The sequence below is a fragment of the Beta vulgaris genome, chromosome 8 (assembly GCF_026745355.1).
Source record: "Beta vulgaris subsp. vulgaris cultivar EL10 chromosome 8, EL10.2, whole genome shotgun sequence".
Taxonomy (NCBI): domain Eukaryota; kingdom Viridiplantae; phylum Streptophyta; class Magnoliopsida; order Caryophyllales; family Amaranthaceae; genus Beta; species Beta vulgaris.
Genome location: NC_079209.1, coordinates 20,845,722 through 20,917,810, shown reverse-complemented (window position 1 = coordinate 20,917,810; position 72,089 = coordinate 20,845,722). Strand labels below are relative to the sequence as shown.

The 72,089-nt window shown below is 35.7% G+C and overlaps 2 protein-coding genes, 2 long non-coding RNA genes and 2 other non-coding genes across 7 annotated transcripts; 3 read left to right on the top strand and 3 right to left on the bottom strand.

Annotated features, from left to right (window-relative positions):
• Positions 1 to 12,537: 12,537 nt before the first annotated feature.
• LOC125492605 (uncharacterized) lies at positions 12,538 to 17,579 on the bottom strand. Of its 2 annotated transcripts, none has more exons than XM_057391249.1 (4): positions 17,433 to 17,579; positions 17,139 to 17,318; positions 16,606 to 16,697; positions 12,538 to 12,882 (listed from the first exon to the last, which is right to left on the bottom strand). In XM_057391249.1, exons 1-4 carry the CDS (start codon positions 17,446 to 17,448, stop codon positions 12,826 to 12,828), a joined length of 345 nt encoding a protein of 114 aa, XP_057247232.1. In that variant the 5' UTR covers positions 17,449 to 17,579; the 3' UTR covers positions 12,538 to 12,825. The 2 variants fall into 2 exon arrangements, with proteins under 2 accessions (XP_057247232.1, XP_057247233.1); XM_057391250.1 differs by having other exon boundaries at positions 17,139 to 17,312.
• An 884-nt stretch (positions 17,580 to 18,463) lies between these two features.
• On the bottom strand, positions 18,464 to 23,727 carry LOC125492332 (uncharacterized). Its single transcript, XR_008967367.1, has 3 exons — positions 23,621 to 23,727; positions 22,791 to 23,505; positions 18,464 to 19,075 (listed from the first exon to the last, which is right to left on the bottom strand). It is a non-coding gene; the product is annotated as an uncharacterized LOC125492332 (long non-coding RNA).
• Positions 23,728 to 38,329: 14,602 nt separating this feature from the next.
• LOC125492860 (uncharacterized) lies at positions 38,330 to 40,462 on the bottom strand. Its single transcript, XM_048635596.1, has 2 exons — positions 39,067 to 40,462; positions 38,330 to 38,964 (listed from the first exon to the last, which is right to left on the bottom strand). Exons 1-2 carry the CDS (start codon positions 40,460 to 40,462, stop codon positions 38,330 to 38,332), a joined length of 2,031 nt encoding a protein of 676 aa, XP_048491553.1.
• On the top strand, positions 39,858 to 39,964 carry LOC125492990 (small nucleolar RNA R71). Its single transcript, XR_007269375.1, has one exon. It is a non-coding gene; the product is annotated as a small nucleolar RNA R71 (small nucleolar RNA).
• Positions 40,463 to 48,818: 8,356 nt separating the features above from the next.
• LOC130589743 (uncharacterized) lies at positions 48,819 to 50,319 on the top strand. Its single transcript, XR_008967385.1, has 2 exons — positions 48,819 to 49,052; positions 49,291 to 50,319. It is a non-coding gene; the product is annotated as an uncharacterized LOC130589743 (long non-coding RNA).
• Positions 50,320 to 64,484: 14,165 nt separating this feature from the next.
• LOC125493053 (small nucleolar RNA R71) lies at positions 64,485 to 64,591 on the top strand. Its single transcript, XR_007269434.1, has one exon. It is a non-coding gene; the product is annotated as a small nucleolar RNA R71 (small nucleolar RNA).
• Positions 64,592 to 72,089: the final 7,498 nt, after the last annotated feature.

The following is a 72,089-nucleotide window of genomic DNA, read 5'->3' as shown; positions in this document are numbered from 1 at the left end:
TTTATGCGAGCGGACATGGGAAATGGTGCAAGCGCACCATTTCTCAATGTGTAAATCATGTATGTTGGGAAGATTTGGTTAAATTACAATTTAAATAAGTTATCATAATTCTATTACCATTTCTCAAGAAGTCCATAAAGTACGTTTGAAACGCACTTATCATAGTTCTGTTTTGGTTAAATTACAATTTATATAAGTTATTGAGTTGAGCTTTATTCTCTAAGTTGAGTTGTGTCTTTTAGTTTACAACATAGTTGATCTACAACCCATGTCCACCTTAACTTTCATAAGGGAAAGGAAAGATGCAAATTGAAGCTCTTGACGCAACTGGGTTACATTAGTTTGCAGATTCCGACGAATGAAATGTTGTTAGTATTATTAGATTTAGGCTCATGTGTATTGAATGATTAATTCCATTAATAGGTTGAATCTAGTTAATATATTAAGAAGGTTAGATGAATTGTCTCTTTAAATAGATATGTAGATTGAAAAGTGAATTCTTTTTATGGGAGTGATTGATTTAATTCATCGTTGCTAAGTTGAGTATGAAGTGAATCGAGTTGTTAATCTTACTTTTGTTATTATTGTTGTGGTTTAAGTAGGTAGAATGATTTATGAAATTGAGAATATAGATTAGTTGATACGATAAGTACAAGGTTTCTAGTTGATATAATGACAAGTTTAGACCCTTAAGAGAGAATGTTTGCGAATTTCCAGTTCATTTAACTTACTCGTTCTACTTAAGTAAATCATGTATGTTGGGAAGATTTAGTTCGACTAGTTTCGTTATTTGAATTGAGTGGAGATGTTTATTGATTATTATTATTATTGATTGGTGAATTAGATATTGGAGGTTGACTAGACTTGTGATGATATGGTATTAAACTTAGAGGGTTCAAATTGAGAAGTTTATAACTTCTACATGTTTATTTGGTTAACAAAGAGATCAGGTAATTGTTTATGGTTATATAGAGGTCACAATAGTTCTTCATGATCGTTTGCGACGGCTTCTCATAAAATAGATTGAGTTAACATGATGAGAAGATAACCTTATAAATGAATTAATATTAAAGTTGGGTAATTGGTAAGTTCAGTAAAAAGAAGTTAATAAATTATTTCATTTACTTATTAAGTAAGCAAATAGATTGAGTTAACATGGTGAGAAGATAACCTTATAAATGAATTAATATTAAAATTGGGTAATTGGTAAGTTCAGTAAAAAGAAGTTAATAAATTATTTCATTTACTTATTAAGTAAGCAAATAGTATATATAGTAAGCTACTTTCATATCGGCTAAATGTTCTAAATCGTGATATCATCCACTTCACCGTCAAAGGATTAAGTAGTAATAGTTGAACTAATCATAGTTAACTTATGAGGTTTTAATCTAGTCGCTTAAATGAAGGATTATAAGTTGGTTGGTGCTAGAAATAGTCTGAAAAAGGTTGACTGATCATTCTTGATATTATGGAAATTATTGGAGATAGTTTAAATTGATTATGATTTAACTTATTGAGATTGTGTAAAAAGATATTTCAGTTTAATATATGCAACATAGTAGAGTTATATTGGTTAACTGATATTCACTAAGCTAAGTTGATTAGTGAACCTAGAGTTGTAGAGTTTAATAATAAGTTAACTCTCCTTCGCCAATCCTAAGTGAGAGATCGAGTATTGTTAGTGTTTGGCAATTGTTACATCATTATCGAGATGAGTTTACATCGATAAGTATGAAGCATAAAAGAATATAAAGAATTTATATATGAAGGTATGCGTTGTATGAAATTAGGTTAGTAACTGTCGTTAGTTAATCCTAACTGAGAGACTTTTGTCATTGTAATGGATGTGCTATTGAATATCATTGTGGATTAATTGTGCTGTAAGTTTTATGACTAGAATTGGATTGAACCTAAATGCATAAATATATATATATATACATATATATACATATATATATATATATATATACATATATATATATATACATACATATATATATATATACATACATATATATATATATACATATTATATATATATACATATATATATATATATACATATATATATATATATATATGTATATACATATATATATGTATATATACATATATATATGTATATATATACATATATACATATACATATATATATGTATATATACATATATATATATATATGTATATATACATATATATATATGTATATATATGTATATATATGTATATATATACATATATACATATATATATGTATATATATATATATATATATATATAAACCTGAATTATGTATGGAAGAACTACGTCATGTGATTTATAGTTTTCTAAAGTGAAGTCTTATAATGTGGTTAGATGTTCAAAGATGTTAAGAATCACGAGTATTATTAGATGAGTTCCAAGAATGATATGATTGAGTTATGAATGAAAATGGAAAGAATCTAAAAGGGGAAAGTAGCCTCATCTGAGTCGACGGATGAGGTGACACGAACAATGCCCCATGGACTGTGAACTTTGGGTCCCCCATAGGGAAATCTGCCCATTGCTCGGTGGTGAGAAATCGGGCGATATATCAAGTAATGTGAAACCTGTGGATGGCTGATTGAATCAATGAAAAAATGCACTCCGAACTAGTCACAATTATTGGCCAAAAGTAAAGCGAATGGTTGGATGACAAACCCCCACTGTCGGAGTGTAAGCTTTGTCTTCTCCACTGCGTTCTTTTTCCCCGTGGTTAAAAAGAATGTTACCTCAAAGTATGAAAGTTATTTCTATATTGGATTCCAGATAAGGAATCGTATCATGGTAAGTTGTTTTGATATTGGATTCCCGATAAAGAATCATATCAGGTAAGTAATGAATGTTTATTTAATATTTGAATATGAATATCGATATTGGTTTCCTGATAAGGGAGCATATCATGGTAAGATATTGTGATGTTAGATTCCCGATAAGGAATCGCATCTTGTTATTGGATTCCCGATAAGGAATCGTTATAGTGAAAGTTTTTATGTTATTTATTGCATGATAAAGGTTTGCTTATAATAGTATAAGGGAATGTTGATAGAGTATGAAAGCATAAGTTTGGATTTCCGTTAAGAAATCGACTAAAGGAAATGAAGAATATGTTTATATCAAAGTTGGTGACCTCAAATTTCTATTATGGAATCGCGGTAACTTAAAAGATTGACTAAATGAGAATATTGAAACATGTCAATGTTGAGAGTCACCTTATTGTGTTTGTTACTATGTGATTGATGATGTATTATGAAATGTGGAATTGGAAATGTAATATGTATGTTCAACAAGAATATTGCTGCTAAGCATGCTATGATAAATATGATTTTTGAACTTATGTTGATTGCGTGAGAGCCGTTTTCAAGTAAAAGCCACCAAAGTATGTGTTACTCTTGTTTACAGGTTTAGTACTCAGCTTTGCTGATGTGTGTATGTTATTTTGTCATTTCTGTGGCCTGTCACTTGGTGGGTGGCAGTATCCTAAATGTTTCAGGTGGAGGATGTGAGTTAGTCCTTTGCAAGTTGAAGCTAATACAAATTGGAGCAGTATTATAGTTGTTATCGAAGTGAGGACGCTTGACTTTGTAATAGTTAATCATTTAGTATTTATAATCTATCTTTATATCTAAGGGTCGTTAGTGCTCCTGATTCTCTGTTGGATGTTGCTCCGTGAAAGCGTTGAGGTTATAGAGTTCTGGAAGTAATTTATTATTTGAAACTGTAATAAGTTTAAACTATTTCTCGCTTTAAAGTTGTCATATTTTCAAAGGAAACTCTGCCAGATTTTCTATAGAAAAATATATTAGAATAGAGTCAGAGAATCAGAGCTTGTTATAATAGTTAAATTAATATGAAGAGAATTTGGGAATTGAGTTTCACACTCACCTATGTAGTTCGATGAGTGTGATGCTTATAGTCCGAGTTATCTCGACTAGAGTCTCTTTCGCTCTGCTTAATCCTCTATAAGGTGGTGGGGAAAATTCGGGCTGTTACAGGTAGTCTCTTACTATTTTCTCAATATTGATTTCTCCTTGTGGGTCCACATAATGAAACTAAGAAACCCTCATCAATACATAAGTGGTTTTGATACTCCTAACTTAAAATTAAGATCTATAAAACCCTAAAAACTAATAAGATTTCATTGCTTAAGTCGTTTTTTTCTTTTTCTATATCTGTTCTCGGATCTTATATTCTTTCTCCTTTCTCTACTTTGTCGATAACTTGTCGTTGGCTGCTTGTGCTCCTAGGATTTGCCGGCTTGTCGTTGGCTCATGGTTTTCTTGTATACAGTTCGTGCTCCAGAGCTTCGCCGACTGACTGCTCATCTTTATCGTCTTGTTCCTCCAATTCGTCTGCTTGTTGCCGGCAAAAAGTCATCATTTTTCCTAGGTTTCTCACAAACTCTCTAGTAATTACTAAACATATAATTCTATATTGTAGATCTTATTATCATCTTGATGATGTTTGTGGTATTCTTTCTCTAATTAATTAATTTTGGATCTTTGGTAAAGCTAGATTATTTACTATTGTTTTATCTTCTTCATTTTGATTGGTTTATTTGGGGCAAACTATGACTAATTTAACTGAAACATTTAGTTTATGCAATCGTGTGAAGTCTGATTTAATTTTGCGAGGAAAAGCATTAGATCAAAATGAAAAAGAAAATGAAATGACACAAATGTACAATACTGATTGAGATATAAGAGACTTTACGTGAATGTTCGGATGTTCTCCTACTTATGTGTGTATCAAATCATGAATTATAAATGTAATATACATACTAGCATATAATGTACTCCTTTGTCATTTTACAATTTTGTCATTTTGCGATTTCTTATCAATTTTCCCGTTTTAGTTTATGATTTTTTTTTTTGCAACTTAAGTAATATTAAAAGCTCCACAAAAACATATAATTTAAGATTGCCTAAGCAACCACCACCCTATCTGGACATGCCCAGATATTTACAATCCTTCCACCCAGTTTCTATCTCTATCACTCACTTTACTGCTAAGTATCTGTAAACATCTATATTTAACTTGCTGTACTATATGCTCAATCATATTAACAATATGTTCCCAGTAGGCTTGGTTCCTATTCCTCCATATAAAATAGGTAGCAACAGCAATAGTAGTTAATACTACTTTCCTTTGCACTCTGGTGCCTTTGTATATGTCTGTCACCCATCTGCACAAGTGAGTCAGGTCCCTTCCTCTCAATGGCACATTAAGCCACTCCATCAAGCTATTCATGCATTGCTTACTGAAGTGGCAATCAAACATCAGGTGCTCTAAACTTTCTATCATAGTTCCACAAACTACACAAATATCATCCTGGCTAATATGCATTTGCATCAGCCTTGCTTTAGTTTTAAGCCTGTTTTGCATTGCTAGCCATTGGATAATTCTGTACTTAGGTTGAGAGTACCTATTCCAGACACTCCTACTCCATTGCATTCTTTCCCCATTTCTTATGAGCTTCAAGTAGTGTTTGCTAATGCTGAAATTAGCATCTCTCATCCAGCGATCTCCATTTAATCTTGCACTAAGTTCATTTTTTGCATTAGAGATGTATTTCCATGCCCAACTAGCTGTACTTGGAGAAACATAGGTATCCCGGGGCTGATTCTTTACATAAATCTCACTCACCCATTAACCCAAAGGTTATCCTTCTTTTGAGCCACTGACCAAGCTAATTTTCCTATTGCAATTATATTCCACAAATTTGTATCTCTGAAGCCAAGACCCCCTGTTGCTTTTGTTTATGATTTTATATCTTTACTTGTTTACCCTTTTTTACTTATGCCTATATTTCTTTTATTGGTGTAGATAGATGGATGAACTACTTGATACGAGTAAAGAGCCCTTTTTTCTTTCATGCTTTATTTGGGTGTGGGGTGCTTTACTCCCTTGATAGTACTTTGGTGAGGCTCACATGCATAAGTGTAAAGACACGGGTCTAGCTATATGCAAATGCAAACATGGACTAGACTAGATTGAACTATGCAAACAGACTGGATTCCATGAGTGGGCTTTGGTGATGATAGCAGAGACTAGACTTTGAACTGTTGGAAATGACCTAATGGTGTTCAACTTATTTATTAGAAATTAATCAGTTTAATCTATGTGATTTTAATGTCTTGCTAGAGACCAATTATGATATGTAACTAAATAATCTAATTACTGGTAAATTGAGCTAATCCTATTGGGTCAAACAAGTTGGTGACAATTAGAATTATTTGTGAATTGGACCGACCACAACTCGTAGTTGTACAAGCTATATGTGTGGCATTTTAGGTGATAATTAAAGGGTAATTATCACTAACTCTATTTTCAAAATGGTTGTAACAGCCCGCACTTCCGAGCTGCTAACTAATCACAATTAAGATACACAAAACATAATCAACACTTAACAAACCTCGAATTTACATTTATTCACACCTGTAACAGCCCGCACTTCGAGCTGCTAACTAATCAACTTAAGATACATAAAACAAATCAACACTTAACAAACTCGAATTTGCATTTATTTACAGCGGAAACAAACCTATAAAAACGATCCTGGATCTGTGGGTCAGGGGCCCACAATATAACAACTTGAAAATCAAATAACAGATTACGAATACTTTGAAACAAAACATCTAACTTTAACCTCAGCCACCATTTCATAACATAAAACTCTTCTTCTTGATCAATAATCATATTCCACGACCTCGACATCAACCCTGCAAACACTAACAATGAACCCTGCCCCCACCAGGACAGGTTCGAAGAACAAAATCAAAAAAACGAGTACCACACTGTCCAACCAGAAATTCATTTTAGTGGCTTAAAATATAGTTGTGCGGTTTATTACTCATCAAGTGGAACAATCCCAGACTTCAAAAATACTTAAAATCAAATAGTTAGAAATGTTTCTATCACGACTCCAGCAACCCTTAACTAGAAAGTCAATAAAGAGTACTCATACATATACTACAGATAATAAGTTCCTTGCCATAAGGACAATGTTCAACAACAGTTGAAATACATAAGCTCATCCCAAAACCTCATTTTGGTGGCTTAAGACCATTCGTATACAATTCATGCTAGAATTCAGTATGCTTCACAAGTAAGGTACTTGTTTAAAAATTTCAGGATTACTATCCTTGCACAATCGTATTAAAGTAAGAATTTTTATCATGAAGATCACCACTTAGATCATTCAAAAACCCTTTGGGTCGATAGCATTTAATTTCATTGGGTAAAGCGAACACGAATAGAGAGGGGCTCCTTACACAAGGAGCCGACTGTCTCTAAGCTAATGGAGGTCGTCACCCCACCGTTTAAATATTTATGCTTGCAAGCCTTAACCAGGACATGTCCCATTTTTATTATCTGCTGGACTTCACCCACCCAGCGAGGGTTCGAAAGGAGATCACCCATCCTCCAAGGGTTGTTGTTCATACCGTACCTTATTTGGTATCGGCCTTTACCCACTTGTATCCATAGTTTATTTACATAAATAGTTTAAATGCACATTTTCAATACCACACGTGTTTCAAAGAACACATATTTATCCATGAAGAGGAAAAATAATCACCACTACTATGGTGTTGCTAATCATTGCAAGACTTGGATCTTCTTTTGAAATCTTTGTTTTACGTCAACAATTTCACATATTAGTTACGTGTAAAAATATAAGGAAATAATCAATTCTTTACTGCTTGTAAAAGTCGTATAGGCACTTAGTGTGCTCATTTAAACTTTACCAAAAGGGTTGAGTTAACAAGAACATTTGGAACTTTTGTCAAAATAATTACAGCAAAAATACTGAACTTAAAATGAACATAACTTCCTGCTCGGTACTTCAATTAGGAATTTCCAAAACTTAACCTCAATAACTTTTGGATCATGACTACTCAAAGGAACAATACCCGCTCCATAACACATATTGAGCATCTCGCTCCATAAATGTTGTTTACTTTCCCCATAAAACAATCGCTAAATCATAATGCTATTTCTCAATAACACAAACTTATATCTTTCAAAACTTATACTCTTGTTCTTAATTCGTATCGCATACTCAATTCCACAGTGTATCAACGACTTAAACTCTCGTCCGTAAATTAATATAAAACAAAACAAAGTTGAAATGTAATAACTATCCAAAATACCTGAACCTCAATAATCTTATTAAACACAAACTCGAATCTCAAATAACTCACTTACCTCAAATATTCTTTAAGGAAGTAATATACATAAAACGTATTCAAATCAAATGTCTCTCCGCAGTCGAACCCATAACATAATCAAAATGTAAAATATGTTTCTCAAAGACTATAAGAATTAACTATTATGAGACCCAATTCTAAGCTCGTGCGATTAACCTGTAATTTTTACTTGTAGACTATAAGGTATCCTCAACATGTTTGGCAATTCCCTTCATCATAATAGTTTCTCTTTGTACTGGACTTCCTCTTTAACTTATAGCATCTAAACTATACATTCCAAAATTCTCATGATATGAATTTTCCCCTTAAAGGTTTTCTTATTCCCAATACATGAACTTTCATTGCCAGAATATAACCTTATTACATTATCATAAATCACCACAATTACTATGGCAAGTCAAAATATCTCACTCCTTTTCCAATACTCAACTCGTTGTCCTCATCCTTCTTAAATTTATAATTCACAACCATACGTCCCCATGTATTTGTACTGAAAGCTCATATTAGCCTTAACACCATACGCTTAGTATTGTCATTATATAACTTTAATTACCATGCTCTCTATTATCTAGATTTATATTTTTCTTTCCCAATATCCATTTACATAATCTTACTTATCTTACTAGAAAATTATACCTTTAAACTTTCTTACTTAATCCAATTCCAGATATGACCTTTCATAACTTAAATACTGTAAGTTACACTTCTCTATTTCATATTCTTTTAAACCACCACCCATATCTTGATCCTTTATTTCTCTAATATGACCTTCACATTTCAGATCTTACTCCTCAATATTTAATATTTCGTCTCAAATACTTATTTTGGTTATAACATCTCTTGGACTCACAAAGCTATTGTAACCACTCTATTAACCCTTAGATTAATGTTGAACTTCCAAATAATTTGATATCTAACTTGACTTTTATACATAACATTTTATACTCTTCCCACCTTCCCATTTCCTATTTTTACTTCTCCAATTAGAAAATAAGACTCCTAAGCTCTTTTGCACTCCTCATTGATACCCATAATAGAAGTTTTCAAAAACTCAGTTTTCACCTTCCCTCGACTTAGTCAACATAACTCAAATTTAGTGTCTGATACTTCCCAAAACCATCACTCCAGCCCTTTTATATCGATATCACTATTACAAAACTCATTTATTTAACTCTATGTTACAACTTTGAGTGTTTCTCATTCCCTATATATATATATACCTTCCAATATATACTTTTATAGTCGTCTGATCTTTAAGAACCATATAATTTTTATATCGACAACTGACCCATTAATTGACGTTGGCACTCCAAAACTTACACAATCACCCAACTCCACTTTTCAAATAATAACTAATTCTCAAACATAATTCTTCGATCTACTAATTTGTCCCACAACTACTTTGACATAACTTTCCAATATTACAAAACCCAAATTCCTCAAATAGTCCTTGTTGCTATCCTTCTATGACATAATGTAACCTTTTTAATCTGAACTTATTCTCCTTATAATAATAGTTCATACTATTCTAGTTCATAGTTTACTACATGTATATTTCCGTACTCAATAATAGTCCTCCAAAACTCATGTTATAGCGTACTCTGAAATTACAACCACAACTCCAAACCCATATCTTCCAACCTCTAATGCATGTATTTCGAAATGGGTAATCAAACATCATAATTGATTTCTTAAAAATTCATACACGAAACTTGAACAAGAATTAATGTTACCAAGATGTGATACCGAGGTTCTCAACAACTTACAGGTATTATGTTCTTATAAAGTTTATACATTTATAACCATATATAAACGAACTCTTTTTATCCATTCCCCTAATATATAACTCACTGAACTCATAGAATCAAACTTATAACTATTGAAAATATAGTGAAACTCTCATTTAGAACCAAATGTACATGCCTTATTCATATCACAAAACATGGTTCATCAAACAAATTTATACTATTGAGTCTCAAAACAACATAACTTATAGCCAATAGAACTTAACATGCGATTTAGTTCTACCTTTGTCTTAAAACTCATAAACATGTATTTCAGAAACCATATAGTACACAAATCACATTTTTAATACAACATAAGTTTAACTTATGAAAACATATCAAGATCAACTTATATAGTTTATATGATCAATCGAAATATCAATAATATATTTGAAAAGTGGAAGGACATGTGTGTACCTTTACACGATTCCCAATAATTGACATTCTGGATAACCAACTATAGCTCGAACTTCATAATTATCTCCATATACATACTCCAACAAGACCTCAAAACAATAACAACAATCATTAACCATCCTCACAACAATTTAGATAAACAAATTGAATTACTCATACTTTCTAAGCTCTTCCATGAACTAACCACCACAACTCTTATATACAACCCATTCTACTAATCCAACTCACAACATCAATTCCATCTCTAATTAACATCATTCTGATTTCAAAGAGTATTATCAAACGACATAATTTATAAAATCAGTTTTTATAAACTTACTTAAGAGGCTTACTTCATATTAGAAGCTTCAATCCAATAAGAAAGATAAAATATTCAATCTTTAAGTTTAACAATTCTTATCATAATATATTTGCTAATCAATAACAAAATTGAGAACCAAGTTTATTTCTAAAATCAGAATATAAAATCCAATTGCACCACACTTGAATTGGAATAAAGGAGATGAGGGATTAAGAAAAATTAGCTTATACCTTCATATGTAAAGGAATACCAAAATAATGACAGCAACAAGGCAAGCAAGCCAATCACGGCAGCAGCGCAACACAAGATACAACAGTAGTGCTGAACTTGTGTAAGGCGTAACTCATAGCTCCGAACTCCAAATTGAGCGATTTTTGTGCTCAAATTCATTAGCTCGAAGTGATCTACAACTTTGATTCAGAAACAAAGAGCAAAATTGGATTGCATGTTATAGATAATTGAGGAAACAGATTGTCGGAATAAAAAGAGGAGAGAGAAATGAAGATAGGAACACCAAACTTACAAAGACCATAACTCATAGCTCTGAACTCCAAATCAAGTGATTTTTGTGCCCAAATTCATTAGCTCGAAGTGATCTACAACTTTGATTCAGCAACAAAGAGCAAAATTGGATTGCATGTTGTAGATAATTGGGGAAACAGATTGTCGGAATAAAACAGAGGAGAGAGAAATGGAGGTAGCAACACCAAATTTGCAAAGACCATAACTCATAGCTCCGAACTCCAAATCAAGTGATTTTTGGGTCTAAGTTCAATAACTTTTCGAGATCTACAACTTTGATTCAATAATTTGGAAATTCCAACTCAAAAGCAGAAATTGAGCATGCACAGTACGGGTATAAAATCAGAGGAGAGAGAAAATTATTGTTTGGGGTTTTATTTTGGTTTTAAGGTTTCTCCCAATTCTTAACCACTTGGGTATTAAACTGAAATCTTGAAGAGAATAATTGATCTATGGAAAAATACACTTTGGCACTTGATTGAGAAGTTATGAAAGAAAGAGAGATGTTCTAGCATCTAGAGTAGGTACATGAGTGAGGAGAATAATTGTAATTAAAAATGGGTTTCTCTTTATTTCAAAGCTTAAAATCTTAACACAATGTCTCTATTTATATAAAATCCATACTAACTTATTTGTGCTTGGAACTTACTTTAGACGATAAAAATAATTCTCAAAGTAATTTCTTTACTAATATGAACATAGCTAACTTTGACTAAAACGTGTCTGAAAATATCGCTATTATACTTATCAAATCTCATTTATAAAGTCGTTATTAAACCTGCTTAAAATATGGCTATTACACTCTACCACCCTTAAAATATTTCGTCCTTGAAATTCGAAAAGTAAAACTTTAGATCATTTCAAACAAAAAGATCACATAAAACATATTTAACGAAAATCAATCAAATCAACTCATATTGAACTCCAACACCTCGAAAAAATTGATTCTGCAAAATATAATTACTCATTTTGAATCAAAAATCTCAATATAATTCGATCTTTCTCAAATAGCCACTCAAAGCTAAACTCCAACAAAACTTTTCACTTTTACAAATTTTCAATCTCAATATTGAACCTTCAACATCTCAATCTCTATTCCTCAACTCTTAACCAACCAATAACCCTAAGCAATTTCGAACAATCCCAAATATCTTTCTTAACTGTATGCCATGATATGAAGATCAGGACAACTCTAAAACAACCATGCTCTGATACCACCTGTAACAGCCCGCACTTTCGAGCTGCTAACTAATCACAATTAAGATACACAAAACATAATCAACACTTAACAAACCTCGAATTTACATTTATTCACACCTGTAACAGCCCGCACTTCCGAGCTGCTAACTAATCACAGTTAAGATACACAAAACACAATCAACACTTAACAAACCTCGAATTTGCATTTATTTACAGCGGAAACAAAACCTATAAAAACGATCCTGGATCTGTGGGATAGGGGCCCACAATATAACAACTTGAAAATCAAATAACAGATTACGAATACTTTGAAACAAAACATCTAACTTTAACCTCAGCCCACCATTTCATAGCATAAAACTCTTCTTCTTGATCAATAATCATATTCCACGACCTCGACATCAACCCTGCAAATCACTAACAATGAACTCTGCCCCCACCAGGACAGGTTCGAGAACAAAATCAGAAAACTGAGTACACACACTGTCCAACCAGAAATTCATTTTAGTTGCTTAAATATAGTTGTGCGGTTTATTACTCATCAAGTGGAACAATCCCAGACTTCAAAAATACTTTAAAATCAAATAGTTAGAAATGTTTCTATCACGACTCCAGCAACCCTTAACTAGAAAGTCCAATAAAGAGTACTCATACATATACTACAGATAATAAGTTCCTTGCCATAAGGACAATGTTCAACAACAGTTGAAATACATAAGCTCATCCCAAACCTCATTTTGGTGGCTTAAGACCATTCGTATACAATTCATGCTAGAATTCAGTATGCTTCACAAGTAAGGTACTTGTTTAAAAATTTCAGGATTACTATCCTTGCACAATCGTATTAAAGTAAGAATTTTTATCATGAAGATCACCACTTAGATCATTCAAAAACCCTTTGGGTCGATAGCATTTAATTTCATTGGGTAAAGCGAACACGAATAGAGAGGGGCTCCTTACACAAGGAGCCGACTGTCTCTAAGCTAATGGAGGTCGTCACCCCACTGTTTAAATATTTATGCTTGCATGCCTTAACCAGGACATGTCCCATTTTTATTATCTGCTGGACTTCACCCACCCAGCGAGGGTTCGAAAGGAGATCACCCATCCTCCAAGGGTTGTTGTTCATACCGTACCTTATTTGGTATCGGCCTTTACCCACTTGTATCCATAGTTTATTTACATAAATAGTTTAAATGCACAATTTTTCAATACCACACGTGTTTCAAAGAACACATATTTATCCATGAAGAGGAAAAATAATCACCACTACTATGGTGTTGCTAATCATTGCAAGACTTGGATCTTGTTTGAAATCTTTATTTTACGTCAACAATTTCACATATTAGTTACGTGTAAAGATATAAGGAAATAATCAATTCTTTACTGCTTGTAAAAGTCGTAGGCACTTAGTGTGCTCATTTAAACTTTACCAAAATGGTTGAGTTAACAAGAACATTTGGAACTTTTGTCAAAATAATTACAGCAAAAATACAGAACTTAAAATGAACATGACTTCCTGCTCGGTACTTCGAATTAGGAATTTCCAAAACTTAACCTCAATAACTTTTGGATCATGACTACTCAAAGGAACAATACCCGCTCAATAACACATATTGAGCATCTCGCTCCATAAATGTTGTTTACTTTTCCCCATAAAACAATAACTAAATCATAATGCTAATTTCTCAATAACACAAACTTATATCTTTCAAAACTTATACTCTTGTTCTTAATTTGTATCGCATACTCAATTCCACAGTGTATCAACGACTTAAACTCCGTCCGTAAATTAATAAAAACAAAACAAAGTTGAAATGTAACTAACATATCCAAAATACCTGAACCTCAATAATCTTATTATAACACAAACTCGAATCTCAAATAACCTCACTTACCTCAAATATTCTTTTAAAGGAAGTAATATACATAAAACGTATTCGAAATCAAATGTCTCTCCGCAGTCGAACCCATAACATAATCAAAATGTAAAATATGTTTCTCAAAGACTTATAAGATAACTATTATGGAGACCCAATTCTAAGCTCGTGCGATTAACCTGTAATGTTTTACTTGTAGACTATAAGGTATCCTCTAACATGTCTTGGCAATTCCCTTCATCATAATAGTTTCTCTTTGTATTTGGACTTCGATCTTTAACTTATAGCATCTAAATTATAGCATTCCAAAATTCTCGTGATATGAATTTTCCCCTTAAAGGTTTTCTTATTCCCAATACATGAACTTTCATTGCCAGAATATAATCTTATTACAGTATCATAAATCACCTACAATTACTATGGCAAGTCAAAATATCTCACTCCATATTCCAATACTCCACTCGTTGTCCTCATCCTTCTCAAATTTATAATTCAACAACCATACGTCCCCATGTATTTGTACTGAAAGCTCATATTAGCCTTAACACCATACGCTTAGTATTGTCATTATATAACTTTAATTACCATGCTCTCTATTATCTAGATTTATATTTTTCTTTCCCAATATCCATTTACATAATCTTACTTATCTTACTAGAAAATTATACCTTTAAACTTTCTTACTTAATCCAATTCCAGATATGACCTTTCATAACTTAAATATTGTAAGTTACACTTCTCTATTTCATATTCTTTTAAACCACCACCCATATCTTGATCCCTTATTTCTCTAATATGACCTTCACATTTCAGATCTTACTCCTCAATATTTAATATTTCGTCTCAAATACTTATTTTGGTTATAACATCTCTTGGACTCACAAAGCTATTGTAACCACTCTATTAACCCTTAGATTAATGTTGAACTTCCAAAATTCACTTCCAAATAATTAGATATCTAACTTGACTTTTATACATAACATTTTATACTCTTCCCACCTTCCCATTTCCTATTTTTACTTTCCAATTAGAAAATAAGACTCCTAAGCTCTTTTGCACTCCTCATTGATACCCATAATAGAAGTTTTCCAAACTCAGTTATCACCTTCCCTCGACTTAGTCAACATAACTCAAATTTAGTGTCTGATACTTCCCAAAACCATCACTCCAGCCCTTTTATATCGATATCACTATTACAAAACTCATTTATTTAACTCTATGTTACAACTTTGAGTGTTTCTCATTCCCTATATATATATACCTTCCAATATTATACTTTTATAGTCGTCTGATCTTTAAGAACCATATAATTTTTATATCGACAACTGACCCATTAATTGACGTTGGCACTCCAAAACTTACACAATCACCCAACTCCACTTTTCAAATAATAACTAACATTCTCAAATATAATTCTTCGATCTACTAATTTGTCCCACAACTACTTTGACATAACTTTCCAATATTACAAAACTCAAATTCCTCAAATAGTCCTTGTTGCTATCCTTCTATGACATAATGTAACCTTTTTAATCTGAACTTATTCTCCTTATAATAATAGTTCATACTATTCTAGTTCATAGTTTACTACATGTATATTTCCGTACTCAATAATAGTCCTCCAAAACTCATGTTATAGCGTACTCTGAAATTACAACCACAACTCCAAACCCATATCTTCCAACCTCTAATGCATGTATTTCGAAATGGGTAATCAAGCATCATAATTGATTTCTTAAAAATTCATACACGAAACTTGAACAAGAATTAATGTTACCAAGATGTGATACCGAGGTTCTCAACAACTTACAGGTATTATGTTCTTATAAAGTTTATACATTTATAACCATATATAAACGAACTCTTTTCTGAAATCATAATTGAGCTTCATAACCTTATCCATTCCCCTAATATATAACTCACTGAACTCATAGAATCAAACTTATAACTATTGAAAATATAGTGAAACTCTCATTTAGAACCAAATGTACATGCCTTATTCATATCACAAAACATGGTTCATCAAACAAATTTATACTATTGAGTCTCAAAACAACATAACTTATAGCCAATAGAACTTAACATGCGATTTAGTTCTACCTTTGTCTTAAAACTCATAAACATGTATTTCAGAAACCATATAGTACACAAATCACATTTTTAATACAACATAAGTTTAACTTATGAAAACATATCAAGATCAACTTATATAGTTTATATGATCAATCGAAATATCAATAATATATTTGAAAAGTGGAAGGACATGTGTGTACCTTTACACGATTCCCAATAATTCGACATTCTGGATAACCAACTATAGCTCGAACTTCATAAATTATCTCCATATACATACTCCAACATCGACCTCAAAACAATAACAACAATCATTAACCATCCTCACAACAATTTAGATAAACAAATTGAATTACTCATACTTTCTAAGCTCTTCCATGAACTAACCACCACAACTCTTATATACAACCCATTCTACTAATCCAACTCACAACATCAATTCCATCTCTAATTAACATCATTCTGATTTCAAAGAGTATTATCAAACGACATAATTTATAAAATCAGTTTTTATAAACTTACTTAAGAGGCTTACTTCATATTAGAAGCTTCAATCCAATAAGAAAGATAAAATATTCAACTTTAAGTTTAACAATTCTTATCATAATTATATTTGCTATTAATAACAAAATTGAGAACCAAGTTTATTTCTAAAATCAGAATATAAAATCCAATTGCACCACACTTGAATTGGAATAAAGGAGATGAGGGATTAAGAAAAATTAGCTTATACCTTCATATGTAAAGGAATACCAAAATAATGACAGCAACAAGGCAAGCAAGCCAATCACGGCAGCAGCGCAACATAAGATACAGCAGTAGTGCTGAACTTGTTTAAGGCGTAACTCATAGCTCCGAACTCCAAATTGAGCGATTTTTGTGCTCAAATTCATTAGCTCGAAGTGATCTACAACTTTGATTCAGAAACAAAGAGCAAAATTGGATTGCATGTTATAATAATTGAGGAAACAGATTGTCGGAATAAAAACAGAGGAGAGAGAAATGAAGATAGGAACACCAAACTTACAAAGACCATAACTCATAGCTCTGAACTCCAAATCAAGTGATTTTTGTGCCCAAATTCATTAGCTCGAATGATCTACAACTTTGATTCAGCAACAAAGAGCAAAATTGGATTGCATGTTGTAGATAATTGGGGAACAGATTGTCGAAATAAAACAAGAGGAGAGAAAATGGAGGTAGCAACACCAAATTTGCAAAGACCATAACTCATAGTTCCAAACTCCAAATCAAGTGATTTTTGGGTCTAAGTTCAATAACTTTTCGAGATCTACAACTTTGATTAAATAAGTTTGGTCAAATTCCAACTCCAAAATGCAGAAATTGAGCATGCACAGTACGGGTATAAAATCAGAGGAGAGAGAAAATTATTGTTTGGGTTTTATTTTGGTTTTAAGGTTTCTCCCAATTCTTAACCACTTGGGTCATTAAACTGAAATCTTGAAGAGAATAATTGATCTATGGGAAAAATACACTTTGGCACTTGATTGAGAAGTTATGAAAAGGAAAGAGATGTTCTAGCATCTAGAGTAGGTAGCATGAGTGAGGAGACAAAATTTGTAATTAAAAATGGGTTTCTCTTTATTTCAAAGCTTAAAATCCTTAACACAATGTCTCTTTATATAAAATCCATACTAACTTATTTGTGCTTGGAACTTAATTTAGACGATAAGAATAATTCTCAAAGTAATTTCTTTACTAATATGAACATCGCTAACTTTGACTAAAACGTGTCTGAAAATATCAGCTATTATACTTATCAAATCTCATTTATAAAGTCGTTATTAAACCTGCTTAAAATATCGGCTATTACACTCTACCACCCTTAAAATAATTTCGTCCTTGAAATTCGAAAACGTAAAACTTTAGATCATTTCAAACAAAAAGATCACATAAAACATATTTAACGAAAATCAATCAAATCAACTCATATTGAACTCCAACACCTCGAAAAAACAATTGATTCTGCAAAATATAATTACTCATTTTGAATCAAAAATCTCAATATAATTCGATCTTTCTCAAATAGCCACTCAAAGCTAAACTCCAACAAAACTTTTCACTTTTACAAATTTTCAATCTCAATATTGAACCTTCAACATCTCAATCTCTATTCCTCAACTCTTAACCAACCAATAACCCTAAGCAATTTCGAACAATCCCAAATATCTTTCTTAACTCGTATGCCATGATATGAAGATCAGGACAACTCTAAAACAACCATGCTCTGATACCACCTGTAACAGCCCGCACTTTCGAGCTGCTAACTAATCACAATTAAGATACACAAAACATAATCAACACTTAACAAACCTCGAATTTACATTTATTCACACCTGTAACAGCCCGCACTTCCGAGCTGCTAACTAATCACAGTTAAGATACACAAAACACAATCAACACTTAACAAACCTCGAATTTGCATTTATTTACAGCGGAAACAAAACCTATAAAAACGATCCTGGATCTGTGGGTCAGGGGCCCACAATATAACAACTTGAAAACCAAATAACAGATTACGAATACTTTGAAACAAAACATCTAACTTTAACCTCAGCCCACCATTTCATAGCATAAAACTCTTCTTCTTGATCAATAATCATATTCCACGACCTCGACATCAACCCTGCAAATCACTAACAATGAACTCTGCCCCCACCAGGACAGGTTCGAAGAACAAAATCAGAAAACTGAGTACACACACTGTCCAACCAGAAATTCATTTTAGTTGCTTAAAATATAGTTGTGCGGTTTATTACTCATCAAGTGGAACAATCCCAGACTTCAAAAATACTTAAAATCAAATAGTTAGAAATGTTTCTATCACGACTCCAGCAACCCTTAACTAGAAAGTCCAATAAAGAGTACTCATACATATACTACTGATAATAAGTTCCTTGCCATAAGGACAATGTTCAACAACAGTTGAAATACATAAGCTCATCCCCAAACCTCATTTTGGTGGCTTAAGACCATTCGTATACAATTCATGCTAGAATTCAGTATGCTTCACAAGTAAGGTACTTGTTTAAAAATTTCAGGATTACTATCCTTGCACAATCGTATTAAAGTAAGAATTTTTATCATGAAGATCACCACTTAGATCATTCAAAAACCCTTTGGGTCGATAGCATTTAATTTCATTGGGTAAAGCGAACACGAATAGAGAGGGGCTCCTTACACAAGGAGCCGACTGTCTCTAAGCTAATGGAGGTCGTCACCCCACTGTTTAAATATTTATGCTTGCATGCCTTAACCAGGACATGTCCCATTTTTATTATCTGCTGGACTTCACCCACCCAGCGAGGGTTCGAAAGGAGATCACCCATCCTCCAAGGTTGTTGTTCATACCGTACCTTATTTGGTATCGGCCTTTACCCACTTGTATCAATAGTTTATTTACATAAATAGTTTAAATGCACAATTTTTCAATACCACACGTGTTTCAAAGAACACATATTTATCCATGAAGAGGAAAAATAATCACCACTACTATGGTGTTGCTAATCATTGCAAGACTTGGATCTTGTTTTGAAATCTTTATTTTACGTCAACAATTTCACATATTAGTTACGTGTAAAGATATAAGGAAATAATCAATTCTTTACTGCTTGTAAAAGTCGTATAGACACTTAGTGTGCTCATTTAAACTTTACCAAAATGGTTGAGTTAACAAGAACATTTGGAACTTTTGTCAAAATAATTACAGCAAAAATACAGAACTTAAAATGAACATGACTTCCTGCTCGGTACTTCGAATTAGGAATTTCCAAAACTTAACCTCAATAACTTTTGGATCATGACTACTCAAAGGAACAATACCCGCTCAATAACACATATTGAGCATCTCGCTCCATAAATGTTGTTTACTTTTCCCCATAAAACAATAACTAAATCATAATGCTAATTTCTCAATAACACAAACTTATATCTTTCAAAACTTATACTCTTGTTCTTAATTTGTATCGCATACTCAATTCCACAGTGTATCAACGACTTAAACTCTCGTCCGTAAATTAATATAAAACAAAACAAAGTTGAAATGTAACTAACATATCCAAAATACCTGAACCTCAATAATCTTATTATAACACAAACTCGAATCTCAAATAACCTCACTTACCTCAAATATTCTTTTAAAGGATGTAATATACATAAAACGTATTCGAAATCAAATGTCTCTCCGCAGTCGAACCCATAACATAATCAAAATGTAAAATATGTTTCTCAAAGACTTATAAGATAACTATTATGGAGACCCAATTCTAAGCTCGTGCGATTAACCTGTAATGTTTTACTTGTAGACTATAAGGTATCCTCTAACATGTCTTGGCAATTCCCTTCATCATAATAGTTTCTCTTTGTATTTGGACTTCGATCTTTAACTTATAGCATCTAAATTATAGCATTCCAAAATTCTCGTGATATGAATTTTCCCCTTAAAGGTTTTGTTATTCCTAATACATAAACTTTCATTGCCAGAATATAATCTTATTACAGTATCATAAATCACCTACAATTACTATGGCAAGTCAAAATATCTCACTCCATATGTCCTAATACTCCACTCGTTGTCCTCATCCTTCTCAAATTTATAATTCAACAACCATACGTCCCCATGTATTTGTACTGAAAGCTCATATTAGCCTTAACACCATACGCTTAGTATTGTCATTATATAACTTTAATTACCATGCTCTCTATTATCTAGATTTATATTTTTCTTTCCCAATATCCATTTACATAATCTTACTTATCTTACTAGAAAATTATACCATTAAACTTTCTTACTTAATCCAATTCCAGATATGACCTTTCATAACTTAAATATTGTAAGTTACACTTCTCTATTTCATATTCTTTTAAACCACCACCCATATCTTGATCCCTTATTTCTCTATGACCTTCACATTTCAGATCTTACTCCTCAATATTTAATATTTCGTCTCAAATACTTATTTTGGTTATAACATCTCTTGTACTCACAAAGCTATTGTAACCACTCTATTAACCCTTAGATTAATGTTGAACTTCCAAAATTCACTTCCAAATAATTAGATATCTAACTTGACTTTTATACATAACATTTTATACTCTTCCACCTTCCCATTTCCTATTTTTACTTATCCAATTAGAAAATAAGACTCCTAAGCTCTTTTGCACTCCTCATTGATACCCATAATAGAAGTTTTCCAAACTCAGTTATCACCTTCCCTCGACTTAGTCAAGATAACTCAAATTTAGTGTCTGATACTTCCCAAAACCATCACTCCAGCCCTTTTATATCGATATCACTATTACAAAACTCATTTATTTAACTCTATGTTACAACTTTGAGTGTTTCTCATTCCCTATATATATATATACCTCCCAATATATACTTTTATAGCCGTCTGATCTTTAAGAACCATATAATTTTTATATCGACAACTGACCCATTAATTGACGTTGGCACTCCAAAACTTACACAATCACCCAACTCCACTTTTCAAATAATAACTAACATTCTCAAATATAATTCTTCGATCTACTAATTTGTCCCACAACTACTTTGACATAACTTTTCAAATTCCTCAAATAGTCCTTGTTGCTATCCTTCTATGACATAATGTAACCTTTTTAATCTGAACTTATTCTCCTTATAATAATAGTTCATACTATTTTAGTTCATAGTTTACTACATGTATATTTCCGTACTCGAATAATAGTCCTCCAAAACTCATGTTATAGCGTACTCTGAAATTACAACCACAACTCCAAACCCATATCTTCCAACCTCTAATGCATGTATTTCGAAATGGGTAATCAAGCATCATAATTGATTCCATAAAAATTCATACACGAAACTTGAACAAGAATTAATGTTACCAAGATGTGATACCGAGGTTCTCAACAACTTACAGGTATTATGTTCTTATAAAGTTTATACATTTATAACCATATATAAACGAACTCTTTTCTGAAATCATAATTGAGCTTCATAACCTTATCCATTCCCCTAATATATAACTCACTGAACTCATAGAATCAAACTTATAACTATTGAAAATATAGTGAAACTCTCATTTAGAACCAAATGTACATGCCTTATTCATATCACAAAACATGGTTCATCATACAAATTTATACTATTGAGTCTCAAAACAACATAACTTATAGCCAATAGAACTTAACATGCGATTTAGTTCTACCTTTGTCTTAAAACTCATAAACATGTATTTCAGAAACCATATAGTACACAAATCACATTTTTAATACAACATAAGTTTAACTTATGAAAACATATCAAGATCAACTTATATAGTTTATATGATCAATCGAAATATCAATAATATATTTGAAAAGTGGAATGACATGTGTGTACCTTTACACGATTCCCAATAATTCGACATTCTGGATAACCAACTATAGCTCGAACTTCATAAATTATCTCCATATACATACTCCAACATCGACCTCAAAACAATAACAACAATCATTAACCATCCTCACAACAATTTAGATAAACAAATTGAATTACTCATACTTTCTAAGCTCTTCCATGAACTAACCACCACAACTCTTATATACAACCCATTCTACTAATCCAACTCACAACATCAATTCCATCTCTAATTAACATCATTCTGATTTCAAAGAGTATTATCAAACGACATAATTTATTAAATCAGTTTTTATAAACTTACTTAAGAGGCTTACTTCATATTAGAAGCTTCAATCCAATAAGAAAGATAAAATATTCAATCTTTAAGTTTAACAATTCTTATCATAATTATATTTGCTAATTAATAACAAAATTGAGAACCAAGTTTATTTCTAAAATCAGAATATAAAATCCAATTGCACCACACTTGAATTGGAATAAAGGAGATGAGGGATTAAGAAAAATTAGCTTATACCTTCACATGTAAAGGAATACCAAAATAATGACAGCAACAAGGCAAGCAAGCCAATCACGGCAGCAGCGCAACACAAGATACAACAATAGTGCTGAACTTGTTTAAGGCGTAACTCATAGCTCCGAACTCCAAATTGAGCGATTTTTGTTCTCAAATTCATTAGCTCGAAGTGATCTACAACTTTGATTCAGAAACAAAGAGCAAAATTGGATTGCATGTTATATATAATTGAGGAAACAGATTGTCGGAATAAAAACAGAGGAGAGAGAAATGAGGATAGGAACACCAAACTTACAAAGACCATAACTCATAGCTCTGAACTCCAAATCAAGTGATTTTTGTGCCCAAATTCATTAGCTCGAAGTGATCTACAACTTTGATTCAGCAACAAAGAGTAAAATTTGTTGGAACATTTATAGGGTAATGGGTTTGAAACTCATAAAGGTATGTACTTGAAGAGGAGGAGGTCTAGTATGCAAAAGGCTAGAGTGCATCAAGTGACAAAACGCATTGATAAACCAAGGGAGACAGAAGACTGGCCGCGAGTCGCGACAACCGTCGCGAGTCGCGACGCGTCTTCTGCCTTGGAAAGCGAAAAATTGCCTCGACGGTTTTATATCCGTTGTGATGCTTTGTTGATCATTTTAATGACTTTTAAGGTCCTTTAATCAGTAGATTAAAGACCTTTGATGAGTGATTAAAATGGGGGTTATGTGATTAACCTCTCTAGTCAATGTGATTAAGATGGGGGTTATGTGATTAACCTCCCTAGTCAATGAAAGGTTTATTCTTCCTATATAAACCTTGGGATTCCTATGAGTGAGGGGTTAGAAGAAAAATCAGATTTTCTATACTCTCAAAACTTCTTGCTTATGCTTAAGAGAAACTTGCAATCTTCTCTTGAGTGTTCTTCACAAACACAAAAACACAAGTTCTTGTTGATTCACTTAGAAGATCATCTAAGTGGATTGTTTCTCTCCATTGTATCTCATTAGTTATTTCGTGTTAACCCGGTGATCCTAGAGGGGCGAAATTAAACTAATAGGAAAGCGTAGTTTCCGTGCCTTGGAGTGGATATCCGGTTCTCTCATTGATCACACCTCTAACAATCTATTAGTTTAATTTTTTTCTTTTCGGATATGGCTCAATCACTCAAGGACATGACTATGAACTTCCAAAAGTTGGATAAGTTTGAGGGGGTGGGCTATCGGAGGTGGCAAAAGAAGATGCACTTCTTGTTGACCGCTTTGAATGTGGTGTATGTTTTATCAACTCCTATGCCACCACTCCCGGAAGATGGAGAGGAAGAGCCTCTTGAGACTACTAGGAAGAGGATCAAGTGGGAGAATGATGACTACATTTGTCGTGGTCATATTCTCAACTCTCTCACCGACCCGTTGTTTGATCTCTACCAAAATGTGGAGAGTGCAAAGGAACTTTGGGATGCTCTTGAGGCCAAGTACATTTCGGAAGATGCTTCAAGTAAGAAATTCCTTGTTAGTAATTTTAATTCTTTTAAAATGACTAATGATCGGCCTATTATGGAGCAATTCCATGAGGTTCATCATATTTTGAACCAAATAAGATCACATGGTATGGTGATGGATGAGGCAATTGCGGTTGCCTCAATCATTGACAAATTACCAAATTCTTGGAAAGATACAAAACATCTTTTAAAACATAAAAAGGAAGACATGTCCATGGAGCAATTAGGAACTCATCTTCGTATTGAAGAGGGGATCCGGGCTCAAGATGGGGTTAAGGATACTACTCCTAGTATTCCTAAATCTACCGTTAATTTGGTAGAGGTTGGTGGGTCTAGTAAGACCAAGAAATCCAACAAAAACAACAACAACAATAACAAAACCAATGTTGCAAACAAGAAGAGGAAGACCCTCTCTTGTTGGATATGCAATGGTCCTCATCTTAAGAGGGATTGTCCTTCTAACAACAAGAAGAAGACAAAGAACACACAACCTAGTGTTGTTCAAAACCAAGGTAACAATGCACATGTTAATGTAATTGAAGAAATGCATTTTGTTGCTATGATTTCTGAAATTATGTGTGTGCAGGTTGATGATTCTTGGTGGATAGATTCGGGAGCCTCTAGACATGTGTGCAATAACAAGGATTTCTTCAAGTCTTTGAAAGATTTGGATGATGGTCCAATCTTGTATATGGGGAATGATTCTACGGTAAAGGCTAGAGGATAGGCCAAGTAGAATTTTGTTAACCTCGGGAAAGACTTTAACTCTCCGGGATGTTGTGTATGTACCGGAAGTTAGGAAGAATCTTGTGTCAGGAGGTCTCTTGAATAAGTATGGTTTTAAAGTTGTTTTTGAGTCGGATAAATTTGTACTTTCCAAGGGTGGTATTTTTGTTGGACAAGGTTTCTTTTGTAATGGAATGTTTAAATTTAGTATTGATAATAAAATTGGTACTAGTTCTATTTACATGCTTGATGTTTCTTCTCTATGGCACAATCGTTTATGTCATGTGAATTATCGTAGATTATATGACATGTCTAAAATGGGGTTGATACCTCCTTTCGATTTAAAGTTAGAGAAGTGTCACACTTGCGTGCTAAATAAAATTACAAAAAATCCTTATCCTAGTGTGACTAGACAAACGGTATTGCTTGAATTGGTGCATAGTGACTTGTGTGACTTTCATAGTTCACCTTCTTTAGGAAATAAAAATATATTGTAACTTTTATTGATGATTTTTCAAGGTTTTGTTACATATATTTATTATTTACTAAAGATGAAGCACTAGAAAAGTTTAAGACCTTTAAAATCGAAGTGGAACTCCAACTTAATCAAAAGATTAAAAGACTTCGAACGGATAGGGGTGGTGAATATTATAATCCAAGTTATTTTAGTTCCATTGGTGTAATTCATGAAACAACCGCCCCATACTCACCTCAAAGTAATGGTATAGCGGAAAGGAAAAATAGGGTCCTAAAAGAAATGGTTAATACCATGCTTTCTAATTCGGGTCTTAATGACGGTTTTTGGGGTGATGCAATTTTAACTGCATGTTACATTTTAAATCGAGTTCCTAATAAAAGGAATAAGACTACCCCTTATGAACTTTGGTGTAATAAAAAGCCTAATCTCAATTACCTTAAGGTATGGGGTTGTAGGGCAATTGTCAAATTGACGGAACCTAAAAGGAAAACTTTAGGTGAAAAAGGAATTGATTGCATTTTTATAGGCTATGCGGTACATAGCAAAGCCTATAGGTTTTATGTCATTGAGCCCAATGACTTTGTCTCTATTCACTCCGTGATAGAGTCAAGGGATGCAATATTTGATGAGACTAGATTCTCATCGATTCCAAGACCAAAGGACATGATACCTAGTACTAGTTCCAATGTTGTAGATGACATTTCAAATGATCATGATACTACAACACCGGAAATTAGGAAAAGTAAACGAATTAGAAAAGAGAAATCTTTTGGACCGGATTTTCAACTATATTTAGTTGAAGGGTCAAGGGAGTCAATTTCGACTCAAATTTCATATTGTTACAATATGGAGGAGGATCCTAGGTCCTTTGATGAGGCTATGAAGTCTCATGATTCTGCTTTCTGGAAAGAGGCAGTGAATGATGAAATGGATTCTATAATGGGTAATCACACTTGGATTTTAGCTAATTTACCTCCCGGTTGCAAACCCCTAGGTTGTAAATGGATTTTTGTAAGGAAAAAGAAAATCGATGGAACCATACTAAAACATAAGGCCCGGTTAGTGGTCCAAGGTTTTAGGCAAAGATATGGTATCGATTACTTTGATACTTATGCTCCAGTAGCTAGAATAGCTACTATTAGACTATTGATAGCATTAGCTGCGATTCATGGTCTAGTAATTCACCAAATGGATGTAAAAACTGCTTTTCTTAATGGTGAATTGGAGGAGGAAGTGTACATGAATCAACCTGAAGGGTTTGTGGTAAAGGTCGAAACTAAAGTTTGCAAATTAGTTAGATCTTTGTATGGTCTTAAACAAGCACCTAAGCAATGGCATCAAAAATTTGATGAAGTTGTGTTGTCTAGTGGGTTCAAAATAAATCAGTCCGATAAGTGTGTATATAGCAAATTTGATAATAACGGTAAAGGAGTTATAATTTGCTTATATGTTGATGATATGCTTATTTTTGGGACTGATTTGGAACAAGTGGAAAAGACCAAAGTCTTCCTTTCCTCTAGCTTCTCCATGAAAGATTTGGGTGAAGCGGATGTTATTCTAGGTATTAGAATAATAAGAGGGAAAGGGTCGTTTTCTTTATCACAATCTCATTATATTGAGAAAGTGGTCAAGAGGTATAATGAGTCAAATTCGACTCATTTTGCTACTCCTATGGATCCTAGTATTCACTTGGTTCCGAGTAGTGGTACTCCAATTTCACAATTGGAGTATGCAAGCTTAATTGGAAGCTTGATGTATGCTATGACTAGCACTCGGCCGGATATAGCCTTTGCTATTGGCAAGCTCAGTAGGTATACTAGTAATCCTAGTATGTTGCATTGGCAAGCATTGAGAAGAGTGTTAAGGTACTTGAATAAGACCTTGGATTATGTCATAACATAATTGAGAACCTTCTATCTTAGAAGGTTACTCGGATGCTAGTTGGATTTCGAATAAGGAAGATTATTCATCCACTAGTGGTTGGGTGTTTCTTCTTGGAGGAGGTGCCATTTCATGGGCATCCAAGAAGCAAACATGTATAACGGATTCCACTATGGCATCGGAATTCATTGCTTTGGCTTCTTGTTGCCAAGAAGCGGAATGGCTAAGGAATGTGTTGAGTGAGGTGGACTTATGGGTGAAACCAATGTCACCTCTTGCTATCCATTGTGATAGTGCATCAACCATAGCTAAAGCATATAGTGAAGTCTACAATGGCAAGTCAAGGCACATTGGAGTTAGACATAGCTATGTGCGGGAAATGATAAGGAATAGTTGTATAACTATTAATTTTGTTCGGTCTAGTTTGAACTTGGCGGATACGTTTACAAAACCGTTGTCAAGGGAACTAGTGAACAAAATGAACAAAGGGATGGGTCTTAAGCCTATTGATCAACCTATGGTGAAGGAAAACTCTATTTGATGTCTAATACAACGTTAGATCTCAAATTCAAGGAGGATAGTACTTCTCTAAGAGGTTGGGAGCACTTGTTTAATACATCCCGAGGTTAGTGCTTGTTGCTACAATGATAAAGAGGTTGAATTTTATTCTTAATAAATCTTTGATAAGGTGCTCAATTGTAGGAGCATGTCCGGAAAGATTTACCTATGTAAGCTAGAAGTTTGGCCGCTTCATCAAGTCTAGGCTTGACTTGGAATGCTTATGAATGGATATGGACACCAAGGCTTCATAGGTGTCGGAGGTTTTAAGAACCTAGTTTATGTTTGTGTGTATTAGTAACTTCAATAATTTGTAATGGTTATATGATTCAAAGCTTTGTCTATCATTATGATCTAAATTATTGTAAAGATTACTTTTACTAAATGGAAATTCAATCGTTAGATATTTCCATGATGCATGAACATGTGTGTTTGCGATTTATAGCAAGTTGAAAAACTTTTCAACATTACCCTATAAATGGGAGGAGGATTGTTGGAACATTTATAGGGTAATGGGTTTGAAACTCATAAGGTATGTACTAGAAGAGGAGGAGGTCTAGTATGCAAAAGGCTAGAGTGCATCAAGTGGCAAAACGCATTGATAAACCAAGGGAGACAGAAGACTGGCCGTGAGTCGCGACAACCGTCGCGAGTCGCGACCAGTGGCCCGTCGCGAGTCGCGACAGGCGTCGCGGGTCGCGACCAGCGCCTCGCGAGCTTTTTCGCGAGTCGCGACGCGTCTTCTGCCTTGGAATGCGAAAAATTGCCTCGACGGTTTTATATCCGTTGTGATGCTTTGTTGATCATTTTAATGACTTTTAAGGTCCTTTAATCAGTAGATTAAAGACCTTTGATGAGTGATTAAAATGGGGGTTATGTGATTAACCTCTCTAGTCAATGTGATTAAGATGGGGTTATGTGATTACCTCCCTAGTCAATGAAAGGTTTATTCTTCCTATATAAACCTTGGGATTCCTATGAGTGAGGGGTTAGAAGAAAAATCAGATTTTCTATACTTCTCAAACACTTCTTGCTTTGCTTAAGAGAAACCTTGCAATCTTCTCTTGAGTGTTCTTCACAAACACAAAAACACAAGTTCTTGTTGATTCACTTAGAAGATCATCTAAGTGGATTGTTTCTCTCCATTGTATCTCATTAGTTATTTCGTGTTAACCCGGTGATCCTAGAGGGGCGAAATTAAACTAATAGGAAAGCGTAGTTTCCGTGCCTTGGAGTGGATATCCGGTTCTCTCATTTATCACACCTCTAACAAAATTGGATTGAATGTTATAGATAATTGGGGAAACAGATTGTCGAAATAAAACAGAGGAGAGAGAAATAGAGGTAGCAACACCAAATTTGCAAAGACCATAACTCATAGCTCCGAACTCCAAATCAAGTGATTTTTGGGTCTAAGTTCAATAACTTTTCGAGATCTACAACTTTGTTCCAATAAGTTTGGTCAAATTCCAACTCCAAAATGCAGAAATTGAGCATGCACAGTACGGGTATAAAATCAGAGGAGAGAGAAAATTATTGTTTGGGATTTTATTTTGGTTCTATGGTTTCTCCCAATTCTTAACCACTTGGGTCATTAAACTGAAATCTTGAAGAGAATTATTGATCTATGGGAAAAATACACTTTGGCACTTGATTGAGAAGTTATGAAAAGGAGAGAGAGATGTTCTAGCATCTAGAGTAGGTAGCATGACTGAGGAGACATAATTTGTAATTAAAAATGGGGTTCTCTTTATTTCAAAGCTTAAAATCCTTAACACAATGTCTCTATTATATAAAATCCATACTAACTTATTTGTGCTTGGAACTTACTTTAGACGCTAAAATAATTCTCAAAGTAATTTCTTTACTAATATGAACATAGCTAACTTTGACTAAAACGTGTCTGAAAATATCAGCTATTATACTTATCAAATCTCATTTATAAAGTCGTTATTAAACCTGCTTAAAATATAGGCTATTACAATGGTAATGATCAATTAAGTATATTAGATGCTTATATATCTTCTATTATGGGCAAGATTATGAGGTGATTTTGTAGCCTAATTTGAGCCCTCTTGGTCGGCTATTAGAGGAGAGAAATGAGAAGAAATCTCTCACTTGCAACCTTGGGAAAAACCGGCCAAAGAGAGAAAAGAGAAGAAAAGAAGTTATTCTTATTTTGTTCTTCTTAAAACACAAATAAAGTGAGAAGAGTGTTCTCAATACGAACTAGCATTCCATCAAGCTTGTCACTATGTGGACTATCAATGGAGGGCTTGGATCTTATTAGAGACAAATCCTCAATATCAATAGAAACCACGAGCGTTCTATTGAACGATACTTAACGGTAGGTCATCAATTCTATTAATTTAATACATGTCAATGTGAATATCGATCCTTTGTATTTTTTCTAAGTGTACATAAAATAGTTTATTTTTTTTAGCCATTTAGAATACCTATATTCCTATAATGGTATCAGAGCCAAATTCATATACATGTATTGGTCAATTAATGTTCTATGATGATATGAATTTGTGTATTTATCAAGATAATGAATAAATATGCAAATTTGGGCAATAAAAAATGGTTTTTTTTAATGCTTCTATTACCCACGGCACTATGGGTTTATTGTCCAGAAAATTTCAAAATTTTTTATTATTATTTGTTATATATGTTCATTTATTCAATTTTATTGAACTAAAATCGGTTTATTGGTCTTTTGATATCAAAATTGTACAAAAATAATTTGTAACCAAATAGAACCCATTATTGATTTGAGATATTGATAGGGTGAATACCCAGCCTATTCAATGCTAGGCATAATGAGTATAAGGGCCTCAAAAAATCTCTTTTCGTCCTATGAACTTTAAGGTGTATGAAGTTTCATTTGGATTCTTTAAGCAGAACGATAGAGACTCCATTTAATTTTAAAATTGATCTAGGCCAAAGGCAGACCTACGTCAAGATAACTCTTCTTTGAAACACTTTGGTAGTGCTTTTGAATCAAAATTCAATAAATAATGAATCGGAGCACATGGAACCCTTTTCTTTCTATCAAGAAAAAATATGGTGGACTAGCTGATATTTATATCAGTTAATGAAAGAGCCCAAAAATTTCACAAAGGCCACAACGTTCTCTAGGAGTGGGGATAATATTTTGAATTTTTTTGGTAATTATTTGATAATTAATTTTGAAATTTTAAACAATCAATATTTTCATTAAGTTGCTTTTATTTATTTGGAAAAGCAAATGAGTTTTCTATTTCCAATTTATTAAATTCATGCATTTTAAATTATTTTATTTATGAATATATTAGCAATTAGGCCACTCACTTACTAATGAGTGAATGAATGATTATATTGCTTGGCATGTGCAACTAGTATGGCCAATTAGGATGGTATTACGACCTGCGCGTCGTCTTGTATGTTTTTTTGGAAATACGACCTGCGTTTCGTTTTTAATTTAATTTAATTTAGTTATTTAAAATTAAATTTTATACTACAAGCTATCCATGGGAAGCTCAAGCTCATGAAGATCTTGATTCCAGTGGGAGTTTTAAGATGAAGAATTTTTAGATTAGATCTTACTTAGTGGCCATACTAGGAGCTTTTATGCTTAATTTATTAATAGCATGCTTTATTGATTTTATTCACGCTTTCGAATCATAGTACACATGAAAAGTATGTTTAAAAGGATAAAGACGCTCACCTAAATTTAAGTAACATTGATGCTCATTCTTTGTTTGCACTTACAAAGCCCTAGATAATTAGTAACAATCTTGCCAAAGCAAGTTGATTAATTTTAATCGTGGGATAGTAGGGTGGTTTTAATGAACTCCACATGCAAGTAAGGTCTACATAACATAGTCATCAAAAGAGTCTTAGACTTAGAGCATATGTGAAGGGTTATTGAACATTTAGATGTCCCCTTCAAGCGAGAGTTATATTGTGTAATTTATCAAAATGTTGGTTTGCCTATTACTACAACCGTGAGTTTTATTGGGCCAAAGTTCGTTTAAGGTTGTCGTGTTAGGTTCTTGGAATCGTTAATAATCCATCTAGAGTCATTTTTTAAAGGGTTATAAATGTTAAAACTTATAAACCGTTTAGATGCACGTGTTATTGAAACAAATAATGAATCCTATTTATTTCCTTGTAATAGATTCATCATGTTCACTGCCCCTAACAACATCTTACGTTCACTCCTAGACGAGGAGAAGCTCAATGAGACCAATTTCTTGGATTGGGCCCGTAGCTTGAGGATCGTCCTCAAGATCGAGAAAAAGGACGACGTCCTTGAAACCTTGTTGGCAGAGCTCCTGCTAACAATGCCACTTAAGCTGCCAAAGATAAATACCAAAAGCATTTTGATGATGATGTCTATGCAGCATGTATCATGCTAGCAACCATGATCCCCGAATTGCAACATCAATTCGAGGATCAAAAGGCACATGCTATTTATGCCCAGCTCAAGAACATGTTTCAAGAGCTGGCACGCATTGAGCATTGAAAGGCTTATCGCGTACCTAATAAAAATAACCTAACTATTTCTCCTAACTAATGTAGTCGGACAAGTAAGTATCGAATCCCAAGAGACTAATTGATTCAAAGTAGTTAAATTGACTCTAATTAATACTAAGCAAGTGATCCAAATAAGTGATGATGAACTAATCTAAGTAACTAAAGCAAATGAAATTATCAAAGAGTGAATCAAAGACTAAAGACATCTAGGTTTAAGTATCCCCACTAATACGAATTAATGCCACAAACAATCCCTTTTCCCTTAATTAACTAATAAATAACTCATAGGATAGACGCGCCCTAATAATACTAAGGATTTCTTCCGATCAATCAATAGCTTCCCTAACAATGCAATCATGCCTATTTTCATGGAGTCATGCAAATTAAGGACTTTAGACATAGCATCCTAACATCCTAATAAATTCCATCAACTACTTTCGTGATGATTTCCTTTATCTTAAATTAGGGTTCTAGATTCGATTAAGATTCAACTTTCGTTGCAAAAATAATCACATTCAATATATATTATTTCTAGTCATAAAATGATAATTAAAACCAACCCTAAAATAAATGAATCATAAATTAATCAAAGTTGGGAATTGGAAATTAAACCAGCATCAATTCATATTAGGGTTCAACCTAACCCTAGAATAGAAAACTACTCACACATGATGATTTAATAAACGAAATAAATATTAAAAGAAAGCATGATTAACAATAATAATAAATAGAATAGAGAAGATAAAATAATACTTGAATTAATTGATGAAATTGCAAACTTGAATGTTGAAAGCAAAGACTTGAAGAAATAATGGAGAACATGATGAAATAACGTGAAGAAGCGTCCAAGAGGAAGAAGTAAAAACCAATCTCACGTGATTTCTCTCTAAAAGAATCCCCAAAAATCAATCTTTTTTCCTTAATACTCGTGGCCCTACCCTAATTACAAGATAAGGAAGATCTAATTAAATCATTAAGAGTCCGAAATCGTGCAGTCCGCGTGCCCCGGAAATTTCAGCAAAACTGGGCCAACTTGCAAGGCCCATGTCTCTTAGAATATAACTCGCCTTGGGCCGTGCAGCCTATCGTTGGAAAGCTCTTCAAGCCTACTTTCCAACGCCTTTCGAATCAGCCCAATATCAGCATCGAGTCAGAAGTTATCGATAAAAGAGTGAGCATGACTCAATTTCCGCAATTATATCAATGAATTTCAACTCCAATTGAGCTCCAATTTGCACTCAAATACATCCAAAATGATCCTTATCAATGTAGCTTGCTTCCCTTTGATCCTAAGTACTCAATCTTGCCTAAAATAATGCTCCAATTATGTTCTCGATATCTGAAATTCATCAAGGAATACCAAAAACGCACAAGAGGAGTAATATTTCGCAAATTGAGTAAAAGCGAGCAATTATGAAATAATATACACCTAAATGTTCCTAGAATGTAACCTAAATGCAACTAAAACCTATATAAAAATACGACACATCAAACTCCCCCAAGCTAAACCATTGCTTGTTCTCAAGCAATTAGACATAAACATTGGAAAAGCAAGACAACTTACAATATGAGACTGTGATAGGGCCAAGCACAGAACCGAAAACACAAGAGATACAATTACTACACGAACCGAGCATCGAAACATTCTCAAGCAAAGCCGCATAGCACATCATGTAATGCAATCAACTCTCCTAGCATACCACATACCATCTTCCCCAAGCTAGACTTAACCAAACCTGAGAGACCTCACTTTAGTCATGTGCACTCGTACTCTCATGTGTTTATGGCATAATCAATGTCACTCAACCTAAACCATGTCGACTCAAATGGAGCATTTACTCTTTAACTTTGACTATCGACTCACTTTCCACTCGAAATTATAATGCAAAATGATCATGAGGACTTTCAAGGGCTGTAATGGGGCTGAGGTTATGGGTAGGAGATATATTTGGAAATGTGGTGTTAAAAGCCAACTAATGGAGAAAACAACATTTAAATGTCTATGGTCATTAGATGCAAACGTCACAAAAACTTCCACTAGAAGTTCAACATCACATTCCATTAACTCAACATAGCACCCATCTTTATCAACTCCGACCAATTTCATTGACCTTTTATTCGATCCTTTCATTTTTTTTCAATTTCTTAGGATCATTTTTCACAACTTCTTCATCATTCTTTTCATTTTGCACTTTCACAATATTTCAAGCAACTTTCTTTCAACATATTTCCTTCCAATAATTACTACAAAACCACAAATTCAACCTCAAAACATAAACTTTGAAGCTACTCCACTTAGCAAGGCTTAGGTAGAGAAATCATAAAAGGCTTAAGGCTTGTAATGTAGGTATTAGTTCATAATAAGGTCAGGAAAGGCTCAGCGGGGCTAGAGAAAGGACAATATATGTGAAAAGGAATATCTCTGGAAGTTCAGAACACTGAAAAGAACGCCTCAATCATATCCAAATGCCTATAAAGTCAAGTATCAAAGAGTGCCAAGTCAAAGTCAAAATCCATGCAACAAATGAGGAACTAATCACACATGAAAGAACATAACTGACATAGATATATCAGTTTATAGGCACAAAAGCTCACGTGAGTTAAGGTGTCTAAACAGTAAGGTTAAATGAAGCCAGAGAGAGATAAACCAATCTTACCACAAGCAATCAATCGCGATAAAATCATGCTATGAAGAATCATGAACGAGATGAATTACGCTTAAGAGTATAGTAAGGATATCAACAAGGTTCTCGAATGGTGCTAGCAATTGTCTCATAGATGCAACTAAGATGAGATGAAACCTAATATGCTGATGCAGCTAAGAAAGCAGTACAATATTTTTCGTTACACGTAAACTCCCACTCCTAGTAAGTGGTACAAACCGTGCAACATCCTATGAAAGCAAGAAAACCTACACTAGAAAGCGATAAAAGATAGAATATACCTCCCCCACGCTAAAATCTCGCAATGTCCACAGTGCAATAGTAAGGCACAAAAAGAAAGGGGAGAGGTACTTACAAGATCTCACTGAGGAGGGAGAGATGGAGGATTAGGGAACCCTCGAGATTGTATTCAAGTGCTTAATCATGTCCTTCTGCTCGTTGACTCTTAGAAGTAGGACCCTTTTTCAGAGAAACAGATTTGACCTTAAAAGTGGAGCTTGTAGGCACGTTCTTTTGTCGAGCATTTAAAGTGCGCGTGATTAAAATATAAATAAGGCACGACTAAGTCTCACACAATGAATAAAACAGTCCACCACACAGGTTTGTCAACCAAAACCAAAATACTCGAACAATTCAGTCACATGTACTTCTTGAAAGAATCCGCAAGCACACAATATGTCCTTCTCCAAATAGTCCAGCAGTAGAATAGAACCACAAATTCATTAGTGTCAAATTTCCGGTTAATAATTCGAATTGAGGCCAACGAATTCAAGCCCGAAAAATCCAAACCATCAAATTCGCAGCAAAATTATTCATGAAAATAGTCAAGTGTCGAGTCGAAGTTGATGAATTTCGCAGCAATTCATCATATTTCAAAAAAACCAATGCAAGAGAGGATGAAAAGCAGCAAATTTAGTCAAGAAGCGCCACAATTATAGCCATATAGTGATGAAAAATCGAACCCAATAATCGAATTTCGACCAAAAACGGGGGAAACAACCAGCATCAATCTCAATGGAGTTCAGCGACTGAAGAAAAAACACGAAGGAGGGAGAGATCAATGGGTTTAGCCTGCGTTTCATGTTTCTCTCTCTTCGATATTTTTTTTTCTGTTGTTTTGTTGGAGTTGTGTTGCGTCGCTGCGTTAGGGTCGAATTGCAGGGGTAGAGGTTTTTTTTTTCTTGTTGCTTTTCGAGAGGCTGGATGTAGGTCAGAAGGGATCGCTATGGGTTGGCAGTAAGGTAGAACTGAACTGCGATGGGTGTGCAGTTTGGTTTTTTTTTTTTTCGATGGGCTTCGTGGAGGACAGAAGGGATTGCAGGAGGGTGGCAGTAGGGGATGTCGAATTGCGGCCCCTTTGCAATACACACTGATCTGTGGAACGTTCTCAGCTCTCTTTTTTTTTTTTTTTTTTTTCACCTGTACAAAAACACACCAAAAAAATAAAAATTAGGAGAATTAAACTCTAAAAAGAAAAATAGGATGCTAAGTTTCTAAATTCTATACCTAATACTAAAACTAACGAATCATATAATACAACTATAATATTAAACTAACTAAGAAAAGAAACTAAGAAACCTCTAAAAAAATGAAAATAAAAATCGAATAAGTAATAGGAAAAAAATGAAAGAGAAGACTTGGGTTGCCTCCCAAGAAGCGCTAGTTTAAGGTCATCTAGCTTGACCGCCTTTTTACATCACTCTGAATAAGGGTCGGAAAGGGTGTAAACCGCCTTCCCTTCAGTAGGTTCATCTTCTCGGTAGTGCTTAAGACGTTGTCCATTTATCTTAAAAGAGCCGGTTGCTTCACTCCAAATCTCAACCGAGTCATACGGAAAGACCTTAACAGCCCGTTTGGTAGTCGTTAATAAATTGTGGTAATGGGAATGAATTTTAAGTGTAATTTTATTAGGGAAAGACCCTTAAAATCTCCATGGGGTGACATTTTTTCTCCATGAGCAAGCAATCTCACCCCTAAACTTGTGTTTTTGTCTCCAAGGGGAACTAATTTTCATTACCACTCATTACCACCCTACAAGGTGGTATTGGATGGGAATGAAAATTCAAGAAGGAAAGTGGACACTTTAGGATAAATTAGCATTACCATGGGAATGGACAATGATATTTTTCACAAATTTACACACAAATTCATTCCCATTACCACCATTTATGACCAACTACCAAACGAGCCGTAAGGATTTTGAATGGACCAGACCTCCTTAAGCGAAGCTTACCAGGAAATAACTTCAATCGAGAGTTGAATAGTGAAATTAACTCTCCTTCATGAAATCCTCGCCGCATGATATGCTTGTCAGGCCACCTTTTCCTTCGTTTTTTGTACAACCTTGAGTTTTCATAAACTTTTAACTCTACCTCAGGAAACATAGTACTCTCCTTAGATTCTTCGTGTGTCAACACCTCCTTGATAGGCTCAATACAAGGTAATGAATGTGGTTCCTCTAAGAGCCTCTTGTACTCCCTATTATCCCGATCCTCTTCATCAGCACTTCCCATGAGGGCGGTTTGCAGTGAATCATTAAGCTGTATACTAGCAGCTTTTACCTCTATCGCCTCATCTAGAGCATCCACTCTATAGATAGTCTCTCCCATAGAAGGAGCTTCCATGGAGTTTGTGAGATTGTACTCCATCTTCTCAGTACCTACTTCAAAGGTAATCTTTCCATTCTTCATGTCAATGATGGCTCCTGCAGTGGAAAGGTCTCCCCAGAATGATAGGGACATGTGCATCTTCCTCCATTTCCATTACTACAAAGTCACATGGAATGAAAAACTTCCCAACACGGAGGGGAACATCTTCCAGGATACCAAGTGGATACTTGACAGTTCTATCTGCTAATTGTAGGGAAATACGTGTGGGTTTTGGGTCACCCATTTGAAGCTTCTTGCATATAGACAAAGGCATTAGACTAACACTTGCGCCGAGATCGCAAAGTGCCTTTTTTATTTCGATATCTCCTAGCTTCACAGGAATAGAGTAGCTACCCGGTTCTCCTAACTTCTTGGGAAGTTTATTCTGCAAAATAGCACTACATTCTGCTGTAAGTGAAACAGTTGCATTTTCCTCGATCTTCCGCTTGTTTGAGAGCATGTCTTTCAAAAATTTTGCATAAGATGGCATCTCAGAGATAGCCTCCAAGAATGGTATGTTTATGTGAAACTTCTTCAGTATATCAAGGAACTTCCCATATTTCTTCTCTAATTTTGCACAGGCCAACCTTTGTGGGAATGGAACTGGTGGCGTGTAAGGTCGAATAGGGGTAGGAGTAGGTTCCTTCTTCTCTTCTTCGACAATCTCATTCTCTACCACTTTCTCAGTTTAAACCGTCTCCAAAGGATGATCTTGTAGCTCTTTTCCGTTCCTCAAAATCACAACATTGATATGACCCTTAGATGGTTGTTCACTATTACCTGGAAAATGACCAGGAGCTTTTGATAATTGACCCACCTGATGTGCAAGTTGGCTTATTTGACTTTCCAAGAGCTTGTTCTGAGCTTGAATTTGTTGAATTGCGTTATCAGTCTTCTCATTTTGCTTGCCTTGTTGAGCCATGAAGTTAGTTTGTTGGGCTAAAAGGTTCTCCATCATAATCTCCAAGTTGCTCTTCTGTTGAATTTGAGGAGGTTGCTGATTAACACTTTGATGGACGTGAGGATTGAATGGGGCTCTAACTTGAAAACCTGGTGGTGCATTAAAGTTGTTGCGAGGTGTAGGAGGTGGATTGAGTTGTGCTTGAGTGTTCTTATAGGAAAATGCAGGATTATGCTTCCATCCTTCATTGTACGTGTTAGAATAAGGATCATATGGCTGCTTTGGATTGGAGTTATAAAGAGCATTGGCTTGCTCAATTGTCATCCTATCATTGTTGATTTGACATTCTGTAGCAGCATGTCCTTGTACTCCGCACATCTGACATGAGACCATCATAGATGAACCAGCTTGGAGTTGATCAAACTTGTGAGACAGTGCCTGCACAATATTAATCAAAGTGGTTAGCGCATCAACATCATATTTACCTCCCTTCTTAGCACGATTACAACCATTTGGATGGTAGTTGTCATTGGCCGCCATCTTCTCAATCAACTCCTTTGCTTCGGTTGGGTTCTTAGTCATAAGGGAACCACCTGAAGCAGCATCAATGTAGATACGAAACTCATGTGTCAAACCATTGTAGAAGGTTTGTATCAACATCCATTCAGGAATCCCGTGATGAGGACATTGTCTTTGCAAACGTAGAAACCTTCTCCATGCTTCATATAATGATTCGTCGTCATCTTGCTCAAAGGTTGCTAACTCATTCCTCAGCTTCGTGGTCTTTTCTTTCCCCAAAAACTTCACCAAGAATGCTTTGGCAAGTTTTCCCCATGTATCAAAAGTTTCGACACCTTCATTTCTCAACCACTCCCTTGCCCTATCGCGAAGAGAGAAAGGAAAAAGGCGTAGTCGAATAGCATCCTCACTCACATTGTTGATTTTCACTGTGTCGCATTTCTCCATGAAACTGGCAATGTGACTCACAGGGCATTCATTAGGTAACCCTGCAAATGAATCATTGGAGATGAACTGGATGAACTGAGGCTTAAGTTCAAAATTTGCAGCATTGACGGCTGGTCGAACAATGCTCGATAATGCACCAGTTGTAGTATCTGGTACACCATACTCCGAAAGAGTTTTAGTTGCTTCTTCACCCATTGCTTTCTTCTTATTCTTATTTCGTCTCTTTGTACTTCCTTGCTTGCGTGCACTGGCTTCGATTTCAAGATCTAGAGGAATCAAATTCTGTGGACCTCTACGTCGAGTTTGCATGCAACAAAGAAAGAACTAAAAAACAAAAGATCAAATAAACAAGAAATGATAGCTGAAGCAGCAAACTAAAAGAAAAACTTAGCAAAAATAAAATCAAAAATAACTAATTTAAATACTGTTAGTCCCCGGCAACGGCGCCAAAATTTGAAAGGCTTGTCGCGTACCTAACAAAAATAACCTAACTATTCCTCCTAACTAATGTAGTCAGACAAGTAAGGATCGAATCCCAAGAGACTAACTGATTCAAAGTAGTTAAATTGACTCTAATTAATACTAAGCAAGTGATCCAAATAAGTGATGATGAACTAATCTAAGTAACTAAAGCAAATGAAATTATCAAGAGTGAATCAAAGACTAAAGACATCTAGGTTTAAGTATCCCCACTAATACGAATTAATGCCACAAACAATCCCTTTTCCTTTAATTAACTAATAAATAACTCATAGGATAGACGCGCCCTAATAATACTAAGGATTTCTTTCGATCAATCAATAGCTTCCCTAACAATGCAATCATGCCTATTTTCATGGAGTCATGCAAATTAAGGACATTAGAAATAGCATCCTAACATCCTAATAAATTCCACCAACTACTTTCGTGATGATTTCCTTTATCTAAAATTAGGGTTCTAGATTCGATTAAGATTCAACTTTCGTTGCAAAAATAATCACATTCAACATATACTATTTCTAGTCATAAATTGATAATTAAAACCAACCCTAAAATAAATGAATCATAAATTAATCAAAGTTGGGAATTGGAAATTAAACAAGCATCAATTCATATTAGGGTTCAACCTAACCCTAGAATAGAAAACTACTCACACATGATGATTGAATAAACAAAATAAATATTAAAAGAAAGCATGATTAACAATAATAATAAATAGAATAGAGAAAAGAAAATAATACTTGAATTAATTGATGAAATTGCAAACTTGAATGTTGAAAGCAAAGACTTGAAGAAATAATGGAGAACGTGATGAAATAACGTGAAGAAGCGTCCAAGAGGAAGAAGTAAAAACCAATCTCACATGATTTCTCTCTAAAAGAATCCCCAAAAATCAATCTTTTTTCCTTAATACTCGTGGCCCTACCCTAATTACAAGATAAGGAAGATCTAATTAAATCATTAAGAGTCCGAAATCGTGCAGTCCGCGTGCCCCGGAAATTTCAGCAAAACTGGGCCAACTTGCAAGGCCCATATCTCTTTGAATATAACTTGCCTTGGGCCGTGCAGCCTATCGTTGGAAAGCTCTTCAAGCCTACTTTCCAATGCCTTTCGAATCAGCCCAATATCAGCATCGAGTCAGAAGTTATCGATAAAGGAGTGAGCATGACTCAATTTCCGCAACTATATCAATGAATTTCAACTCCAATTGAGCTCCAATTTGCACTCAAATACATCCAAAATGATCCTTATCAATGTAGCTTGCTTCCATTTGATCCTAAGTACTCAAGCTTGCCCAATAATGCTCCAATTATGTTCTCGATATCTGAAATTCATCAAGGAATACCAAAAACGCACAAGAGGAGTAAAATTTCGCAAATTGAGTAAAAGTGTGTAATTATGAAATAAAATACACCTAAATGTTCCTAGAATGCAACCTAAATGCAACTAAAACCTATATAAAAATATGACACATCAAGCATTATGACACCCACACGCAGATAGTGTCAACCAAGCTTGAAAAAGGAAAACCCGTCGGACATCATGTTCTCAAAATGAATAGTTCTCAAAATGAATAGTCTTTTTGAAAAACATGCATGTTGGGTTTCCCCTATAGCCAAGAGCTGGCCACTGACATTATCTTATACTCGCTTCATGATAGTTTTAGCGCTTTTCGCCAAAACTAAAACATGCAAGGCTTGAACAAAACCTTGATGGAACTACATGTCATGCTCGTCACTGCCGAGCGTGACATCAAAGTAGCTCCTAAAGCCACCAAATATGTCCTTATGGTGCAAAAGGGGAAGGGTTTTAAGAAACATGGCAAGGGAAATAAGATCACCAAAAGCAATGGTAAGGGTGCTATCCAGACCAGGAGTGCCATTACTATCATGGCCATGGTCACTGGAAGAGGAATTGTCCCAAGTACCTCAAGGACAAGAAGAATGGAACTGTAATTTCAACATCCAAGTCTCCTTCAGGTACATATGTGATTTATATCAATGTAATTGATATTAATCTTACCGATTCTACTTCTTGGGTATTTGATACTGGTGCAGCTTCTCACATTTGTTCAAATTTGCAGGATCTTAAGGAAAGTAGAATGCTCAAGAAAGGTGAAGTGGAACTACACGTTGGGACTAAAGCAAGGGTTGAGGCACTAGAAGTAGGCACTTATGTTTTGTCTTTGCCTCTGGGCTTATGTTAGAACTTCATAATTGTTATTTTGTTCCTGCTATAAGAAGAAACCTAATATCTATATCGGTTTGGATAAAGAGGGGTTATCATTTAATATTAAGAATATATTTTCTTTTTATAAAAATGATATTTTCTATGGTGATGCTCATTGCATCAATGGTCTTTACATATTAGAGTTAGACAAACCAATCTATCACATCAAAACTAAGAAGAAGAAGTCAAATGACTCAAATCAAACTTACCTTTGACATTGTCTTTTAGGCCATATAAATGAGAAATGTGTTCAGAAACTTCATAAGGATGGACTTCTAAACTCGTTCCCCTTCGAATCATATGATGTTTGTGAGGCTTGTTTAATGGGCAAAATGACTAGATCACCCTTTATCGAAAAAGATGAACGAGCAAGTGATATCTTAGGCCTCATTTATACTGATGTGTGTGGCCCAATGTCAATTTATGCTAGAGGCGATTACAGTTACTTCATCACTTTTAATGATGACTTAAGTAGATATGGGTATCTCTACTTAATGAAGCAAAAGTCTAAATCCTTAGAGAATTCAAAGAATTTCAGAATGAAGTACAAAACCAACTTGGTAAAATAATCAAAGCACTTAGATCTGATCGAGGTGGCGAGCATCTAAGCCAAGAGTTTGATGATCATCTAAAGGATTATGGGATTCTCTCATAATTAACTCCTCCTGGCACACCACAACTGAATGGAGTGTCTAAAAGGAGAAATCATACTTCACTAGATATGGTATGATCAATGATGAGTGAGACTGATCTTCTGATTAGTTTTTGGGGACATGCTCTTCTCAGCGCAATCTTAACACTAAATAGGGCTCCAACTAAAGCAGTTGAAAAGACACCATATGAGATATGGAGAGGGAAAGCTCCCGGATTGTATTTTCTTAAGATTTGGGGTTGCGAAGCTTATGCCAAAAGGTTGATTTCAGATAAGTTAGCACCTAAATCAGATAAATGTTTCTTTGTGGGCGACCCAAAAGAAACAAAAGGCTATTACTTCTACAATCGCGCTGAAAACAAAGTGTTTGTGGCTCGCGACGCTTTCTTCTTAGAAAAGGACTTGCTTTCTAAAATAAAGAGTGGGAGAAAAATCGAACTTGATGAAGTTCTAGAGCCACTAGATCATTCGATAATGGCTGGTATCCAGCAAGAATCAGATACTTTAGAAGCTGAAGCATCTTTACAAGTTAATGAAGCAAAAGTTGTGGTAATGGCCCCTCGTAGGTCTAAAAGGGAACATTGACAACCCGTGAAACATGGATTTCTCGTGACTGAAGGTGGTGAAATACTACTTTTAGCAAGTGGCGAACGCGAAACCTACAAGGCTGCTTTAGAGAGCCAAGATTCCAGTAAATGACTTGAAGCCATGAATTCTGAAATAGACTCCATGTATGAAAATCAAGTATGGGGCATAGTTGATCTGCCTGACAACATCAAACCTATTAAGCACAAATGGGTTTACAAGATAAAAACAAACATGGATGGAAAACCTAGTGTTTTAAAAGCAAGACTGGTTGGAAAGGGATTCACTCAAATTCATGGTGTAAACTATGATGAACTTTTCTACAGTTGCTATGCTTAAGTCTATCAAAATAATCCTAGCCATAGCAGCATTTCATGATTATGAAATCTAGCAAATGGACTTCAAAACAGCCTTCCTGAATGGGATTCTGGAAGAGGAAGTGTATATGACACAACCCGAAGGTTTTGAAGATCCCACGAATATTGGGAAAGTATGTAAGCTTAACAAGGCCATCTATGGTCTTAAACAAGCTTCTATGAGCTGGAATCTTCGTTTCAACCAAGTTGTCAAAGAGTTTGGCTTCATAAGAAATGAAGAAGAGTGTTGTGTACACAAGAAGGTTAGTGCGTGGAAGCAAGATTGCTTTTCTCATATTGTATCTGGATGACATACTCCTCATGGGAAATACATTCCTATGTTAGAGTCTGTAAAGACCTACCTTGGGAAGAATTTCTCAATGAAGGATTTGGGTGAAGCCTAGTACGTTTTGGGAATCAAGATCTATAGGGATAGATCTAGAATATTGATTTAGTCAAAGCACTTATATTGATAAGGTCTTGACTAGATTCATTATGCAAAACTCTAAGAAGGGTTTCGCACCCATGTCACATGGTATATCGCTTAGCAAGACTCAAAGTCCTTTCACTCCTGATGAGCAAAAGCGAATGAATGGAATGCCTTATTCTTCAGCAATAGGTTCCATTATGTATGTCGTGTTGTGTACGAGGCCAGACAACCATATGCGTTGAGCGCATGCAACAAGTTTCAATCCAACCATGGAGAGAAACATTGGACTGCAACTAGGAATATCCTCAAGTATCTTAGCAGAACTAAGGAGAACTTCTTAGTATATGGTGAGGAAGACGAGCTCGTTGTAAAAGGTTACACCAATGCAAGTTTTCAAACAGACAAAGATGATTTCAAATCTCAATCTGGATTTGTCTTTTGTCTGAATGGAGGAGTAGTGAGTTGGAAAAGTTCCAAGTAGAGCACTATTACTGATTCTACAACGACATAGGTAGAGTACATCACAGCTTCCGAAGCTGCAAAGGAAGCTGTGTGGATCAAAAAGTTCATCATCGAACTTGGGGTGGTCCTTAGCATCGATAATCCTGTGGATCTCTACTGTGACAACAATGGTGCCACAGCTCAGGCAAAAGAAATCAAGGTCACACAATAGGTCTAAGCATGTACTTAGGACATATCATATTATTTGAGAGTTCATCGATAGAGGCGATATATGAATTTGTAAAGTTCACACTGACGCAAATGTTGCTGATCCACTCACCAAACCCCTTTTTCAAGCTAAACATGAGGGTCATACTCAGGCGATTGGACTCAAGCGCATTGCTGAATGTAGCTAGTTTTTGGTTTTATCGTTATTTCGTAACTGGAAAACATGGGTTCATTAATACATTATCTTTTACTTCAATATTGGTTTAATTGAGTAAAGCCCAAACTGACTTACAATTCTATATAGGAAATCAAGCAAAGTTGATTTTAAAACCTTATTTTGTGAACATAAATTGTAAATCATATTATGATCCTTAATCATGTTATCAAGTAGGAACATGGATGACATTCAATGATTAGCATATGAGTTAATTCTGATGATCTAGTTTCTTGATCATGGAGGCATGTATACCTGACTAATCATATAGGTATAAGTGTTTGAGAACATATACCGGACCGACCCGTAGTGGGAGCTCTGTAGGTTTATAAAAGTCATAAGAGCACTCACTAGTCTATTTTAAATTCCTCAAACCTAAGTTCTTTGTGCTTTCTTATATCATGACTTGTAGTTCTGATACTGTAAAACATTATTCAGTAATAGGGGGCTATAAAGGCAGTTTTCGGGTTACTTAGATTTATATGGAGGAACACAATTGAACAAGATGGTATTGTCCTCCCTTAGGGGATCATTGTCTCCTAGCCACTCGAGAAGTTAAGATTGAAAATGCATGACCACGCTCAAATGGATCAAAAGTTTGATCATTTGTTTTGACTGTCTGACTCGGAGTTCAAGAAACATATTTGAATTCTATAAGGATGACTGTAGCTTACCTTTTATCCAAATGAGACATTAAGGGACAAAGGAATAGTAAGTTGACCACTTGTTGCGGACAAGTTGGAGACTGTTGGAAATGTCCTAACAATGTTCAACTTATTTTTTAGAAATTAATCAGTTTAATTTATGTGATTATGATGTCTTGCTATAGACCAATTATGATATGTAATTAAATACTCTAATTACTGGTAAATATAGCTGATCCTATTGGGTCAAACAAGTTAGTGACAATTAGACTTATTTGTGAATTGGACCGACCACAACTTGTAGTTGTACAAGCTATGTGGGCGGCATTTTAGGTGATAATTAAAGGGTAATAATCACTTACTCTATTTCCAAAGTGGTAATGATCAATTAATTATATTAGATGCTTAATATATCTTCTATTATGGGCAAGATTATGAGGTGATTTTGTAGCCTAATTCGAGCCCTCTGGGCCGGCTATTAGAGGAGAGAAATGAGAAGAAATCTCTCACTTGCAACCTTGGGAAAAATCCGCCAAAGAGAGAAAGGAGAAGAAAAGAAGTTATTCTTATTTTGTTCTTCTTAAAACACAAATAAAGTGAGAAGGGTGTTCTCAATACGAACTAGAATTCCATTTAGTTTGTCACTACGTGGACTATCAATAGAGGGCTTGGATCTTATTAGAGACGGACCCTCAATATCAACAGATGCCACGAGAATTCTATTGATTGATACTTAATGGTAGGTCATCAATTCTATTGATTTACACAGGTGGAAAAAACTCCTTGTGCTACTTGTCAAGTGCTTCGGTTGAATAATCAACCCAAGCACTTGTGAAAATTTTAATATAAAAAATTTACAAGTGCTCCAGTTGAATAGCCCACCGGAGCACTTCATGTCAAGTGCTTCGTTTGACTAGTCAACCGGAGCTCTTGTGAATAAGTGCTCCGGTTAATCAACCCGAGCACTTGCACAAGTTTTCCTCCAAAAAATAACGAAACCTAAAACTTCCTCAGCACCGTTTCATTTCTCAAAGTCACTCTCTCAAACTCAAGTAACTCTCTAACTCTCTCAGAGATCGCACATTCGCACTTCGTCTCGTCTCAGTCGGCTGGTCGTTGCCTCGTCGTGATCGGTCCGCGGTCCGTTCAACTAGTGGTGCGTCGGTTGTCGGAGTCTTAGAGAAAATGGTGAGTTTCTGTTTCCTCAATTGTAATCTGAAATAAATAATCTAGCCTTAAATTTGAATCTCCTCTTAACTTTGTGTGTTAGAAGATAAATCTAGCCCTAAATTTCGTGATTCCCGATTTTTCTTAGTCCCCTCTTAACTTTCTTTCTCTTTCTGGTAGTTAGTTTTTGGTAATAATTCAATGCTTTGATGGCTTAAAATATCTCTCTTGTCATGGTTGGTTTTTCTTTCTTTTTACTTCTTTTCACTTAATGTCCTGTATTAACTGAATGTAGGATGAGGTTGTAAAGGTGTCACCCCATGCTCGTGCGATAAGGGATGTGGAGGACAAGGAGCTTCATAGCTTCTTCTATGGAATGTCACTGTGGCAGGTAAATAGTTTAGAGCCTTGAAGAACTTGATTGCTAAGGGATACCATGTGTGATGTGATTAGCTGTTGAAGATCTGATTAAATTAAATTAGTTTTTTCCAATTTTGCAGTTTATACTCATTGTTGCTGCAAGCTCAGTAGGAGAGGAACTCTTCTATCGAGCTGCTGTCCAGGTTAGTAGACGTATTCAATCATTTGGGAAATTTCCCATTAGCTGATGGAAAATTTCATAAATTATTTTCCTTTTTTATGACTTTGCCACTTGTGATAATCGAAAAAGTTGTATATAGTACTGGATATTGTCTTCTGGAGTCTCTTTGGAGTGCTCCAAAAAGAGATCTTGTAAAGTTTAAAAACACTATTTCCAATTGTATGTAAAAAGACTATCTGTAATGACTGTTGCTTTGTAATATGTTTAGACTTGGTTACATTTTATAACATAACAGACCATACATATTTCTTAAACTTGAAACATGCCTTAGATGATGTCCCTTAAATGAACGACCTAAAATGCAACTGTAGATCAAAATCTATTCGCCAAGTGATTTTTCAATCTTGGAAATTCGTTCTATACCTTTTTTCTGTATGTACCGAATAATCTTTGTATATAATATATAGTTCCTGTTGTTAATGCTGTTTTAATTATTGTTGCATATTTCCTGATTTATATCAGATTATAACGTGTTTGACGAGTTATTAGTTGACTTGGAATTTTCTGTTAACTTCGTAATTGTACAGTTTTGTGTTCAACTGAATTACGTCTTGAAATTTTGCTGGTTTGTTTTACATTAATTAGGGGAGAGTTTTCGTTGCTTCCACCGCCGTTGCTCTGAGAAGTAGTGCTGGTTATATCTTGTAGTTAGTGTTGTATTTGGAGGTATTAAAGATGAGTGATAACTTGATGGATAAAGTGACCTCTTTGGGTGAGCGTCTAAGGATCGCTGGGAATGAAGTTAGTAAGAAAATGAGTGCTAGTGTGAGATCTATGAGTGACAAAATGAAGGAACTATTCCAAGGGCCGAATCAGGCAGATAAGATTGTTGAGGAGGCGTCTGCAAAGAGTTAATGAGTTTGAGATACATTGTAAGGAATTTCTTGCTTTAAGTTCAATCTCTGTTTTTTTGCTCCAATTTTGTTATCATTTCTTTCGAAGAATTCAATGAGTTGATGAACTTGAGATACATTGTGCAACTGGGTTATTAGGGCTTGAAATTGTTGATGAAATTGTACTGGTAACAGCTTTATATTTCAGAATAAAGATGTTTCTTGATTTTACTTATTGGTGAGCCTGAAATTTTGTTGGTTTCCTTTTTCTTTGTAGTTATAATCGAGAGGGCATGAGAATAAGTGTGGAAGGAATCCTACTGGTATGCTACTCTCTTATTTAATTTTCTTTTGGGGATTGATGGGACCTAATCACTCTTTATCTCTACTCCTTCATCTTCGTTTTTTTAACTCTTACAGTTCAATCATCACCATAATCGCCTCAATTTTCTCTCTCCTAGGGTTTCCAATGGAAGTTGTTAGGGGTTGTCTCACTAACTAGGTCCGTTTCTTCGCAATTTGTAGAACCTCAGGATTCTCCATCTAATTTCAAGTTCGAATTACTCGAGGTATATTAGGTATTTGTTTAAAATATGTATTTTTATCTTATTTTGCAAAATTGTTATAATGAACCTAATTAAGGTTAGAATTAATAGGTGAATTGTTGCAGCAATTTGTTCATCCTCCTTTCTTCTTAGATTGCATCTCTTTTTCTAGTTAAATTTCTTTAATTGCATATTTCGTTGGTATGTTTTCATATTTTATGGGAATTTGCAATTTAAGCCCTATTTTCTGTTTAAAATTATAATGTTAGTCCACAGAGCATTCTCAACGTTAAGGTTTTCATCTAGGTTTCAGTAATGACTTGGTTTTAATAATGTATTTGTTTGAAATTCTGTTTTTTTTTTATCGTATGGCTTGGTTTCACACGTTACTTCTATGTTAGCTCTTGTCCTATCTGATGTTAATTTCTCTCTGAAATATCATTTACCCAGGTTATTCTTCTGTTTTAGTTTCTTTGGTCAAGTGTGATGTAAGAGATATCCTTAGAGCTATAGCTTCATAATGAAAAATAGAAAATCAAATTGAATGCAGGAGATGGTTTACAAGAAAGAAGCAAAAATGGACTAAAATTTAGGTGAGTGAGCTATTTATGTTTACAGGGCTGTTGCTTGTCTAGATCTTCCAAGGTTATTTTGGCAAGCAATATGCTTGATACTGATAACCTGACATGAGCTATGGCAGGTTGCTTTGCGGGTGCCTCGTCCCATTCATGATCCCTTTCATAGTAAGCCAGATTATACAAGTAAGCTTTGAATTCTACCTTTGTATTCCTGCTTCTCTATATTTTTTTAATGATGTTTAACCACCATTTTGCTTAACAGATGCAAAGCCAAACCTTGAACTGAACTTGTTGGACTTTGACAGCAAGGCAGATGATTGTTTCCTCGACCTGACATTGGCTGTGAACCCTAGCGTTTCTAGTTTAGGTGAGAAATCTATGCTGGATTGCAATGGTCATTTCTATAGGTTGCAGTCACCTTGACCATCTCTAGGTCACCAAAAGTGAAGACCAATCAAGTGAATCACTTTTTATATCAACTACGTAGTGTTGGTTATTCATGGTCGGAGATTAACTGATGTGTGGCTTTTCCACGAATGAAACAGTGTTAGTGACAACTGATTCTTCACTTGCTTGACCATCAATTTCACTTTATCTATTTTCGCATTCAATTGTTTCTTGAGAGAGTGCTGTTAGAAAGTTGGCGCTTGCTGATATCTATATCTAAGATATTGTGTTATAGAATTGTCCATTAAGTCTTCGATTGCAAGCTTTACCCCATTAAACGATGCTTTTGAAGTTTAAACCCTCCCTCCTGCTTTAATTTCAGTCCTTGATCATTAATCCTAATATGCATTATGTCAATACTGTTTACAGAGATGGGACCTCGTGTATCTGGAAGCACACGACAAGTTAGTGTTTAATTATGAAAGACCTAATAATGTTCAATATGATTTGAAAGTAGTTGCAATCTGCTTATCATGAAAAGTTATAAACTTGACCTTGCAGGATGTATGTTTCTGCTAGTTTCCAGGATCATCCAGAGCAGTCAGGTACCATTTCTGTTCCCTATAATTTTCTTAGTCTTAGAGATTCTTCTTTTATCTTGACAAGGATTAGGAGTGTTTGTTTTGGGTTGTAAAACAAAGTTAGAGAACTGGGTTAGTGGGTGTGTCGTCACTTACAGTTGTTGATGAAATCTACCACTAGGCTGGGTTCTTGTTCAGTCACGGGGTTGATAAATTCACTCAGGCATCACATGTTCCCTGACTACAAGTCTCATGGAACTGCATAATCTCATTGATTCTCACATACATCACTTGATTGATTTCACATACTTTTTTAGGCTACATGTCTTAAAGATTCCATTTAGACCAAATTATTCCTACTTATCCATATACTGTACCCACATATCTTTTCTCATGTAGTTTTTGAACCCTTGCATATGCTCCTGTATCATTAGAAGGTACATAAACCTTATACTACTAAAAATTTTAACCCAAAAAAGTTGTATCAGAACTTTCTAATTGCTTCTTTGCATAAAATAAGAATTGGTAGATCTGGACTATGCGTACCTTAGTAACTAACTTGGTTTGATATGCCTTTGTTTGAATAGGAAATGTTTGGAATCGGAAAGCAAAGAATCATATACCTAAACTGAATCATATTGCTATCTCTACCTATCTCTACCTATGTAGAATTGTGAAAAACTGAAAACTAAATTGAGATCAGTGCAGATAGGTAGAGATAATTAGGCACAAATATCGCTTTATATATAGGGTCCCAACTTTAGCTGTATTGTTTGTTTCCCTGGCGAGGAAACTGTAAATGAATGAGAGAAGAAAGAACGTATTGCTTGTAAAGGTGGGGCAATATGCTGTATGCTTGTCGTTTTCAAGCTAAATCATATTCTTAATTTGCTTACCTTATATAAGAAAGTTCTATTCTTGGATTCTGTTAGCAACTGATAACTGACATTCTTCTCTGTAATCCAGTTTTCTGGTCGCTTTTTTCACCTTGCCGAAATGAGGCGACTCCTCCAGTTGATCCGTCCTTGTCATTGTCATTCAAGTTGGGGACCATTATTGGCTATTTCCTCCCCCACCAGCCGAGTCATTTCCTCTGATTGACTCTAACGTCTTTTTCTTTTTTCAATGTGAAGGGAGCATAGAGATGTAATTATTTCATTTATTTTTCTTATTCCTTCCCCAACACTAAAATAATTATGTTAGGGATCACAGTTATTATGCTCCTTGGAGCGATTTGTGAATATATTATAGTTGTTTGTGTAAAGAGTATATTTTTTGTCCCTTGTTGCAACTTTTTCATTTTGAATCCCTCTAAATCGTCATGTAAAAGTATGCTGCTGCTGCACCTGCACCTGCACCTACCATGTGTGTACCACACCCCTGTTTCAGTTTCTCTTTAACCCTTTTAGCAGCAATGCTGCTCTCTACTTCGGGTGCGTTCTAATAGCAACAACAAATTTTTTTTTATAAAAAAATATATGTCAAGTACTCCGGTTGTTAGGAAAAAACCGGAGCACTTAATTCACAAGTGCTCCGGTTTTCTCTTAACAACCGGAGCACTTGATGTATTTTGAATATATAAAATTCACAAGTGCTCCGATTTTTAAGACAACCGAAGCACTTGTAAATTTAAGTGCTCCGGTTTTCAACCGAGCACTTGATAAATACTCAAGCTCGTATGACGTCTGCTATGGGTCAAATACAGCGCACTTGAACAGTTTTTAACCGGAGCACTTGATGTTTTTTCCACTAGTGTTAATACATGTGAATGTGAATATCGATCCTTTGTATTTGTTCTAATTGTACAAAAATAGTTTATGTTTTTCCGCCATTTAGAACACCTATATTCCTATATGAACTTACGGGTGAGTAAGAAGGGTAGACTTTAAGGAAGGTTGGACGATAATGGAGACTAAACTCTTAACTTAAGGCAATCAGGCTAGGCATCTAGACTTTGAACTTATGGGTGATCAAGTAGGCTAGACAACTAGACTTCGAAACTTACATTAGACTAAGCAGCCTAGACTACAAAATTGCCTATGTGGACTTATGGAATGCTAGCTTCGCTGTTGCCATTATGGTCTTAGAAGGATGAGTAGCTACACTAAACTCGAGGATTTAGGTGGTTATGGATTTCTGAAAGGAGTTGGACTTGACTAGGACCTGTAAGGAGATGCAAACTAGACCTAAGGAACTTTTATAGTCCTAAGGCTGAATTTTGTAGTTCGAAGATTGATTAGGGTTTACATATAATGCAAACTAGAAGGTATGGAAATTTATAGTCTTAAGAAAGACTTTCATAGTCCGAAAACTGACTAGGGTTTACATATAATGCAAACTAGACCTAGGAAAATTTATAGTCCTAAGACTGACTTTTATAGTCCGAAATCAGACTAGCATATAATGTAAACTAGACCTAGGGAATGAATTGGGCCTAAATGGACTTAAGATTGAAATTTGACTAGACATTGACTTAGATTGAAATGGGTTAGGAATAGACTTGGATTAGACTTCACATAAAGATGCAGATGTGCCTAGATTTTGGAAATGAACTAGACTTATATGGGCCTAAGATCGACTGTACTGCTAGCGAATGTATGGACAAAAATGCACATGGGTTGAACTGAATTGAAAATGGACTCTAATGCATATGCCCTAGAATGAATGTAAGATGGATTGAATTTGGTTGATTGGATTGAATTGAAGGTGTTTGGAATGGGATTAGAATTTTTAAAATTTGTTTTAATCTTTTGTTAGAAAAAGATGATGGATTAATTTCGAAAATCTATATTTTTTGTAAATATCTTGTATGATGATATTTAGTAAATACTTTTTCGAAAAAGGCAGAATAGGAGGAGGTGTAGGATTGATTTTGAAAAATGTAAGTTTTTTTTTTTTGAAATTGATTGAATATGGTGCAGTAAGATAGATAGAATTGATAGGGAAGATTATTTGAATAGCAGGGAGAAAGTGGGAAGCGGTAGACATACATGATAACTCTAACTCTACAATGACCACTTTAGATGCACTTTTTAGGACAGACTCAACCTTGCATGAAAAGACTGGTTTTTTTTTTTTAATTAGGTGATACCTTTGATTAGACCATATACCACGGGAATGCAGACATATAAACATAGGACTGATCCATTACGACGACTAAATTGACGAAAAACGTGTGATGCACAGATTGCGTGCCGCACAGCATTGCTGCGCACAACGCACATCCGTGCGTCTGGCGTGGGAGTGGTGCGCCAGGCACAACTTAATGCACTTGGCACACTACTCCTCGACATATTTTTCGGGGGATCTAGGCGACGTATTGGCCAATTCTTGGTTTTTTAATTCTTCGTAGACGTGATATGTGTTTCGCGCACCTAACAAAAATAATTTCTTAACTAACCTCCTAACTATGTAGTAGGGCAAGTCAAGGTCGAATCCATAGGGACAAACAGTATCAAGGACTAGAAATCTTGATTATTCAACTTAACTAAACAAGTGACAAATGGTGATGAAAAGGGTGTTGAACTAATAATAATGCTAAACTACGACAACTACTAAGAACACACAAGGTATAATCAATCAATAAAGACATCTAGAATTCAGTATCCCCACTAGCATGAACAATAGATGAATAATTTCCATCCCAATAAACATAATCAATGATTCAAAAGGAGTAATGCACTTTGTAACTACCAAAGATCTTGCCCGAGTACCAATGGCTACTCTAAACAAGCAATCATACCTATTCCCATGGAATCATGCAAGAAAGAGACATTAAACATGGCATCACAAATAAATTCCTAGTAATCCTATGTACTTACTCCCACAGAGATATTCATACTCTTGATTGAATCAGCAAATTCATCTAGATTCAATTCCCATTGAAAACAAGACATAAGGAATCAACTCAAAATCATCTATCCCTAGTATGACAATGAAAACAAACACAATTCAATCAAGCAAGAATAATTAATCACATCAAATTGGGATTATGGGAGGGATTCATGCATTAATCATTGCTAGGGTTCAGCTTAACCCTAGATTATAAAACTACTCACTCAAAATTGAAATAACAAAACAAATAATAAATAAATTGAAAGACATAATAATAGTAAAGGAAAATAAGAGATTAGAAAAACTTAGTCTTTACTTGAATGAATCAAACTTGTAGAATTCAAGGTTCAATAATGGAGTTTCCTCTCAAAAAGCTCTCTAAAAAGTAATAGTCTATTCTCTAATAATGAAAAGGTACCAAAAAGTATGTTTAATAAAACCTAATATCGTTTACATAAACGAAAAAAAACTAATTAAAAGTCGCGAGATTAACCGGACAACAACGTGCACGGTCGAGCGAAAAGCTGCACGGGCGTGCAGGACCGTGCACGGTCGAGCGATAAGCTTCACGGGCGTGCAGGATCGTGCACGGGCAAGTAAGAAGTTGCTTGGGCGTGCGCACAAAACAGAAGGTTTTAGACGATTTTGTTACAATTATGCACGGGCAAGCGAGATCTCGCTTGGGCGTGCGCCTTGGTGCGTGGGCAAGCTAGATCCTGCTTGGGCTTGCGCCTTCGGTTGTGGGCAAGCGAACTTCTGTTTGGTCCCGCAAAGAGAGTAATCTTTGATATCGTCATTCCTTCAACTCCAAAAGCACTCAAACTCATCTTCTGGCATCTGGAAACCACCATCTAGACCATCTACGAACCATATTAGCTACTCTTAGTCACAATCGACCTCAATAACCTAAAAATCACATGAAAGACCCGAAAGCATCTCGAAATAACATAATGGTTCAAAAGTGTGCCCAAATCATGCAATTAGACCTAATATGCACTAAAATCTTCATGAAAATGAGACTTAGTACCTACCTATATGCAACTAAAAATCGACTTATCAACTACCTCAAGCTAAACTAATGCTTGTCCTCAAGCATTCCAACATGAAACATAGGGAAACGTAAGATAAAAACTCTTCAAGCACACACACAACACAGTTTTCAAATCAATCTTCAATGTGAAAATAAAACCATGAAGAGAATAAACACAAAACTATATATTCAATTCAAATCCTAGATCTCATAATTGTGACTTGACAACCAATACTACCACTTTGCTCCCCCAAACTTGCCTTGACCATACATGATAACCCCTCACTCTAGTCGTGCACACAACATTCATGTGTATAAAAGGGTCAAATAGTCGCTCAAAGCTCCATTCCATTGACTATATCCTACCATAAGCTTGCACATCTTCTCACTCTCCACCGCTTCGAGACTTTGTTATATGCAAAGAATCATTAGGGCTTTATATAGGTTGTAATGAAGGCTTAAGGTATGGGTGTGGAAAGTTCTAGAAAAGTGGTGCTCAAAGGGGAAAGTGAAGCTCTTTTTTTTTCAAACACCCTTGACAACAATTATCAAAGCTCACACACACATTTTAATTTCACTTCATTTTCTCTTTTTCATTGGCTACTTCATAACTCCTCAAGTATAAACTCTAATTTCCTTTTATTACGCACTAAAGACATAAATCATAATCTTTTTTTTGTTTGCTCTCTATTTTTTTCTTTTGTTTTCTCGTTTTTTTTAATAAAGTATTTAACAAATTATCTACAAGAGGAAATCGATAGGAGTTTAAAAGAAAGTAACTATGAGGAGTTGAACTTAATGCAATCAAACATCATCAACATAGCTTCACAATCCCCTAGGTAGGATAAGGTAAAGCGTTAAAGATGTAGTTAATCAAGAGAAACAGGCTAGGCTCAGAGGGGTGACAAAAGGGAAATAATCAATGTGGGTGGCATTTGGTTATGTAGCTCAGAAATAACAGATGTCTCAATCATATTCAATGCACAAACAAGTCAATGCGGTCTCAAGGAGTATCAATGCAAGTTCTAGAGGATAATAATCAAGGAAGAGCATTACACATAAAAAGAAAGACTAAAAAAAATATTAGTCCATTAGGCTCAAATAACCTCACTAGGTAGATTTTTGGCTAACAAGTATAGTCAAGTCTCCCATGGGAGGATCAAACCGTCTTACCACAAACCATTCAAATCACAACGAGCAAGGAGAGATAAAAAATAGTTCAGAGTTATTCAAATCATGCTTAGACTTCACATAGAGACGAGCATAGAACCAAGCTTAGTGTGTACTATCAGCAGATATCGATCCTAAATGCAACCTAAAATGCAACTTAATAATGAAACTATATGCGAAAACGGAAAATAAACATGCCTAAATGATGAATATGTACAAATGATGTGGTAAATCCCTCCCCCAAGCTAAATGACACGGTGTCCTCAATGTGCAAGAAGGAAAAGCATGCAAGGAGAAGGGATAGAGCGAACTCATGGATCAGGAGGAACGTCATGCATGGTATGATCACTAAAGCTGCCCAACATCCATCCTTGTGAGATGTGCCATGCGCGAAGATCGCGAAGTAGCTCGGGAACATCACCCAAGGTTGTCTGGAAAGCCTGGTACTGGGAAATCATCACATCTACAGAGGGCTGCATACCAGCAACATAATCAGAGTGAGACTGATGGAGCAGCTGGACCTCTGTATGAAGGCTCCCAATATCTCCACGAAGCGCATTAAGCTGGTGAGCATAGGGGAGGACGGGAGGCTCGTTAGCCTGAGTAGTCGACTCGGGAGCATGGCTAGGCTCCCCGCTTCGGTCTTCAGCAGGGAACCAAGAGAAATCAGGAGCAAAAAGCCAATTCTCCGAGTCGTAGATGACGGTGCGCTCTGGGTTCGGAAGGTAAGCATAAGGGCGTTGTCCAGCCTTCCAATCATACCCCTCTGCAGTGACCTTAATGGCAATCCATCCCATAGTCTGGAAAGCCTTCAGATCAAGGCGTGTGCTACTTGGGATGACCTGGCGACATGTCAAGTCAATACCAAAAGAAGAAGCAATCACATATATCATACCACCAATAGCAATGTCACCGCGGGATCAAGTAACCTCATCCAAGTGGTCCATAAGCCACATAGAGGGATTCAAAAAACTATCCCCATCCAAAAGACACCACAAAATATAAAGCTCGCGCGAAGTGACAACCCTAGCACTATCACCCCTGGCAAAAATGGTCAATGACAGGAATCAGTGTGCGGTGCGCAGGTCGGGGCTAACAATCCCAGAGGCCTTAGCACGCTGCGGATAATAAACCGCCTGACCGGTGATGAGGTTCCAAAAGGTGTTATTGTCATATCTCTCAGAGCGACCAAAATGGGGGCCGTGAGAACCCTCGGTGGGCCAACCAAAAATAGCATTTAGTTGGTTTTGGTTTAGGTGTCGAGACTCGTTCATGAGTTGGAAAGTAATGGAACAAGGGTTTTTTGTGTTAGAGCGGACGACCTCTAGAGTAGAAAGGAATTCGAGGGTGATGCGTTTGTAGGATAGGGCATGCATGTTGAGGAATTGGTACCATCCTATAGAGTAGAAGAGTTTTTTAAGGTCACCATCGATGCCTAAGTTAGTGGCAACTTGAGGGTCATAGAAACGAGTAGGGCGGGGGCAACGACCGCTAAGGATACGAAACCGCTCGAGGTGAGCCTCAGATGTGAATTGTATTCCTAGGGTGTCCAAAAGAGGTGGGTTAAGTGCGGGTGGAGGGGGTGGGTCACGGGCATTGCGGAGATGGGAAGAGGAAGTGCGTCGGGAAGGGTTCGCTCTAGATGGTCTAGGAGGCATGATGATCACAAAGAGACAATCAACAATAGCACAACACAATCACCCAAGCGAAATCCAACCAAATAATCCACAAACCAACACAACAAGGTCTAATATTAAGCAAGAAATCGATAACGTATAGCCAGGAAGCAAGTAATCAACCCACAAAGCAATGCCAAATAAAGAGTGCAATGAATTTCAAAGAGGAAAATCAAAAACACTAAAAGATGAAGAAGAGAGTGGAAAGATTATACCAAACTTGAGGTGGGTGTCCAATACCCGCAATGAATCCGTTCTTGACTTCCAAAAACCTTAGAAATGCGTCCTTGCTACCCAAATTGCCTCAATTTTGAGCCACAATGAAACCCCCAATGTGATTTCAAAGTTAGGGTTTTCAGAATTTTGGGTGAGAGAGAGGGGAAAAAGAAAGAGGGAGAGGAAAAGAAGGTCGGCGAAGAGGCGCCGGTGAGGGAGTGACGGTCGGCGAAAAGCGCCAGAGTTGGCCGGAAAGTGGGGGAGGGATGTGATGATTTGTGGAAATGGTAGAGTGAGAGAGAGTAAAGAGAAGGAGAGAGGGTCGAATTTGTGTGAGTGGAGGAAAGAGAGAAAGAAAAAACGTGAAAAGGGGTTTAATGAAGCCGGGCGTCAGGTCGCACGAGCGTGCAAGTTTCTCGGTCTGTGGCAAGAGCACGGACGTGCAGACCTACGCAAAATCCGTCCCAAACCGTCTCTGGCAAGAGCACGGTCGAGAAGGATGTTGCTCGGTAGTGCTCGATGTCGCTCGATCGTGTGCAGTTTCGCTCGGGCGTGCGGATCTGCCAAAAGAAGCTGTCAAAGTGTCTGTCTCGATGGCACGGTCGAGCGAAAAATTGTTCGGGCATGCAGCAGGTCGCTCGGGTGTGCGCGCTGGGCGAGGTGCTCTCTCAACCAATCTGTGATAACTGCACGACCGAGCAAATTTTCGCTCCGCTGCTATCACACGATTATTAACATTAGTCAAATAAAACTTGTTCTCTCTAATTTTTTTTGTTTGTTTTTATTAACTAAAAGGAAAATAAAATGAAAAGCATAAGAAAAAGATAGAAAATCAGGTTGCCTCCCAATAAGCTCTAGTTTTTAAGGTCATTAGCTCGACCTCCTCAATTATTACTGAGATGAAGGGATGAAGAGTATGATATCAGCTCTCTGAGCAATAGGATTACCAGCTCGATAGTGGCCATTTACCTTGAAAGTGTCATCTTGGCGATTCCAAAGCTCCACTGAACCATAAGGAAAAACCTTACAAACTTTGAATGGACCCGACCACCACGAACGAAGTTTACCAGGAAATAGCTTCAGACAAGAATTAAAAAGAAGAACCAAATCCCCTTCCTTGAACTCTCTGTGCACAATGCCTTTGTCATACCATCTCTTAGTTTTCTCCTTGTACAATCTAGAACTCTCATATGCATCAAGATGAAGCTCATCAAGCTTAGTAAGTTGAAGGAGTCTCTTATCACCCACCGTTTGAGAAGCGAAATTGAGGCTCTTAATAACCCAGAATGCGCGATGCTCTAACTCAACAGGAAGATGACATGCTTTCCCATAAACAAGACGATAGGGGGTGGTACCTATAGGGGTCTTGAATGCTGTCCTGTAAGCCCATAATGCATCATCAAGTTTAGCAGCCCAATCTTTCCACGTTCTCGCAACCGTCTTCTCTAAAATAGTTTTGATCTCACGGTTGGAAATCTCCACTTGGCCACTAGTTTGTGGATGATATGAAAGTCCCACCCTATGATGCACACCATACTTCTTAAGCATAGATTCAAATTTATTCTCCAGAAAATGCTTACCTCCATCACTAATCAAAACCCGTGGAATTCCAAAGCGAGGAAAAATAGTTTTCTTGAAGAATCTACTAACCACACGAGCATCATTAGTGGGAGAAGCAAGAGCCTCCACCCATTTGGACTCATTCCGACGGGAAAGATTTCTTGTCCTTTGACAGCGATGACAGGAATGCACATAATGATGAACATCCTTGAACAAAGTAGGCCAATAAAAACCACATTGAAGAATTTTCGCTGCAGTTTTATTAGTACTGGCATGGCCTCCACAAGGTAAATCATGACAATGAGATATAATAGGAGATACCTCATTTTCAGGAATACACCTACTAATCACCCATCTGCGCAAGACTTGTAAAGGAAGGGATCATCCCAAAAGTACCTCCTAACATCCTTAAAGAATTTCTTCTTTTGTTGTGACGAATAGCCATGAGGAATAATATCACTAGCTAAATAGTTGGCGATATCAGCATACCATGGGATCTCCGCAGTGGCTAGAGCTAGGAGTTGCTCATCAGGAAAAGCATCATCAATTGGAAGAGCCGCATCACCTTCATTATCAACGACAATTCGAGAAAGGTGATCTGCAACAAAAAATTTTGTGCCTTTCTTATCTCGAATCTCCAAGTCAAACTCTTGTAACAACAAGATCCATCGAGTTAAGCGGGGCTTAGCATCTTTCTTTCTCATCAAATACTTATGGGTCGCATGATCAGTGTGAATTATCACCTTCGACCCCACCAGAAAAGATCGAAACTTCTCCATCGCATATACCACTGCTAACAATTCCTTCTCAGTTGTGGCATAGTTCATTTGGGCCAGATTAAGAGTCTTTCTTGTATAGTAGATGGCATGAAGTTTTCCATCCTCCATCTGACCCAAGACTGCTCCCACTGCATAGTCACTAGCATCGCACATAATCTCGAAAAGGAGATTCTAGTCAGGCGATTGAATTATAAGAGCAGAAATAAGAGCTGCTTTTAACCTGTGAAAAGTCTCAGTACAAGCACCAGTAAACACAAAGTGGACATCTGTGGCCAAAAGCTCAGTTAGAGGTCGAGCAATTTTTTAAAAATGTTTCATAAAGCGGCGGTAAAATCCCGCATGACCAAGAAAACTCCTTACTCCTTTAGCAGAGTTAGGAGGTGGTAAACGCTTAATGACCTCTATCTTTGCTTTATCGACTTCAATGCCCCGATGAGAAACAATATGACCCAAAACAACTCCATGTTACACCATGAAATGACATTTTTTCCAATTGAGAATCAAATTAACTTCTTGACATCTATGGAGCACCTTTTGTAGATTAGCAAGGCAAACGTCAAAAGATGTTCCATAGACGGAGAAGTCATCCATTAATACTTCCATAGAGTTCTCAATAAGACTTGAGAAAATGGCCATCATGCAAAGCTGAAACGTGGCAGGAGCATTACATAGTCCAAATGGAATCCTTCGATATGCAAAGGTGTTATAAGGACATGTAAAAGTAGTCTTTTCTTGATCACTTGGATGAACAGGAATTTGGAAAAAACCGGAATATCCATCCAACCAATAGAAAAATGAATGTTTTGCCAACCTTTCCAACATCTGATCAATGAAGGGGAGGGGAAAATGATCTTTTCGCGTGGCCCTATTCAATCTCCTATAATCAATACACATGTGCCACCCTGTCACCGTTCTAGTGGGAACTTGCTCACCCTTATCATTCTTGACAACGGTCATGCCTCCTTTCTTAGGGACTACTTGAACAGGGCTAACCCACTTATTATTTGAGATAGGATAGATTATACATGCGCCAAGCAATTTAAGAACCTCTTTCTTGACTACTTCCATCCTTATTGGATTAAGTCTTCGTTGAGATTCAATAAAAGAAGCATGCTCGTCCTCAAGAATGATTCCAATGACATTCTTATATTTCCTTAAAACAACAAGTAGTTTTTCAATTTGAATGTCATCAAGCTCAGCATTAACAATAATAGGGTAGATATCATTGGGACCTATGAATACATATTACAAAGTAGAGGGGAGAAGTTTTAGTTCTACCTTAAGAGGCGTAGTACTCTCCTTAGTTTCCTCCGAGCTCAAAAACTCTTTGAGAGACTTTTCAGATTCAATGACTCATGTCTCCCCTAGAATTCGCTTGTATTCCTTAGTCTCCTAATCTTCCTCATCAGCACTACCCATCAAGACCGTTTGTAATGAATCATCAAGTTGCAAACTGAAGGCATTGACTTCTATCACCTCATCAAGAGCATCCACTCTATAAACAATTTCTCCCATAGAAGGAGAAGTCATGGAGTTTGTGAGTGTGTACTCCATCTTCTCATCACCTACTTCAAAGGTGATCTTACCCGTTTTCATGTCAATAATGGCTCCAGTAGTGGCCAAAAAGGGTCTCCCAAGGATGATGGGAACTTGTGCATCTTCGTTCATCTCCATAACAACAAAATCACAGGGAATAAAGAATTTACCCACTCGAAGAGGAACATCTTCAAGGATACCAAGTGGAAACTTTACTGTTCTTTCAGCTAGATGGAAAGAGATGCGTGTGGGTTTTAGTTTGTCCATGTTGAGTTGCTTATAGATAGATAAAGGCATGAGACTAACACTAGCCCCAAGATCACAAAGCATTCTTGATAGCAATGTCTCCAAGTTTGACAAGAATAGAATAACTGCATATATCTCCTAGCTTTTCTGGAAGCTTATTCTGCAAAATAGCACTACACTCGGCTGTTAGTGAAATAGTGACATTCTCTTCAATTTTTCTTTTGTTAGAGAGCATGTCTTTCAATCTTAGCAGAGGAAGGCATTTCAGATATGGCATCCAAGAAAGGGATGTTGATGTGTAGCTTCTTCAAGATATCAAGGAACTTCCCATATTTCTTTTCAAGTTTTGCCTGTGCTAATCTTTGAGGGAATGGAACAGGTGGCTTGTATGGTTCAATAGGAATGATAGTGCGTTCCTGCTTCTCAGTCTTCTTAGCTTCATCTTCCAAACCGTCTTCCTTGAACTTCTCTCAACTCTATAACCTCTTTTGCAGTTTTTTTGTTCAGTTACCCTCCTTGTAGGCTCTTGCAATTCTTTACCGCTCCTCAATGAAATAGCATGATATGCCCTTGGATTTGGTTCAGTTTGCCCAGGAAGTTGGCCTGAAGTTTAGAGAGGTGCTATTTGTTGGGTAAGTTGGGTCATTGTATTCTCCATCAATTTATTAGAGCGTGATTTGTTGGAGAGAGTTGTTGAGAATTCATTTTTCTTGGCTTGATATTCAACTTGTTTTGCCTGAGAAAAAGATGAATTCTCCATGATAGTTTCAAGGTTGGGTTGAGAGGAGGATGATGAAGAGTTGAATGGTGGCCTTTGTTGGAAACCAGGTGGTTGGGAGTAGTTGGTGTGTGGAGGTTGAGGTTGGTTATTTTTGTAAGAGAAATTCAGGTGATTCTTCCAACCTGGGTTATATGTGTTTGAGTATGGGTTGTTTTGTGGTCTTTTGTTTGTGTTTGGAGGGCATTAGCTTGCTTAGTTACCGCTCCCATAGTATTGTATTGACACTCATTAAACGAATGACCTTGCACTTCACAAATCTCACAAACATGTGTTATTGACCCACTACTCAACTGATCAACTTTAGCTGCCAAAACTTGCACAATGTTAGTTAAAGTAGCAATAGCATCAACCTCATACTTACCTCCCTTTTTAGGGGCTCCACGAGACACACTCCAGTCATTCAAGTAATTGTTGGCAGCCATATCATCCAACAACGTCTTTGCAGCTTCTGGAGTTTTGGCCATGAAAGTACCACCAGATGCAACATCAATAGAACTTCGAACTTCAAGCTTCAGACCATTGTAAAATGTTTGAATCAATAGCCACTCAGCAATGCCATGGCGTGGACACTGCCTTTGCAAAGCCCTGTATCTCTTCCATGATTCATAGAGAGACTCCAATTCATGTTGTTAAAAACCAGATATCTCATTTCTGAACTTGGAAGTTCTCAAAGAGGGAAGAACTTGTAAAGAAAGGCCTTTTTCAGTTCTGGCCATGTGGCAATCTTCCTCACTTCTTCTTCTTTAAACCATTCTTTTGCTTCGTCCCTGAGAGAAAAAGGAAAAGCACAATATCGAATCAAATCATCAGAAACATTTGTTAATTTCAAAGTATTGCACTTTTCTAAGACGTTAGCCAAATGATCAGTATGGCTCTATTTGGGTGTTCCCATATATGAGTCCTGTGAGATGAACTGTGGCTTGAGCTCGAAATGTGTAGTAGTTGTTGGTCAGGTAATGGTGGTGGTGGTCTCATCGGGCATAACATATTCCCTTAGAGACTTTGGTGGTGCTTCGTCTCCCATTGTTGATTCTTGTTGTTGTTTTCTTCTTTGACCTCCTAATCTCCTTGTGGTAGCTTCGATCTCGCGATCAAGAGTAATTAGATGTTGTGAACCCTTGCTATGAGTGAGCATGCAACAAAAAGACTGAAAGAAAAGAGATCAAACAACCAATAGAGTAACAATAATCGAACAAAAATATGTTTAGCTAGATAAATCAAAGATAAACTAATCTAATACCGCTAGTTCCCGGCAAGATCGTCAAAATTTGATAGGCATGTCGCGCACGTAACAAAAGTAATTTCCTAACTAACCTCCTAATTATGTAGCAGGGCAAGTCAAGGTCGAATCCACGGGGACAAATAATATCAAACACTAGAAATCTTGACTCAAGTTAACTAAGCAAGTGACAAACAATGATGAAAAGGGTGTTGAACTAATAATAATGCTAAACTACTATAACTACTAAGAACACACAAGGTATAATCAATCAATAAACACATCTAGAATTAAGTATCCCCGCTAGCATGAACAATACATGAATAATTTACATCCCAATAAACATAATCAATGATTCAAAAGGAGTAATGCACTCTATAACTACCAAAGATCTCTCCCGAGTACCAATGGCTATTCTAAACAAGCAATCAAACCTATTCCCATGGAATCATATGCAAGAAAGAGACATTTAACATGGCATCACAAATAAATTCCTAGCAATCCTATCTACTTACTCCCAAAGAGATATTCATACTCTTGATTGAATCAACAAATTCGTCTAGATTCAATTCCCATTGAAAACAATACATAAGGAATCAACTCAAAATCATCTATCCCTAGTATGATAACGAAAATAAACACAATTCAATCAAGCTAGAATAATTAATCACATCAAATTGGGATTATGGGAGGGATTCATGCATTAATCATTGTTAGGGTTCAACTTAACCCTAGATTATAAAACTACTCACTCATTATTGAAATAAAAAAGCAAATAATAAATAAATAGAAAGACATAATAATAGTAAAGGAAAAGAAGAGATTAGAAAAACTTAGTCTTTACTTGAATGAATCAAACTTGTAGAATTCAAGGTTCAATAATGGAGTTTCCTCTCAAAAAGCTCTCTAAAAAGTAATAGTCTATTCTCTAATAATGAAAAGTACCAAAAAGTATGTTTAATAAAACTTAATATCGCTTACATAAACGAAAAAAAATAATTAAAAGTTGCGAGATTAACCGGACAATAGCGTGCACGGTCGAGCAAAAAGCTGCACGGGCGTGCACGACCGTGCACGGGAGAGTAAGAAGTTCCTTGGCCGTGCTTGGGAGTGCGCCTTGGTGCGTGGGCAAGCGTGATCCTGCTTGGGCGTGCGCCTTGGTGCGTGGGCAAGCGAAATCCTGCTTGGGCGTGCACCTTGGTCCCGCAAAGAGAGTAACCTTTGATATTGTCATTCCTTCAACTCCAAAAGCACTCAAACTCATCTTCCCGCATCCGGAAACCGCCATCTAAACCATCTACGAACCATATTAGCTCCTCCTAGTCACAATCGGCCTCAATAACCTGAAAATCACATGAAAGACCCGAAAGTATCTCGAAATAACACAATGGTTCAAATTAAAATAGTGCCCAAATCATGCGATTAGACCTAATATGCACTAAAATCTTCATGAAAATGAGACTTAATACCTACCTATATGCAACTAAAAACCGACTTATCAAGACGCGATTTTAGGAACGACACATAATAATGACAATTTGACAGGGTAATAACAGGCAAGAATTGCAATCACTGGCAAAAAATATGTTTTCATTTAAATTCAAGTAAAGTTGTGCATAAACATCTCCATAAAAAATGTGATCGTAAGTATGAATTCTCTTGGGAACACAAGACTGACACTTAGACAACTTAGGATTTCAAGCTACGTCAGACACACATTGGTGTGACTACCAAAAGTCAGACACAAATTAATCTTGGGATTAGGCGCCTATTTATAGTAAATAGCCATGAATTAATTTTCCACTAATTAATCTACTAACCCCATAATCTCCACTAATTAACTATACTTGGGAACTAAGAAGCTAACCCACTAACCCACTAAATCACTTAGAGCATGAAACAATGCTAATTACGCGATTATTGGTTACTTGGGGAATAATTAAACAATTTAAAAGTAACCCAACTTAGGAAAAATATATTTTCCACTTATTTTAAATATCCCCAAAAAGCAAATCAGCTTTGATTTAAGAAATAAAACCGTGTTATTTAAAATAGGAAAGATAAGATTTTATTTAAGTAAACTCTCTTTGTTCTCGAATGAATAACCTAGCAACATCACACATAAAATAATACAACTATGTCTTTTGTGGTTAAGTCATCTTCAAAACTTAGCGTCAACAATTTCCCCCTTTTTGAAGATGGCAGCAAAAGGCATACTTCATAAAATATATACTATATATAATTGAAATTAGTCAGATAAAATTTACTCAACCAAGTTAAACTAAATTTTATATTCGACTTCTATTTTATATGTAAACTTAAACAAAAGGTTCACTGCCATTAAAAATTTATAATTTACTCTTACTGCCTTTCACTTTCCCCCTTTGGCATCTTAAAAAACAATATCCCGTGATTTCGAAAAGAAGAATTTCATCTATACAAACTCATCACACCACCAAAGTTGTTAGGAGCATTTGGTTAGTATAAGTAAATAATGCATTCAACTCTGAAAACTGCAATCCAGGAATATTACCATTCAAAAGACGCACACATGCACATAAGGTTTACACTTAAGATTATCAAATTAATATAGTTCCTTAATAGCACCGAAAGAGAAGAAATGACAAAATAAAAGAGTAATGTTCCCTAAAATAAACTAAAACACAAACAAAAAATGAGATTAGTGTTTAAGGCTTAGGAGAGGAGGGAATTTGAACAACTTCTTCCACAACATCTTTCAATTTCTTCATCACCTCCGAATCATTGCTCTCTATTTTTTAAAGAAGCTTTGACATGGTAGATTCCAAATTCGTAACATTCTTGTTAAGCTATGTAATAGTTGTGGTCATAGCATGTAGTTGGACAAAGATAACTTAATGACCCTTGAAAGCAATATCTACTTTGTCTGATAATCGTTTAACCAAACCATTCACATCCTTAGCTTCACCCGCAAACTCGATCATAGCCTCGGATTACGCGATAACTAGGGTGAACAAGTGGTCCAACCTTTTAGCATGTTCAAGTGTATAGGTAGATTAGATAGTGGGATTTTGTGAGGAAGAGGAGGGAAAATATGGGTTAGAATAATAGAGGGTTCATTAGGATTAGGAACAGCAGGTTGTTCCTTTGTGTTGGGAACAACAACTGGTTCCTTTTCCTTGGGAACAGAAGAGGTGGATTTTATGGAGGTAGGAGGAGGTTGGGATTTTTGTGGAGAGGGAAAAGTAGGAGAAGCATTATATGTGGTAGTCTCCATGGGAACAGGAGAGGGCGCACTTGAGGGAGAAACATAACCAGAAAAGTCTTCCTCCGTAATCAAAACGGACTCATCATCATCATCATCATTATCACCAAACACAAAGATAGGTGAACTCAACACCTTCATATTTCGAACCCTTTTACTTGCGCGAGGAGTTTTAGGAGCCGGTGGTTTCTTTTTCTCCATTTCTTCCGGTGAAATCGCCATCTCCCCTTTTCCTTTTTCTTTTTCAATTTTTTCTTGTCCAATTTTTTTCATCTTTTGTTCTTTCTTCTTCTTTGCCGGTTTCATCATCTTCACCATCACCATCATTCTGTTCCTTAGAGATGGGAACAACAAACTCTTCATCCTCCTCCGCATCATCAACCACATTGACTCGGCCTCGAGTCACAATTCCATCCAAACACTTACTTTCAAGTTAGGAAAAATTGACAATAGAGGTCTGAACTTTGGGCGCTAATTTTTAAAAGGTTTGAACTATTGATTAACCTGTTTAGGTCCCAACTTTAGGGGGTCTTAACTTTTAGCGGGCCTCGGTGACTTAAAACCGATGATTTTTTTTAAATCTCACCTAGTTCCCACTTCCCTCCCTCAATTAACCCTTCTGGTGTGACCCATGTTTTACAAGTTATGACCTATTAAGCTAGTTTCAAGTCACTAAGGCGCGCTAAAAGTTAATACCCCCTAAAGTTGGGATCGACACAGGTTAATCAATAGTTCATACCTTTTAAAAATTATCACCCAAAGTTGAGACCTCTATCGTCAAATTTTCCTTCAAGTTATTCAAAGCCTTTGAATTTAGCATATTTCCCATTGAAATGCCGATGGAGGATAAACCTGTAAGATCAACCTTAAATTTAATTAAGATTTTTGTAACTAAAGCACCATAACCAACCACAAAACAATTTTCGATGCAATGACTCAAATGTTGAATCATTATGGAAGGAAATTTAATGGGCTTTTTAGAGGCAAGGCAATGTATGTAGATGAGGTCTAACATGCTAACTTGAGCACATTTAAATAAACGGGATAAAACAACTTTCTTGAGGATATGGAAAAGAACTTTGTGAAAGGGAGATAGGAGGTTATGGTCTACGAAAGTCACCCCATGTTTTCCACCATATTTTTCAATCAATTCATCAAACGAAATATCAGAAAACGGATACGACCCCCTCTGTTTCTTAAAATAAACATACGTTCCCTTCACAGGAACTCCAAACAATTTCCCCAAAGATTCAACATTAAACTCAATGTTAGTTCCCCTAACCTTAGCCGTATAGTTTCCAACATCATCTGCCTTAAAACTAGCACAAAATCATCCATTGCTTTGGGAATTAGGGATTGCCCAGCAATTTTCAAAAAGATTTGCTCAACCTTAAAATTTCACAATATCAAGCAATTATTTGAAATTAACACGCCTACAAAAACTAAAATCAATGCATAAACCAAGAACATACCGGTCTTTATCGGATTTCTTCGAGGAGCTTGAAGAAACCTTCACTTTCTTGGTTGTTCCTCTGATGGGAACAACAGATTCCCCCTCAAATGATGCATGTTAATCTTCAATCTCCATCTGAGACAATTCCTCACTTTGCTTTCATTTCCTTAAGATTCTTTTGGGAGGAGTTGGATAAATATCCATGGGAGTTGGAGATTCTATGGAGGTTGAAGAAGGAGAGGGTTTTTCGGATTTTTGTTGGGTGTGGATGAGAAGATTTTTGGTTTACCATTTTGGTAAGTTGGGCGGTTTTTAAGGGGAATGAAAGGGTGTGCTTTGGAAAAGTGGTGATTTGGAGTTTAATTGAAGAGGAACAATGAATTTGAAGAGAAAAAAAACACTAGTAAACGTGTGTTGTACACTGTTGTAGGAGGAGAGAGAAAAAAACATAAGAAAAAAAAAAGATAATAACTCCCTAATTAATGGAAATGAATCAGATTTTTAGGAAAAATCTGAACAAAATATTTTTGGTTTTTATTTTTGACTTTCAAATAAAGATAGAAAAGAAACCCTAGGTCATATATGGTGGGAACAGCGATTGGGGAACAATACTTGGGACCAACAAATGGTGCTACTTAGGAACACAATTAATCTTTTAACCCTTTATCTTTTCTAATGGCATAAAATTGTCTAATGAACCATAAGGGGAATATTATTGGACATTAGAGAGTAGCTTTCAAGCATTTTCACTCATACATATGTAAGAAACATATAAGAATTGTGAGGAATTTAAATAAATGAAATTAATCACTCAAGTTTATTCACAAAGAATTAATGCCAAAGAGTCAAATCAATAAGGAGAAAGATTATAGCAGCTATTTCAACTTAATCAAGCTAAGTTCCAGTCTCAGTTTCTCACATCTATCTCTACTTAAGGGCTTAGTTAAAATATCAGCAATATGACTTGCAGTTTCATAAATTCCATTTTAATAAGACCCTTTCAAATGTTATCTTTGAGAAAGTGATGCCTAATATGAATATGTTTAACTCTAGAATGGTGCACTGGATCTTTAGAAATACTAATTGCACTAGCATTATCACAATAGATAGGAACACAATCAAAGTAAATTCCATAGTCACGAAATTGTTGTTTTATCAAAACATTCGAGAACAACATGCTACTGCTGCAACATATTCAGCCTCAGCTGTAGATAAAGCAATTGTGTTTTGCTTTTTGGTCCAATAAACCAAACTTTGACTAAGGAACTGAACCATACCTGATGTACTCTTCTTTTGACCAAATCTCTAACATAATCAGTATCTGCATAACCTTTTAGTTCGAAGGTATCACTTCTTGAGTAGAACAAGCTCAAATCCACACTTGTTCCCATAGCATCTTCATCTAATTTTGTTGAAATTTCCATAGTTGTATGGTTTACTTTAGAAGCCTCCAAACCATACTTTTTCAGCATTTCCTTAATATACTTTTGTTGATGGATGTAGATTCCTTCTTCTGTTTGTTTAATTTGTAGCCCCAAGAAGAAATTGAGCTCACCCATCATTCGAATTCTTTACTCCAGAGATTAGAGAAATCTTTGCCCAAAGATTCATTAGTGGCACCAAATATAATATCATCAACATATATTTGAACTACTAATAAATGTTTCCTTTTTTATTTTAAAAACAAGGTTCTATCAAGATTTTCTCTTTTAAACTCATTTTCAAGAAGGAACTTTGAAAGTCTTTCATACCATATTCTAGGAGCTTGCTTTAACCCATAAAGAGCATTGTCAAGCTTAAAACATGATTGGGAAAAATCTTTATTTTCAAAACGAGGAGGTTGTTCGACATAAACCTCTTCTTTAAGATAACCATTTAAGAACACACATTTCACATCCATTTGATACAATTTAAAACCCATGAAAGCAGCAAATGCAATAAATATTCTTATAGCTTCCAACCTGGCAACAGGAGCAAAAGTTTCTTCATAATCAATACCTTCTTGTTGATTGTATCCTTTCACAACCAAGTGAGCCTTGTTCCTTAGTATGGTTCCAAACTCATCAAATTTGTTTTTAAACACCCATTTCAATCCAATTACCTTGTTGTGTTTAGGTTTAGGCTCATGATGCCAAACCTTGTTCCTTTCAAATTGTTGTAGTTCATCTTTCATAGCCACAATACAATCACCATCAGAGAGAGCTTCTTCATGGTTCCTTGGTTCTAACATAGAAAGAAAAG

Coding starts and splice junctions, on each gene's coding strand:
- LOC125492605 (XM_057391249.1), bottom strand. Junction 16,698..17,138: donor GTATTCCTTTACATATGAAG/GTATAAGCTAAT, acceptor TATTGTTTTGAG/GTCGATGTTGGAGTATGTAT. Junction 12,883..16,605: donor TTATTGGGAATCGTGTAAAG/GTACACACATGT, acceptor TGGTGGGGGCAG/AGTTCATTGTTAGTGATTTG.
- LOC125492860 (XM_048635596.1), bottom strand. CDS start 40,462: ATGCAAACTCGACGTAGAGGTCCACAGAATTTGATTCCTCTAGATCTT. Junction 38,965..39,066: donor AGCTCCTGGTCATTTTCCAG/GTAATAGTGAAC, acceptor AAACTGAGAAAG/TGGTAGAGAATGAGATTGTC.